Here is a 60,948-nt window from a genome sequence, read left to right on the forward strand (position 1 = left end):
CTACATAGCTCCCATGATGGCAGCAAAGGCCAGTAAGCTATATATAAATTATTACCTTAGATTAGGTATATTGTAAATTTAATTACACCCTCAGTGTCAGTTCCGTGTTTTTTTTCTATTGGGACGTGGTAATGCTACACACAACTCTGTTTCTGGACACCATAATCTGTAACTTTATTAAAAATGCAAACAAAACAGGAGACCAAAGGCATCAGCACAGAAACACGTAGTTGAGTGTTTAAAGGTCATCACAGCGTTGTGGCTAGTTTGATCATCTGTCACTGTCAAGCAGAGCGAGCAAACTTCTTTTCTTAACTCAGCTCTGAAATTCATTCGCTTGTTGAAATGCAGAAGAAGCTTTCAGTTGACTAAAAGCAGAATATTGGCTGGTGAATGTTCACCAGAACCGCTTGAGCTTGTAGCGATGGGCGAACAAAGATCCGTTATCCGGTGTGACATTTGCAGCGGACGTAGAAATCTATTAAAATTTATGCTTCGATCGTTTCCACGAGGCTTCTGCTTTTGCAAAATTTTATGGCCGATAGAGCATGTCTCGCATGTGCTTTCCTTGAGAGAGAAAAGAAACATGGAATAATCTGGAGCGTTCGCTACCAAGCTTTAATGTTGGGCGCTCCCACTTTTTTCTCTTAGAAAAGTTTTTCAAAAAATTTATTTTATGGCCTTATTTTTGCATAGTACAGCTCCGATTATGGGCCCATTGCCGGCAGATTTACTGACAGATTCGTTATTAGAGGTTTTTTTTTAACGCTAGGAATGATTTCTTGATTTTTTTTATATGAACAAAAACGCACTCTTTCTTCGAGTTTAAGTTGCCTACCAATAACTACACAGGAGGTCGCTCGTATAGTGCTATGAAAACAATGTTTTTTTTTGCTTTTTATTTTGCTGGAGAGTAAGTGGGAGCCATAAAAGCGATTCAATAAAGACTTACGACGTACAGTGATACATAGAAAACTGAATAGTAGGCGGTGCATCCACACTAGGTTTTGGGCTGGTCATGTCTATTGGTTGCTATGCATGCAGCTCGCACTTTTCGACAAGGGCAGGCCTGTAATGTCTGTCATACCTGCTTTGACCCCTTTAGGATACGCTGTCATTAGTTGGTTATCTTTCAATTAGACAGCGGCCCAATGTCCATTGAGATAACTTCGCTTTACGTGCCGGGACATTAACGCTCACATCCTTCTCTGCTTTATCTGCTCGACAAGTCAAAACAATCGTTCTCACCACTTTAGCCTTCCAACGCATTAAATTGTATAGGCTGTCTTCACACCTTCCTGAGCGCCTGCATAATGCTACCGTTAGTGATATAAGCGAGCGCTTCTCTCTCTTGACTAGCAGCTTATTTGTACGGTCATTAGTGCAGCCTAACATTTGGAAGCACGTAACTAAAAGATAAAAGTTAGGAATGTGAAGATTTTGAACACCTCATCACCATCGTCATTTATTTATTTACCCTTCAAGGCCCTTAGTTTAGTGCATTACAACGGGGGAGAGCAGCCGAGACAAAATACATTGGTGAAATACCTGGAGCCAAAAGCTCTGACGGTCGGACGTTCGTCTAACGAGTGGGACGTACGAACGTGCTCTGTTTGCTGCAGCTTTGGCTCGGATCCTACATTCGGCTTCCGTATCGAAAATGTTTCGCAGGTGGGTACGATTTGGCTGGAAAATTTCTGCATATTATCCCTTAGGTTTGCGTGATTTCAGAACGATATTCCGCTGAATATGCGTAAAACAACGGCTTTAATCAATTTATGCTGGAGAAGAGTGCAAAATAAATGACTGATTTCGTATTCACAAAACAGTCGCATGAAAATGGTTTTGAGTTCGACATCCGATATTACTCACTATAGTTACAATAAATATGGCACTAGGTAGTGCGATGTCAGTTCCTGCAAAGAACTCTTTATCAACTGATAATCACTGCCGCTTTTCTTATAAAGAGTTTTAAAGAGGTAAATAATTTTCTACAGTCCAACCATAACATTAGCTTTGCGTTGTCAGTGGCGCGAAATTTCTGTTTCATTCCAAACATTACCAGGAGCTGTTTACATGCCTGAAAGTGTGGCATAACAAATGTGGTGCCGTTCATTTTCAGAATTGAGATGGTAGATCAGTTGACAAGAATTTAAGTCTCTTCGAATTTTTACTAGAAAGGCACTTGACAATAATAATAATAATTCATTTTGGGGGAAAGGAAATGGCGCAGTATCTGTCTCATATATCGTTGGACACCTGAACCGCGCCGTTAGGGAAAGGATAAAGGAGGGAGTTAAAGAAGAAAGGAAGGAGAGGTGGCGTAGTGGAGGGCTCCGGAATAATTTCGACCACCTGGGGATCTTTAACGTGCACTGACATCGCACAGCACACGGGCGCCTTAGCGTTTTTCCTGCATAAAAACGCAGCCGCCGCGGTCGGGTTCGAACCCGGGAACTCCGGATCAGTAGTCGAGCGCCCTAACCACTGAGCCACCGCGGCGGGTAAAGGCACTTGATCTGTTTTCACAACTAGCACACTTTACAAACTAAAGAAATATGCGCTAGCTCCTGCATCGCGCATATTTTAAGCGCTATTTTATGAGCCGATGTTGTTTTCTGAGAAAGCGTTGTGTAAATTTATACGAGGAATGACAGAAAAAAGTTAGTCATGTGCGTCTAATGTAGGGAAGACGAACTCTAAAGTTGTATTGACGAGAAGCTTTGTCATGATTGCGGACTTTTCATTTTTGTTTATGACGTGAGATGCAGCCATGTTTGTCGAGAAAGACTGTAGATGCGCGCGATTGGTTCTGCGCACGTTGCCGCTCTTGGTCTCTAAAGTTCTTCGTCAGGTTTAAATTTAGCACAATCAATATCGCTCCTGATTGTGCTCTTTGACGACCACCGAGAAGGCTAGTTGGTACGCCGCCTCAAGCCAGCAGAATAAAGAGTTCGTGTCAGTGCCCGGTTAATCTGCTCTTGTATTATTCACCGGCGTTGTCACCATCACGTGACCTTTGCTTGAGGTTGCTGAATCGTTCCTTTACCGTGTCGCTGAGGACGGAACCTGGCATCCAGCCATCCCCGTTGGATTCACAGCAGCCCCGAGGCCCACCAAAACTCCAAGGCCTACCTCATATGGACGCTAAAGTGTAATTGAGTCCATTTGACTGATTGAAAACACCGACCACGCCCTGGAGGGTGGAGGGAGGGTATGGCGAGAGCGTAGGACTGTAGCGCGGTCGATTTCCGGCAGCTGGTGGGAAAATCCCCGCCCAAGATCATCGGCGCCGCTGCTCTTCTAGAGCGTCGGAATGGAGACCTAGACAAAAAAGACTATGTATAGAAAAAATAAAGACTGTCCTAATACTACACAGATGTGAGGTCGCCCACATATTCTCTACCTTGTTATATCGTAAGGTAATAGTACCTTAAAAGCTGTCGCTGAATCTCGTGATAACCACTTGTAACTGCCCGGTCAGTTTTTGCCGTTGTTTTAGAGGCCAATTTTTTCTCGACATTTCTGCACGATTCATGGCTTATGATATTTTGTTTTCTAGCCATTTATTTCCTTATATTTTCGCAGACGTTATTTCTGTCATAAACCTTATATGAACTCCATTTGCGACAACTGCGTGCTTTCCAGAATTACTCAGCGATTTAGTCAAGGGTAAATAAATTTCTTAATAACCATGGTGTTGAATAAACCCGTCATTCGGATCTTCTTTTAGACGGAATTGCTTAATAATGTCCTTAACGAATATTTTAAAAACAAGAAGAATTAGGACATGATGTCTAAACTTGACTCGGCTTTCCACGAAAACTGAGATTGGGGGTGTCAGTGCACGTTAAAGATCCCCAGGCGGTCGAAATTATTCCGGGGCCCACCACTACAGCACCTCTTTCTTCCTTTCTTCTTTCACTCCCTCCTTTATCCCTTTCCTTAAAGCGCGGCTCAGGTGTCCGCCGATATATGGGACAGATGCTGCGTCATTTCCTTTCCCCCTCAAAAAAACCAATTATTATTAATATATTATAACAGCTCTGAAGAGTTCACCATTTTCACAAATGTCTTTTTCTGTCTATGTTCCCTTCCCTTTTGTGCGCTCTGAATGGGCCGCTGAACGCTCCGGACGTGAAGCATTCTGTAGTGCAGAACCATATTGGAAATCCTTCTATATTAGGGGCGTTTGATCCAAAATGCTTAAATAAAGGGCCACATCGCAGATGTCTGGCATGAAAAAATTTTGTTTATCCTTGTTGCGTACACTCAAAGCATTTTGTTTTAAATTCAGCGAATTATTCATCAGTGAATACTGACTCACAATCGGTATTAATTTATTATTTTTTCTTTTTTTATTCTCGACCTTCATTTTCGGACCTTACCGCCTTTTGTAAAGCTATAAACGGCAGTGAGAGAGCCGGTTCATTTTACTATGTCCTACATGATCTGTTTTCCTGGCATTCAGTGTAAATGCGCAGAAAGTAGCAAAATTAGGTGCGTAGCATTACCAGAGAACTCTGCTGAGCGCACTTGGAAAAAACTAAATTTGTTATATACTCAGGATGTTGAAAACTCACGTACCCACGGAGCAGGGAGAAAATTTTTATACGCATACAACCCTCTCGCCTTCGAAGATCGCAGTTGATATCGACGTTAAAAACAGGAGGCTGGGTGTTGCGACACCATAACTGTAACCAGAGAAAAATCGCCCCCTACCCCCACGAACCTTACTCCCAGCTCCCTCCGTGGAGCGAAGGAACCAACTCCTCAGAAGGCCAGTCAAGACCATCCAACGGGCACTCGTTTCGTGGGCTCAGGAAGTCGCCCCGACCTGGGGGCCACACCAAGCCCACCTGCGCTAAATTCGACATTCTGTGGCAATAAAGTTGTTTCTCTCACTCTCTCTCTCTCTGCGACATCATAAAAAAATAAATCTACCAAAGCTGATCACTTCCGCTTGCTAACTTTGGCAATACTTACACGAATTTATGATCATCATAGTGCTTAGCATGACTTCACAGAGCTTAAATTTTTCCTTTGTCGCAGCAGACACTGCACAGTTTCCTGGGGACCGATATCACACTTCGGGACAGGAAGACACTCGGAGACCATCATAAGATTGGTTTTTGAGGAAATCAAAGGCGTAATTGTCTCACTTATGGGTGGACACCTCAACCGCGCCGTAACGAAATGGAGGAAGGTGGGAGTGAAAGAAGAAAACGAAAAATTGGCGCCGTAGGGGAACGCTCAACAATAATTTTGACTTCCTGGGATATTTAGAATGCAATCACAACGCACAGCACACGGGCATTTTTTTTTGCGTTCCGCCTCCATCGAAACGCGGCTGCCGAGGCCCGGTTTAAACCCAGGTGCTCCGGCTCACTAGCCGAGCGCCCTAACGACTCAGCCATCAGGCCGTGTAAAACAATCCTAAAATTCCAAAAGCAAGGGCGGTTGGTCGTAAGGTAGGTGAGGGAGTCGAATAAAATTCGAGAGAAATGTCTTCCCTGAACCATAGACACGAGCCTCAGCCACGCTGCCAGCACCGTCAAACGCTTGTTTTAGTCTATATTTCCGTTTCAGTGCTTTTAATCCACCACGTTTGCAAGGAAACAAGTGAGATGATTGCGGAGTAGTAGTGGTAACTCTTCAGCACGCCGCGTCCCCCATAGTCTTGAGTTTGCCGCTATGTCGTTTTAGCAGGCCAGGAGGCCATCGTTATGCGTGATGCACTCCTTGTCTTTCACTTGATTGACATAGCACTGTCTGGGCAGCGCCAACCTTTCGATTTCGGCACTTTTTTAGAAACTTCTACTTTTACCTATTAGCACCAAAAGCGTATTCAACTCAATTACTACTCAACAGTTTCCTGTGCATCTGCTTTCATACCTATTGCTTTCGACATAATTCACAGCCCCTCGAGGTCCGGCATAAGCTTCTTAATTTTCGTATGCATATTACAAAATGACGACCAAAGAAACGAAAATACTATAAAAAGAAAAGATTTATTCTCGGTCAAAGTCTTCCATGACCGCCGATTTCTGATGATCACACTAATTCTTGTGATTTTCTTGTCTGCTTCTTATCACTCCTGCGATTTCTTTTGTTTTTGTTGTTGTTTGCCTTGTGTTTTCTGTTCTCCTTCTTATTCATTTCGCCGTTCTTTCCTGGAAAAAGTATCAAGCACGCTTATAAAAACCTTGATCATGCCAAAATTTTTCTTCACCAAGGTACATGAGGCTCATAAGTGACTTTCGCACTGTGACCATCAATGTAAGTACTGTTGCAGGTCGGCTTCCACTAGGGACGCCATCGCTTTTTGGGTTACGTGGTCCTGGCGTGAATTTTGAATTTTTCATCACTGCACATTTATGACGCTCTTGTATTACAGCAGTGATTGATCTAGGGTTAGTTGGTTCATGTTTTCAAGGCGGAATACCTTTAGCACAGCAAATGGAGAGCACAGGAGAGGCGTTGCTGGAATATCTTTTTTCTACAATGGGTCCTTTTCTATGTAATCCTTCCAGTGCTTCCTCCGTCCCATTTAGGTGCTGTGCTAAAACGTATTCTCTCTTGAAGACACTCTTGTTGTACAGGCTTTAGTTACTAGGGGTGCTGTAAGAAAAAGAGGTTTAATTTCTTTTATGGGGGTTTAACGTCCCAAAGCGACTCAGGCTATGGGGGACGCCGTAGTGAAGGGCTCCAGAAATTTCGACTACCTGGGTTTTTTTAGCGTGCGCTGACATCGCACAGTACACGGGCCTCAAGAATTTCGGCTGCGTCGAAATTCGACCGCCGCGGCTGGGATCGAATTCGCGTGTTTCGGGCCAGCAGCCGAGCGCCGTAACCCCTCAGCCACCGCGGCGGCCTGAGGTTTTGATTGTCAGTAGTATTTTTAAACCAAGATATCGTGGTAAATCGATCGCCGCAGGCCAGTGAGCATCAGACCAATTTTCATGGTCCAATAATAGGAATATATGTTTATTCTCTTTAAAACATATTGGTACACATACCATATGTACAGTAGCACAAGTGGCCCACCTCCAAGAACGACAGGCAAACTCGGTTCAGGAGAGCACCAGCAGTACCAAAAAGATATGTTTGGAAGCTAATCCTTCCTACACGCATTGTTTAGTCTTCATTTCCGTTACCCAGAAATTAGGCGTTCTACTAAGTGTAAACGACTGAAATACTTACATTTATACTACATAAAAAAATCACTGGCTATCTGACATTCCAATCGAATCTTGAGCTAATGAGTAAGCAGAGCGCCTCCACCAGATAACGAACATGACTTGATTTTGAAGAGAATAGATGTGTCACTTGCAGGTGAGAACTTTCAGTCGCCGCTAGCAAGATATCCATATCAACCAACTTTGACCCTAGCCGTTGACGTAATATAAATAAATGTGAGCAAAAGAAACAGTTGGAGAATTTCTCAAACAAATCTCCTGGCTCCTTCGGAGAAATATCTAACCGCCTGCTAGAGGACCCGAAGAGGTGTCTGGTTATCAGCAGAGAGACTTGTAGTGGTCCGGCAACACAACCATGAAAAAATTAAAACAAAGCTTTTGTAAAGGCATCAAAGACTTCTAATGTTATCACCAACACGTAATGTAATGAGTTATACGTGTGAAATGTCTTTCTTACACTATAGGGAGGTGAATTAAAATGGTATCCTTGGTATGGAATCAGGTGCACAGGCCAAAGGAGGTATAGATATTTGAACCGGCTATGCCTGTCGGCCAAAGTCATTTTCTCTTAGACAACACCAGCTTTTGACTAAGTAACATAATATAACCGTCATGATGCAATTCTTCAATATTAATATTTAATTATTGTTTTTGTGCAAGAAAATAAAAGAATGAGTGAATACCAACCAGAAGAACCAGAAGGATTTGATCTCTCTAAAGCATAAGGAGAAGGTCGTGTTTCTGTAAAAAAAAAAGAAGAGGCAGATCGAAACCACCCTGAGAACCCGTTTTCTACCTATAAAACTAGGAAACCCTCGTGGCAGTTGATAGTGATCTTGAAGGGTCCAGTGTATTTGTGGCACTGTGCGTTCAAAGTCACAACTGTGCATAATTAGCATTTGCAATCGCACACTGGAAACTTCATACGCCTACGCAAGCAGCACCAGTCGAAGAAAAGTGGCAGAAAGCACGCTATACAGTGGCGGACTAAGAAGTGACGAGCAATTTTCTCTGAAGGTGCCCATCCTCTCTACTTCTGGGTCTCTTGTTTCTTTTTCGACTTCTTTCTTTAGAGTGGCTTCATACTTCTCAGCCTTTCAGTATTCTAATTGTCTTCTTGGCAGATCATATCTTTGAAGGTCACTGTCGGCACATGCGATATTTGGACAGCCTTCGCCGTTCGCAAGCTTTCTAATGTTCACTTGCAGGCGTGGTGTTGTCACCACGGGTGCGCAGAAAAGATTAGCGCCGACTTTCGCTTGACTTATCCTAAATCGACTTCAAAAGCCAAAACTCTAACTTTAACCCTAGCTAAAGAAGGATGTACAGGGGTTTTGGGAGGTGCGTTAAAAACAAGTTAGCTTAACTGGCGTGTAAATGCTTACTAAGTAAGCGTTATTTGCTACATTCAGACATCGCTGAAACAAATAGTAGCCTTAAAGTTCTTGTTTGCATGAGTAGCCGCCTTTGTAAAGGAATTTGCGAACTTATGCGCACTGTAATTCGCCTCTCGTAAAACCGGACATGATGCTGCGGAATACAGCATGTTTACATTTTACATGCTTTGCGCCGCGTCAGAAACCAGGCAGTGGCGCGTTCTTCGCCAGAATCCATCACTATTTTTGAATACTTAAGGAATTCGTGGATAGTCTGCCTGTAATGCTACTTGGAATTTCGTCGTGTTCTCACAAGGTCCTCATAAGCTCATAAAGTCATGTACTCATAATCACCTCATAACGTCTCCGCAACCTTATTCCTAATTATTCATTACGCACTTTATTTATGATAGGATGGGTCACATCGACCCGCCTGCTTTTATTCCTATTTTAAATTTCTCGGCCATAGCGATGTTGTCGCGATTGTAGGTGACTATAAACAGTTCGCTCGCGGCAATGAAGTTTGTTTTTCAATCACAACAGCACTCGTTTAAGGATTGACTGCAAAGGTTTTAATGCTTTAACTTAGTTTTCTAAACCAAGATGAATGCAGGGCAGAAAAGAATATAGATCAGCCCCAAAGAAGGAGGGCTCCTTCAAGCAGCTGTGCTGAATCCTTCCTGTTACGTCCCACCGTAAATCCCACAGTAAATCATACAGTAAATCAACGCGCTTAATGTTGTTGCCGTCAATGGCTCAAATACGATGTTTCAAGAAATTTAATGTTTCAAGAAAACATTTCCTTCCTTCTTTTTCCTCCGTTTCCTTAATTTTATCTACGCTCTTCTTCGTTGCCTGACCTTATACAGAACATGAGGAGGTCTTAGGCGGATGCAGAAAACTTTCATGCATAACTATGTTTGCTAATTCAAGCGTTCTAGAGATTCTAAAACTTGTTTCTAATTAAGGATTAGCTGTTTATTTCCTGTATATTTCACACAGATTATTGAGAACATAATAAAAGTTGTTTAGCTGATGTATGTCTCTATACCAAGCAACATACTGAAGTGTTGCATACCGTAATAAAAGACTTGCTGGCATTCTGGGACCATATTCCGCAAACTTTCCCGACACGAGTGCTACGCCTAGCTGTGAATAACTTCAAGCTGAACTAACATAACGTATTGTTACGTGTTACGAACTGATATTGGGCATAACAGTGCCCCGGTGTTTGCATGGTACCTCGGCAATGGTTCCAACTGGAGTAGAAGTCGAAGTGCTACAACCAATGACTGCTGTGGTTCTATAGCTAATTTATTGTGCGCGTAATAAATTATTATTTTATCTGGTGTAAATTTTCCGCACTTAGTATTCGTTCTTAGCACATGGAAAATTTTAATAATTAATAATTGTTTTTTTGGGGAAAGGAAATGGCGCAGTATGTCTCATATATCGTTGGACACCTGAATCGCGCCGTAAGGGAAGGAATAAAGGAGGGACTGAAAGAAGAAAGGAATAGGTGCCGTAGTGGAGGACTCCGGAATAGTTTCGACCACCTGGAGATCTTTAACGTGCACTGACATCGCACAGCACACGGGCGCCTTAGCGTTTTTCCTCCATAAAAACGCAGCCGCCGTGGTCGGGTTCGAACCCGGGAACTCCGGATCAGTAGTCGAGCGCCCTAACCACTGAGCCACCGCGGCGGGTGCAAACTTTTCCTGGTTTGGTTTATGGTTTGGTTTGGTTTATATTGGTTTAACGTCCCAAAGCGACTCAGGCTATGAGAGACGCCGCAGCGAAGGGCTCCGGAAATTTCGACCACTGGGGTTCATTAACGCACACTGTCATCGCACAGTACAGGGACCTCTAGAATGTTTTCTCCATCGAAATTCATGGCCGCGGCCGGGCCATGAGAGGCGCCATGAGAGAATCTGTTGAAGAAGGCTCGGAATAATTTCAACCCCGTTGAATTCAGTAGTGTTTGATATAGCACAGGCATGCACGTTTTTACATTTCAGCTGCGCCATCATTCGGCCCCCACCGACCGTATTCGACACCACAGCCTTGACCCAAACAACGAAATGTGTACCTACAATGCTGCAAAGGCCGTTCAAATTCGTCAGAAAGCAATTTAGGACATAACGAAGCATAAAAACGTCATGATGACAGACTTCCTACATCAGTAACTATTTACTGAATCTTAATATGATCCCGGTCCGGAAAAATAATTGTTATCCTACGGTCATGTGCTGAGAAATTTTAATTATTATTATTGTAAGCTGAGCGACCGAGCTATATTGGCACTGCCAATAATGGCATCGAAGAACGAACCAACGAACGAGCGTTGGTGATGATCATTCACAAATGAGGATGAAGTTCAGGTGAAGCGAAAGGTGTTGATGGATAGTCACAGATGTGGATGAAGTTAACGAAAAGTGCTCACAATATACATACCTACGCTATGAGGTGTGGTAAATAAGCTAAGACACGAAGAATGTCCCGAAACACAATCGAACGGAAGAGCACAATACGTAGCATCGGCATTTTAACAAATGTATCTAAGCGGATGGATTTAATTTGTGCAACCCCCTACCTGCTGTACGCGAATGCGAATCCCAATTCTGTACTTTTTTGCTTCCAGTTATTGAAATACTGTTATATTTTACCCATGAGCACAGCAAATGCAAGCATGAACTTAAACAAGAAGAAATTACGATCTACGTCTGATGTACACATACATTCTAAGATATTTAAACTTCCCCTGGGTTAAATAGCAACTGTAAGGCCGCCCCTCTTTTCCAGCTGCATACCTTTGCAGGAAGTCGGACGCCGGCACACGTGGAAACCGCTCCCCAGTATAAGCGAGAGCCCACGAATACATACGGGGAACGAAAATGGTCGCTTGACGCACGGCGCCCCCCCCCCCTAACGACGTGGGCTATCGCCGGGAAGGCACCCACAGCTTCCCGCCGTGCCTCGTGAACAAAAGTGCATTCCCAGAAGGGCCGTGACGGACACCTGTCATGGCGGACAGGCAGTACAAGCCAAGAATGTGGGAAAACAGGGGCGACCCTTAATCTGGTTTCCCGGAGGGACAGACGAACCCCTTCATGCTTATTAGCTGTGTTCCGCCGTCGGTAGCGCGACAGCATTGTGGGCCCTTTCGCCCCCTCCTCTGTTGCTGACAGCCGACGCGGACCGATGGTGGGTGGCGGTATGCATGCCTGAGGCAAGGATTAGCTCCGAAGGGAGAGCCTGTGGATACTCTCACTTGAGAGAGAGTGGTGACGTTTTTGTTCTTTATTTTGTATGTATTGTTAACAAGACTCTGGGTTCGAGGCTAAGCCCAATCCAAGGGGTTGTCCCCATCTCTCATGTTATTTTTGATTGGAGAATTGATGCTTAGGGCGGGCCACTGAAAATGACCGCCCTTAGGCCTTTGTTAATCAAGTGCTTAAAAGCGCATGTAAACGGATGCAGTGGAGTCCAGTCTGAGCTGAGGCTCCATGCTTAGCATGTAATGTGATGCTACTTAGGCTCTAACCTGCCCGGTCGATGAGTAAAGTAGCGCAAAGTTTGTTCTTTTGTAAATTCAGTTCTGCTTTTTCCAGTTTTACTCTCTTTATATGTATGTTGTAAATATATGCTCTGCTGTCATCATCTACAAGCTCGCCTCCTGTTCATCTTCCAAGCCGAACGACACTAGAGGAAGGGATTGTGAACCATCCTCGAAGAAACGGACGACCTTTTGAAATTCTACTGGCGCAGCCGACAGGATTCGGCACGTCTCATCTCAAGGCCAGGCATCGCAGTGACAACCACAGGCCATCCGACACGGAGCAGCAAGGAGCTGTCAAGGGACGACTCCACCTCGGCTGCTACCGAAGCTGGTAGAGCGGACGCATCATCCGGGCTCTGGGCGGCAGACATAAGAAGATCTGCGCCGTGTGAGTGGCATTTGTTGCGTTTTGTCGAGGTTGGCATGGTTGCTACTCAGAAGGCTTAGGTTTAAGGTGTGGAACACGTGACCAGCATGGAAAAAATTTCGGTCTTAAGAACTCATTGAGTTGTAAATTAGGCCTAGAATTTAAAACGCTTCGAGGTGTTCTCTCAAAGGCAGGACAAACGACTATTCGCCGCCTTGAGTTGAAATTTAAGGAGCGGATGAGACAGATAGAAAGGCAGGAGCAGGAAGAGCTCAAAATGCTCGAGCTGATTTATGCGGGCGGCGGCAGCATGGCAATGGGTCCGACGGAAAGCGCAGAGACCATGCAGACCTAGGCCCTGAAGCTCAGAGTATTAGTGAGGTTAATAACGAGCTACCTAAATATTTGGCGGAAGCAGTGAGTCAGAAAGAAGAAAAAGGAACACATTCACAGGTGCAGGTAATATCGACTGCTGTGAACGGACATTTCATTCATGAAAACCCCTTCAGTAATGAGTTTGTCCCCGAATGAAAAACTCTCCGAGGTGTCACCCTATCAGAAGCGGGGCGGGATACTATTCGTCGCCTTGAATTAAATTTCCAGGACCGAATGCGACAGATTGAGCAGAATGAAAAAGAAGAACTAAGAAAGCTTGAGCTGAGGTATATGGGCGGCGGGCAGGATGGCACAAAGTCCGAATTAAAGGACAGCGACCATGCAGACCTAGGCCCCGATGCTCACAGCACTGGAGAGGTTGACATCGACTTCACTGAAAATGTGACAGAGGCACTAGGCCAGAATAACGACGAGGTCAGTGAGATCCAGATAGCGGAAGCCTCAGACGCTCTATCAAGTTCGATTGAAAAACAACTGCCAGGGAACGCAGCGCTCAAGATTGACCTATTGAAGGGCACTAAGACTGAAATGGAGAGAGACCAATGTTGCGAAAACGCGAAAGGTAGATCCAACGCACTTTCAGAGCGGCCAAAAACACAATCGCCGCAGTTGTTTCAAGACAAATCTAATTTTGAGCTGGTACTGGGGACAGAAAATGATCATCAATGGAGTGAGACCAAGTGTGCTCAAGGTGAGGTCCTCATGGAGAGCTTAGGTCACTTATTGCCCGCCAGTAGGGCGTTTGTTCTGAGTCACGGCGGTAGCAATTCTACAGTCAGACGCAATGACCTGGAGGAGTGGGCCGATTCGGCCACAGGGTTTGTAACACAAAGTGTCTCAGAGCAAATGTTGAAATGTGCCGCACAAAAATTCTGCAGTCGCGGCGCGTTTTTTGGTGGTAATCAGGATCACTTGAGGATCACTGCCAAACTGGATCGAATGGGCTTCGTGCCAACTCCGCCTCCTAAGCCGCCATGGAAGGTTAAGGCCGATATCGTTGCAGCGAGAGCCCAACGGTCAGCTTTTGTGGCAAGTCGAGTGGCGCAACCATGCCGGCCTGTACAAGGCGTGAATGTTCCCACTCAGCCGTCGCTCGGTGAGCAGGGTGCCGTGTGTTGAAGTCGGGCACTTACGAAGAGACTTCTGCCTGGCGTCTACATAGAACGGTGCCCGTGAGTGTTGTGCGCAGACTTGTGAACAGTGATGAACAATGCGGCTTTATGTGTGCTTCGAATGTGGACTATGCGCAGTGCATGATGTTTCTGCCCATTCAGTGAAATGTACAGCAGCGTGCACCAATGTTGCGCTTTAGTTTATTTTATGGATTGTTGCTTTGATTGGTTCTCGAAGTGTCGAGTACCCACGAGAAACTGTGCCCCTGGAGATCTGACACTTGTATTGTGAAAGTGTTGCGGCCTTTTTGTTAGTAAGCATAAACGAGCTGAAAGCAAGCTCGGTTTATACTCTTACACGCCCCTCTTTTCCAGCTGCATACCTTTGCAGGAAGTCGGACGCCGGCACACGTGGAAACCGCTCCCCAGTATAAGCGAGAGCCCCCGAATACATACGGGGAACGAAAATGGTCGCTTGGCTCACGGACCCCCCCCCCCCCCCTTTAACGACGTGGGCTATCGCCGCGAAGGCACCCACAGCTTCCCGCCGTGCCTCGTGAACAAAAGCGCATTCCCAGGAGGGCCGTGACGGACACCTGTCTTGGCGGACAGGCAGTACTCGCCAAGAATGTGGGAAAACAGGCGCTAGTGAACAAAAGCGCATTCCCAGGAAGGCCGTGACGGACACCTGTCATGGCGGACAGGCAAGACTCGCCAAGAATGTGGGAAGACAGGGGCGACCCTTAATCTGGTTTCCCGGAGCGACAGACGAACCCCTTCATGCTTATTAGCTGTGTTCCGCCGTCGGTAGCGCGACAGCATTGTGGGCCCTTTCGCCCCTCCTCTGTTGCTGACGGGCGACGCGGACCGATGGTGGGTGGCGGTATGCATGCCTGAGGCAAGGATTAGCTCCGAAGGGAGAGCCTGTGGATACTCTCACTTGAGAGAGAGTGGTGGCGTTTTTGTTGTTTATTTAGTTTGTATTGTTAACAAGACTCTGGTTTCGAGGCTAAGCCCAACCCAAGGGGTTGTCCTCATCTCTCATGTTATTTTTGATTGGAGAATTGATGCTTAGGGCGGGCCACTGAAAATGACCGCCCTTAGTCCTTTGTTAATCAAGTGCTTAAAAGCGCATGTAAACGGATGCAGTGGAGTCCAGTCTGAGCTGGGCCTCCATGCTTAGCATGTAACGTGATGCTACTTAGGCTCTAATCTGCCCGGTCGATGAGTAAAGTAGTGCAAAGTTTGTTCTTTTGTAAATTCAATTCTGCGTTTTCCAGTTTAACTCTGTATATGTATGTTGTAAATATATGCTCTGCTGTCATCATCTATAAGCTTGCCTCCTGTTCATCTTCCAAGCCGAACGACACTAGAGGAAGGGTTTGTGAAGCATCCTCGAAGAAACGAACGACCTTTTGAATTTCTACTGCAACCATTGATATACAGCCTTTGGAAAAGTAAAGACCCAAAGCGGTTTCTTCGTCTCACGCTGCTCTCTGTGTGTAGATGTCCAGCGGGCGAACCTCTAAAATTGTTAAGGAAATCTAGTACACAGAAGATTAAACTGCAGCATTTTCTACAAAAGCCCCACTACAAAGCTTAGCATGAAACTCCTATTTCTATTTATATTTTAAAACGGCTTTAAACGCACATTCCACCCATATACTTTATTCCACTGCCAAACTTCGCGAGCTAAGATGCTACGTGGGTCCTTTCCTTGTTAACATACACACATAAACGCCGAAGCACCATCGCTACTCACCCTCAGTTTTTTTCTCAAGATCACTCACTGTCACAGCGGAAGGTCTCTCAGATGTCGTTCCGGATGGAGCTGAAGATGTATACAAGAGATGTAATTTTAACACAGCGGAAAGTTATAAGTCTAAACTGTAAGGGTACCAAAAACAAGTTTCAATGATGCGCAGTGCTCTCTACTCACTCGCCGACTGAGACTATGTGCTAGTGCACAACGCTTCATGGATAGCAGCATTTGTTTCAAACACATGTGGTCGCTCAGCACCTAGCGAAATGCCTTAGTGCGTCCCAAGCTATGACGCATGTATTTACTTAGTAGACACTAGGGTTATTGTTTGCTCTGTTGCTAAAACAATGTTGTGTGCCCCGAAGGAACCATAGGAAACGGGTGGGGGGGAGGTAAGAGACTAAAGGGGCAGTGTATAAAAACCAGAGCCATGTGACGGTTTCCTCCACGCACTTTCTGAACTGCCGATATCTTGTCTAAGATGATGACAGGGCACGCATCGGAACGCGGCTCACCGTTCGCCACTGCACGGCCAAAACACGTAAAAAATAGATCGATGTTCAATGCGCACCGTCTTTAGTGCAGATTGCGTGTGTTCTATGGTTATCAGTAATTACTCACGAATGTTTTTGTTTCTTCTCTCACTTTTAAAGTGTTAATATTGCTACTGACTTATTCACTAGCCTCAAAGTAGGATCGCTTTTTTGATTGTTGGATGATTTTTGTGTCTCGCACTTCGCGTATTTCTGTTGAAGAAACACCTAGACGCCACAATGTCATTTTTTCATAAATGGTGTTTTGAGAAATGCCCTTACAATGACATAAATTTATACAATCCAAAAAGGTCTTGCCTAAAACTTTTATGAAACAAAATTTCTTGGGTCCACCAGAGAAATTATGAGAGATCCAACCACACCTCTCGACCGTGAGCTTCATCGTGTGCGTGGTATTTTCTCTGCTGACAGCTGCAGGCTATTAAAATAGCATTTCCGAGAATTCGGAAGACTGAATCATTATTTTATAATGTCTGCTACCTTTTCCGTGTAAAGATTCGCATTTTTCTGGATTTCTATTCCATTGCGCCTGATTGTCACTTCATCATGGAAGCTAGCCCCGGTACGCAATTACGTAGTGCGGCATGAGTAGTACAGTCGGAGACAAAAGTATCGGAACCACGTGTTCTTCAAACGAAGCTCATAGCTCTGCTTCTAGCCGGCGGCTAGAGACCCCACTTGGGGAGATGAAACAAGAAAATATTGACTTTCAGCTCCACAAGTGTGGTCTCCAGCTGCAAGCTAATAGCACAGCTATGGGCTGCGTTTGAAGAAGACGTGGTCCCTCCTTTACATGCTTAGTACCTATAAGTGCAGGAATAGCAATGGCTAGCCATTCATGGACATACGAAAGGTGAACCGTGACACGGTGCCATCAAAAGACACACGCGGCCGGCTGTCATAGTTACTGGCCCATGGCCGCCTCAGCCGGGCTGTAGGACGGCCGTTCTTAGGCTCTGCTTCGCCTGACCGGACAGGTCGTCTGTGCAGCCTGTTTGAATTAACCGTCGCCTACGCTGATGTTCATGAACACTAGAGCTCTTTCTTAATAAAATGCATGTGATTTGACAGCAAGAAGACATCTCCTTTTCGAATTAAACAATTTTAAGATGCTCATATTCTAATCTTTTTTGCTTCCGTCTGCAACGCTTGAGTGAAAGTGTTGGCTTAATGTGTGGAGTGACATGCCTGATGTGCTCTTGCGTTGCATTGTGTTCAGTACATTTCGTGTTCTGGTACGCGGACATGTTGTTTTTCTTTTGAATGGTTCCCATGTCTGACTTAGATTCTGAAAGTAATTTCTTTCTGAGTTCGTAATTCAACGGCATTACTTTGAGCAACATTATAGACCAATTTTTATTACGCGGCACATCTTCCGCATGATTTTTAAGACGTTTAATTTATTGCCCTACTTTATATTTCCTTAATACAAGAGCAGCTTTCTTCATTTTTTACGGAAACCGGAAGGCGTAAGGATGTCGTGCCCTATTCAAGGAGAAAGCCTAGTGATTGCAATAAATTACACTTTTTTGGGTGGTTTTTGTTTGGTTTCTGGCGAAAGGAAATGGCGCAGTATCGATCTCACGTATCGGAGGACACCTCAATCGCGCCGTAAGGGAAGGAATAAAGCAGGGACTAAGAGAAGAAAGGAAGAAGAGGTGCCGTAGTGGAGGGCTCCGGAATAATTCCGACCACCTGAGGATCCTTAACGTGCAGTGATATTGCACAGCACACGGGCGCCTTAGCGTTTCGCCTCCATCGAAATGCGACATTGAAACACAAAATTTGCAAACGTTATTTTTTGTAGAACTCTAGCTGATGAGGGACCTTCCTTGGGAAGAAACCGTGTAACTAAGAACGCGCATAAGCAGAAAAATGAGAATGGTAATCAAATTTTTTTGGTTGGTTTAGTTTTTTAATTTTGTTCGTTGTTATAGTTCGAAGCAGGATACAGTAGAGTATAAAATCGGCCCAATTTTCTCGGTAATAAGGCCCTTACTTATCGCGAGCAAAGCATACTTTTTCATTCAAATTATCGCCGAGCGCACAAATGGAATAATTTCACATCAATGAGACTTTCACTTGCCAAAGTAGGAGAAAATAGTGCGAATATCATCTGCTGTGCAAGATGGCAGAACGCTGTTTATTAACAACTGTAGTACTTTCATTTCCACTAAAAAAAACAACACACATAATCAGGCCCCCAAGGTCATAGGGGCTTATGCGGCAGGGTATGGCAGGCAGCTATCTGTACAGGGTATACCGACATAAGAAAATATACACAGAACTCGCGTATATTGGGAATAAAGAACAATATTTTAAATTTACACACCCTCTACGAAGAAAATTCCTCATTGAGAAATAGAAAATGAAACACAGACACAGAGCAGTGAATTTCAGAAAATTGTAATATGAACACTAGCCACATGCACACCAATCAGACTGCCAGTGGCGCAAAATGGATTGCACACGCAGCTAGAAAAGTTATACAAGAAACAAAAAGATAATGCCAAAAATAAGTCAATGCAAGCAGATTCGGCTCAGCAGCCTCCATAACATGTATTCAAAAGTTGTACGGATGGTGCTGGGGTTATATGTGCATGTAAAATGAAAAATGAAAATTGGTTTTGAGGAAAGGAAGTGGCGCAGTAACTGTCTCGCATATCTCGGTAAACATCCGAACCGTGCCGTAAGGGTAGGAAGGAAGGTGGGAGTTGAAGAAAGAAAGAGGTGCCGTAGTTGAGGGCTCCAGAATAATTTCGACCACCTGGGAATCTTAGGTAGACACGTAATCAGTGCGTGATCTTCTGGCTTCCAAAAGCGGACATTGGGCTTTAGCCCACAGGATGATGCAAAGTAAAACAATGAATTCATCGAAACAGCAGTTTGTTAAAACAACCGTCTGCATCAAAGGATATTTGAAATTGGGCCTGAAAGTGACCTTAAAACGACCGACGCCAGCTTTTGAGCTCAATACAAATAGTATGTTCTTAAACGAGAATTGCAATAAACAATTTACTATACTGCTCCATTGAGCTGAACTGTGACATTCTATACACCAGGTTACTGTGGCCTAAATAACACGTAATCGTTTTCCTTACCGGCAAGATAGTTTAATGTCTTATATTGTTACGTCATGGCAAGCAGGTTAAGGCTGGACTACATGACAGATGACTATGGAAGGATTTAATGACGATGGAATGATTTAATCGCGGTGAGCCTAGCGCGAGCGCTCCGTGCCGCGCCACTGCCCACTTCGTCGTCTTCTAGTTCATGACAGTATTGTAGAGATTACACGATACGGCAGAAGTTTCTCACAATCTAAGGGTGGCTATTCAAAAAAGCTGGCTGTGAAGTTACAAACTTAGATACTTTACTTGAGATGAATACTGCATTCGCTAAAACAGCAAGGCAGACTTTTTGTGACCGTTAAAAAGGAGTTCTCCCGTACCAGAGGTTTATGACGCGTGAGTAAATGACCCCATAGTAAAAGAAAATAGATTAATACCAAGTAGCGTTTTTCTAAGAACGACCGGAGCAGTAAGGTGGAGGCGGATTACAAAGGCAATATGAACGAAGCGAGCGTTAACCAGCCCCAGCAGTGCCAGCCAAACAAATGTGGAGACGCTAAGAGGGGTTTTGTTGAAGCACCTTTTTTTTATCCCATATTCCATCTTCTTCTGCTGTCCTTTCTTCTATTTGTTTTGCACTTTGACAACGATAGGCGGGCTTGGGCTAGATTTACCTTGGGTTGTCATACGATGCACCAAGGAAATTTCGTGTTTTCGGAAGTTTGTTGCGTTTCGTCGTCCAGCTAAGTCACACACGAAAGATATAAAATCTTCGTCTCGCTCTAAAAAGAGGGCTAACATTTCAAGAATCCAGTCTTCAAAATTGTTCACGATCATTTATTCCCCAGGCGTTATGTCTAGAATTTCAGCCGGATGTGTTACTAAAGCGACAAGTGATTTTGCCTGAGCCAGTAGCAGAGACACCTCATGATGATGAGCTTGTGACTATTCTGTTTGCATCGCGAAATCGACGGGGTCACAGGATCCGAGCAAAAAGTTTAAATTGAAAGCAAGCTAAAAAAAACCTTCCGAAATGCTAATATAGATAACTGTGCTCCCGGAGCTCACGCGGTATGTTCGCGTGTCGACCACCAAAGCTTTTTCTCCTTCTTCTTCTTCTCTTTAGTAAGCATGGCACATACTCACGCAGGGGGATTGGCCAAGGTTCAGTAGATAATCCCATTGAGGTATTTGCGCGAAGAAAATTAGGCATGAGAAGACTAAATCAATATAAAAATTGGAACAGTCAAATGAATAAAAGAAATATGAATTACCAGGAATAGAATCAAGCATTTTTGGACATGCGACAAAATTTTGTATACAGCTAACAAGGTAATCGATCAGTTGCACTTTAGTAATCATGAAGGTAGCCGCAGACACTGCTTAATGGGAATCCCTTTGCGCTCGCACCGAACGATGAATAACCGGAAGAGCCAGTGGGAGTCCTAACCTCGAAAGAGGAACATCCAAATACTGTTTTCTCTGAACTGCAAACCACCGGCAAGAGAGGAGAAAATGATCTATTGTCTCAACTTGCCCATATGATACACAAAGGTTTGTCGCAGGGAACCCACATCTGCATAAGTACAAATTTAAGTGAGGGATTCTGCCTCGCAGAAGCGTCATTGACACCTCACGAAGCCTTGATTTACACCACCGGATATTCCGTGGGAACTTTAAGTGGCTAAATTCCACGGCATTGAGCAATGGATCACTACGGTTGGCTGAAATATGTTGGAAGCGCTGGAAACGGGAAGTTTCTAACAGAATGAGGTGAGGGATGGTATAGATTACAGGAGCGCTGAGAGCTCACCTTGCCAATAAGTCAGCCACCTCGTTAAAATAGACGCACGAATGCCCAGGTACCCAGACAAAGCGGATCTCACGCACTCTGCGCGGAACAAAAAACCGAAGCGAACGATTGAATAATGATTTTCCCGAATTTTGGAGAGAGGCTAAAACTGAAAGGCAATCTGCAAGAATAAGAACTCGTGCTACATGCCTAGGAAGTTTTCGAAGAGCCAAACCAATGGCCAGAAACTCTGCGAAGAATATAGGAGTATAATCTGGGATACGAACGGAATAGCTCTAAGCCAGCTCCTGCGAATATATCCCAACCGCCGCCTTCTCACAGCTGCCGTAGGCATCAGTGGAAATAACAGTATGAAGAGGAAAATTCTGTAGGTGTTCAGAAAGGAGACCATTTAGGATATTTGCGGGCATATGTTTCGCATGGGACGGGAAAATATGGTCATAATAGAAGATGGGGTCCACCTGCGTATCTGCAACTTGTTGCAAGGAGACCAGATTAACCTGAAGCGGGGCTAACAGATTCTGCGTGAGCCTAAGTTGCGGAAGCTGATAACTTGGCCAATGATTAGTGAAAAACAGGTGTGGTTGGGATAGAAAAATGGCACTACAAACGCCGGGGGCCGGGTCAAAGGACGTGAGGAAAGTACGCGCTGTTAGAAGTTGGATGCGGGAAAAGAGATCGGGGATGCGGGCTTCCAGATAAAGGAAAGCGTTTGAAGCTGATATTGGGAGCCCGATGCATAGCCGTAGGGTGCGCCTTTCCAGTAAAGCTAATGTCTGCAGCTTGTAGTTTGCACTACCAGAGAACAAGACACAACCAAATTCCAGAATCGGTCTCATTTAAGCCTTATAGAGCAACAGTAACGTGTCACGACGCATGCCAAACTTTTTATTGGCAACTCGTGTCAACCTGGCCAGAGCACGTTCCCCTTTAATAACATTATTCTTAATGTGGTGTCATCAGTCCAAGCTTTCATCATAAGTAACGCCTAGGTATTTAACCGACTCCACCTGCGGTATTGGAGTGGAGCGGTATACTAGCGAGATGTACAAAGGAGCGTCGGGCCGAAATACCAGCACGCCACATTTGCTGACATTAAGTGATAAATTAATTTGGTTCAACCAGACTTCAATAGCATTCAGGTATGCCTGCAAACACTCGTGTAGTGCATGAATATCCTTTGCTGATGCGATAAAAGCTATATCAAAAGCTATATCACCAAAGCTCCAACCGCCTCTTCGTCGCCTTCACTTCTTTTTAGTATGGCTGCCCGTTTAACCTGCTGAAGTAAGGTGCATTCGTCAGCCTGTCCGCAGTGGTGCCTAGCCGGCCGTGGCATTGTCTGAGTCGGAGAGACGCAGTAGGCGTAAGTGCACAGTGCCGCAGATTGAAGATATGGGCGTGACATGAGGAAATGCTCGATATTTTCTACAGCGGCTTTGCACCCGGACAGGTGGTATCGAGGCTTGCCGTATATTTCGCCCTGAACACACGTGTGCGAAGCACCCTGTAGCGGACCTCGCAGAATAGCCCGCTTCAACCGGTGTTGTCATAGAAGGGCTCTTTCCCGATGTCGGGCTTGCGGGTGCTATTTAGAATGTCAGCGCCGTCTTCGTCTATGCTGCGTTCAACCACCTTTGCCGCTCGACTCCCTGAATCGCGGCAAACAACTTCTGCAGTTGATTCGGACAGTGAGCGACTTTCAGGTGAACCTCGTCAGCTGCTTAGGTCCCGGTAAAGTTTTTTTTTTCGGGTCACCAACTGAGAGCACTGAATACCACTTTTCCCAAAACAAATCGCCAGAAGTTTCAAAGTCGGTGACAATGTGGACCGTCTTTTCACATGTTGCCTTGAAAGAAAGCAGTTCCTCCACCTACATTACTAGCGTCCTGAAAGGTGACGCTAAGTTGGTCTATTCTAGCGTTAACAGGAATTCAAGCATGCAGTGCGCGTTGGGTAAATTGCCTGCAGAAAGGTGAATGCGCAGCCTGACCAGCAACCGAAAGAAAGCGTTGATTTCATCTGTAGCATTGAAATATGAAACACCAAGGTTGACAGAGATTGTTGCCCATGGGTTCCTTGGTACTGGGCCAAGTAAACGATTAACATCACACGAATTCAGAGGACGGATTTTACTGCGAAAGCAGTACTTCATGAGGTCTAACCGGCTTACCGAGTTTGTGTAAAGCTTGACCTTATGGGCCACCATGGCCGTACTATAATTATTTAAATAAATAAAATATATATTGCCACAACTGGGATTCGAAATCCGGGCGGCGTGAACGTTTAGCTTCGCTGGCCAGTGCACGACAGCATTATGCTATCGCTGCAGTCGATCTCGCCTCCTTGAACTGCAACACACTCCCGCGTTGTGAATTGCACATCGTCGTGTTCATCAACTAATACTGCTATTGAACTAATATCAACGCCACACGTGCCGACGACCCAGCAATGCAAAATCGTGAAAACACCTTTCCGATTTGAGCAATGCGTTGGATGTGTTCCGGGGCAATTTGGAAATTACCCTGAATTCAGTATCACCAGAAAAGCAGCTGCAGCGAACCCAAGCTAAAACTCTGCCTGCAACAGCCGAGAACAGTGTTAAAATCTACGGACAGCAAACTTTTTTCTACTATAATTGGAGCTTTTTTTTTGTTTAGCAGGAAGCTAACTGCGTGATGATTTTCACACATCAAAAGTAAAGAGACCTTTCAGAAGCATGTGTTGCAAACATAACCCAATCGTATTTTTACTCTCAGAGTCAGAGCGATGAAACCAATATTTGTGAATAAATTTTTATTCTTCTTTTAGCTGTTGCCATTAGTCCAGTCCTGTGCTTTGGATAAACACAGCCGTTGACTACCAAACGATTTGACATTGTTATTCAGGGAAAAAAGAAGCGGATTCGTGCTGCTCTATAGCGGATGTTCACGTGTTTGAGGCATGATGGTACAAATTTATACCCGAAAATTTTAGGAAATGTAGAGTGATTGATAGCGGCGTCCATGCCACCATCGACAAGGATGTTTAAATATTCAACAACCAACTGTCGGTTTCTTTTTCTTTTAGAAGGTCAACATCCACGTCACCAATCAATAAAATGTGACCATGAGGAAATTCAGCCTCGCTGAGTCCTTCGATAAAATATCTCTCACTTTGCTTCAGCGGCCATTTGACAGTATTTAAAATTATGTCAAAAATTACACTTTCAATGCCTACAACTAGTGAGTCAGTGGTCGTGAATGCGGTGAAGCCTATAGGAGGGTTCGATTTTTCGATTGCGCGGCCTCCTTGTATGACCTCAAGAGGTTTATGATGAACCGTTTTGCTACCCTCCGTTTCCTGCCACTACCAGCATGCCACTCCATGTGGGCTTGAAACGTTTAGTCATACCATTTTTTTTAGTGTGCTGGCCATTGTAGAGTGGTGAATAATGCGGCATTGATAATAGAATGCTTCCACTGTGTCCTAGAAGAGAACACAGGCCCGTTAATTCAGAAGTTGCTTGAATCAGCCATGGCTCAGAACTAAATGATGAAGTATGAACGATGCAACGTTTTGCACAGACGCGGATGACAATGACGAGGTTTCTGCTTAGTGTGTGAAATGGCCGGGCTGCTGCCGCTATTAGCCAGCGCTTGCCGTCCGGAGTCATGTGAGGTGGTGGTGGTGATGGTGAAGGACTTCTATTGGCTCAAAAACAGTAAGCACAGGGAGGTATGACTGAACCGACTCTTAAGAGGAAGGCCCTCACAATTACTAGGTGGGGCCCCTATTACGGTACCTCAGTGGCGTCGGCCACTGCATGGGCGCGCTCAACGAGGGCCTTTTTGGCCTGTAGGTCAAAGCAGCCGAGCATGGTCGCCTTCCAGTCCTCTCAGGGGCGGTTAGGGTGAGGGGGAATAGCAGGGTTGGAGGGGCAGGCCCACACTATGTGATGCATGTCCGAAGACTTCTCCGCACAGTGCGGGCAGCTTCCCGAGAGAGAAGGGTCGAAGTGCTTGAGAGCTGACGGCACAGCAACGTATTAGTATACAGGCGAAGCATAAGCCGCTCTTCGGCCTTTGAAAGGCATTTACACGAGCGGGGATAAAAACCGTGACCAGATTTATAGAGTAAAACAATGTCTTTGAAGGAGTAAGCAGGAGTAAATTCCAGTTCATGATCGTCTGGGTCGGAGGGAAATGCCAGGTGAGAGAGCGCGCGAGCGGCGGCGTCAGCTGCCGAATTTCCCTCAAGGCCCATGGGAGCAGGAGCCCAAATGGTATTCCGGTGAACGGGGTCCCCGGTTTAGACGCTGCTTTGGAGGATGCGGTAGGCTAGATACGGTACCCACCTCTTCTCGACGTTCCGACAGACCCCTCGCGAGTCAAAAATAATTATATTGGAAGTGGGATGAGATGGAGCCAACACAATGACGACCACCTCCGCGTGTGTTATATCACGGGCTCGTATAGTAAGGCCGTTCACTGTTTTGGATTGGTGGACGACTGCGGCCGTGTACAATCTCCCATGATGGGGCCGGAGGCATCCACGTAGAATACGCCGGGTTTCTATCCATGGTGGCAGGCCGGGGCTTCCACCAGCGCCAGGCACCGGCGATTATGCTCCTCACGGGTCATGTTCGCAGGAAAAGGGCGCACGTGGAGTGTTGTTAGAAACCCGCGCTTGTTAGAAACCTGGCAGACCATACGACCCACCTGGTTCCCCATCTAACGGAGTTTGGCCAATGTCGTTTCTGACCATCTCTGTTGATGTATAAAGAGCCCCATTATCCGGAATTTCATTCATTCATTCATTCATTCATTCATTTATCTATTTATTTATTTATTTTCAAAAGCCCCAATAAATTGGTATTGCATGAGGGCGTGGAGTTCAGGGCACATGAATGATTCAATTGATGATCTGAGCGATGATAGGTCGGAATGAAGTACGACGGCGTTGGGCAAGTCATTTTAGTTCTTTGCAGTGCGAACAAAAAATGATGACCGATGAGCACTACTCCGGGCAGGGGGAGGGTAAGTGGCATTGTGGTGGTTCGTGCGGCTGGAGATGCAGTGGGCAGGGTTGATAAGAGACTTGATCATGGGGTGATAGTAAAACTTATGAAAAAGGCATAGTCTTGCAATGGTACGGTGGTCTGCTAAGTTCGTAAGATGAGCATCACGTTTTAGTTCAGTTAGACTTATATGATAGAAATAGGCTGAGTGGATGAACCTTGCTGCGCGGTTTTGTGTTGCTTCCAGTAAGTTAGAAAGGTTAGTTTGATAGGGGTCCTAAACCACGCAGGTGTGTTCCAATTTGGGACGTATGAATGTAAAATAAGTTAATACCTCTACTGAGGGGGTGCTAGGCAAAGGGTTCCGCGAAAATAACCAAGAAGCCGATTAGTATGGTTAATAATCTGCGTTTGTGAATTGACTAATTCCGATTGTGGGTAAAATTAACACCCAAGTATTCATATTCTGTTACAGCACAAATTTCGGAGTTGGAGATGAAGTAGTTTGAAGTTGGTGGGAGTGACGTCGATGAGAGCCCCGAGGGAGAAGAGAAAGAAAAAAGCTCGCCGAGTTAAAGAAGAAGAAGTAGTACGCCGTGCCTTGAACAATTGTCCAGCCCAGAAGCGTACCGGTAAGTGAGCGGCATTCAACGTCGTCATGTCATATCACGGTGTTCCTCTTTCCGCATGAACTCTGTTTGTCATGTTAGACGTGACAGACCTCGGGTCGTGAGCACGGTCAACAGCAAACGGCAGGTAAACCCCGCACCTCACTGGTTCCGCTCGGGGCAGGCTATCTGGGAGACTAAAAGCAAGTCACGGCTTCCAATCGACGGAGGTTATTCACAAGTAACCATGCTTTAGAGTGAAATCTAAAGTAGCTGGTTTCTCATGCCGATCTCTCTTACGAAGATATCATCGCCTGTGCCAATCACCACAAGCGACGGATCGAATTGAGTTCAGCTTGCAAAACGCCACGCAGCGCGAAATGCATTGCCCGTTCACGAAATTCGATGAGCCTGCATATTTGTGGACAAGCACAGCCTACCCACAACCGTCTGGACCGGCTCTGACTTGACATAGATGTTTAGGTAGATGTTACAGGACGCGTCAAAAAAAATTATTCAAGGCGGCCAGCACCAAGGCCTAGTGACATAGACCACTTTCTACACTATAGCCCGCTCATGATCTGCCGAGCCTGAGCGAAGCCAAGCACTCCAGAAAGGAGGGGGAGGGTAAGCAAAATAATGCTCGAGCGCGCCAGCTCGCTCACTCCGGTAGTCTGCTACCTTGGAAGTGAAGGGCGTCCTTTTGTGGCTTTGTGTACAGCTCAAATGCGTGGGCGAAGAGGCCAGAACAAATTGGCGAGTCACTTAAGCTCCGCCTTAAGTATGACACGATAGCGTTAATTCGTCTCTTCAGCGGTATGGAATCCTCTTTGCGTATTACTTTGCAGATACCGATTCTGTTCTTTCTTTCGCCATCACATAATGCATTCATAAATTGCGCGGAGCCCTGACACCAATATTACCGACGTGGTGCGGCGGTTAAGCGATACGCAACTTCCCTGGCAGGTCGCTGTTTCAAGCACAGCCATCGGCGGTGCTTGTGAGGCCTAGGTGGCCGTTCCCGCCCTTCTCAATGTTTCATGCGCATTGTCGCACTGTGCAGTTGGCAATTGCACTGAACTGATTTTAATTAGTTTTATTGCCGCCTGCCCCGGGGCTAGGTGGGCCACCTGTCTTTCTGGAAACGCCGACACCATGTTCTCCGCAGAACAGGGCCCTTAGCGCTGTCGCGTTAGTATGACGGAGAGAGCACGGCACGTATCTCGACAACTGGCACGCACGCTCAGATAGCGATGCGCAGCAGTTTTGCCTCCTTGTCTGTGGTGTCTGCACTTTTGCTCATGACTCTAAATCTGATAGCTAAGTTTTACCTCTATAAATGCATTGCCAATATGGAGCATATTAACCGCCGATGTCAAACCTTTACTATTGGCCCCGCCACTTTCGTGGGGTTAAATTTTCAGATCCTCGCTGAAAAGACAGGCGCCAGCTGGAAAACACTACCATCCCTGTGGCCAAGATATCCAGCGAACAGACTCCTGGCCGAGCCTTACCATGGGTGGGTACATTCCTGATGCCGATTTGACGGCCAACTTTGCCTCCTTAGTTTTGCAATCGTTTTCATTATATACTGCGCGACTAACACCTGGCCTTTGTCAGGACACTTGGACCAGATTATGCAGAGTGCATTGAACTCTACTGGCTCTTTGTTACTCCTGTTAGGCGATGGATCGCGCTACCCGTCCGGGATAAATTACGAAGACCAAGACCGTAAAGTTTACGGTGAGTTATCGAACGCATGAACCAAGGTATGAAAATTGACCAAGTGACGAAATATGAAGCCAGGAGAATCGATAGACTTAACTGTGTCAGCGGTCTTTGAAAGGGAATTTGCAAGTGCACATGCTTAATGCTGATTGCAACTGCAGCAGGCATGCATTCCTAGCGATTGGCCACATAGAAGTCCTTCAGGCTGGTCAGTCGAGGTTATCTTCTGCCGTAGCGGTTACTCTAGTTCTTTGCCGTTTTTGTGTTCTCCTTTCCTGAAGCTGACCTGGATAACACGGTATAACCTTCCGTTTTGCTCATTGTATATTTGTGCACTGATGCCCCGCAAACGCCCTCTCTGGTCACGCATTGCCGCTTGAGTAGTGTGAATTTAAAAGTCATCTGGCACCCATTAACCGCCATTCTTGGCACCTCGGAATAGACTGAAATCATGGCAACCACTTTCATAGAGACACAAATAAGAGCATAATTCTGGTGTGAGAGCTCTGTAATTCATCACTCAAATTAAAAGAAAAAGGGCCAAAATATTTAAGGTGTGACGCTCTGGAAGGAATACTTCCTGTGAGGACTCATGTTGTCTGCATCCCGGAGCACAGAGAACATCGACGTGTCCCCACCTAGCTTCTCGATGACTAGGTCTTCTTTGCAAGTATTGAGAGCGGGTAGGTGCCATTTAGATATACTGCTCCTCTACATCCGAGATGGAGGAGAAACAAACGGTGTTTGGACGCACGAATGACAGCCAAGGCCTCTTAAAGAAGGTTGTTACCGACTCTTCTATAGTTTTTTACAAGTCCACTGATGCACCTTTAGCGATACCAAATTGGAAATTAGGATGTTATGCTTTTCCTTATTGGGCAATAAGGGGGCGACATTATTTTTGAACATTGCAGCCAATTTATGGCCACTGTTACGGCAACCAGTCTTGGGATCGGAACTTCGATCTCATCTCCAGACATATAATGCTTGAAGGCCTAATGCTTCTCTTTCCGCATTTCAGCCTATGGACCAGAGTAAGTCTGATCAACAGCGTGCTTTCGCGCCGCGAACAGCGTGATTTGCCGCCAAAAAAATGCACTACAAAATAACAGGTTATGTATAACATTTCTTGTTTCTGTGCTCGCTCCTGACCACGTTACATAGCGATATCATTCGCTGTACGCCTACTGTGCAGCGGTTCACCAATGCTGCTCAGATTCAGCCGCTCGACTGCCATCACCACCAGGGCACAGAAGGTCCTGGTAGAACGTCGAAGAATTGAGTGCACAACGTTGCGCAAACGCCGGTAACAGCCGACGAGTAGCTCGGCAGGTCGTCTCGTTCACAAAACCTTATCTGTCGAGAAAGGTCTTAGACGGGGGCCTCAAATCTACTTCAGCTTTGTATCCATTAAGCTGCTAGATAATTGCATAGAAGAACCGAAATCTGAGCGAGTTGGTGCATATTGATGTAGTAAAAAACAGCGCAGCGACTTCTTTCTTTGATTGTCCGTCGTCGCGGCGCTGTTTTTTTTTACTTCTTCAAAATCACATAGTGTACAAGTAGGAGCGACCTGGACCCGTAGTCTAAAAGAGTCAATTTTGAATGGATATCCATTTTTCATTCGATATCGACTCATGTCACCGCGCCGGCAGCATCAAACGAAAGCAGCATGTGACCATTCGCACAAATCACAAGTTAGTGCGTCCCCACGTCGACCATAGCCTTCGGAACTTCCAGCAGGCAGCGGTTAATTATTGACTGCAATAGTCAGCCAATCGGATGTTTGCTCGCCAGTAGACCAATAGTGCAGTCGCTTTCCGTGCACGGATGCTTGAAAGCCGTAACTCGAAAGCCGTAAGAGCTAATGGATCAGGAACATGAAATCGATGCTAGACATTTGGGTAAGTTAGATAGACTAAAGAAGCAAGACAAGAGATCTCGAGCTATGAGCTTCAAGAATGTACACAAAAGCGCTCCTGAGTCAACGGCGCCAACTGTCAAGCCCTTCGAGCAAAAACACAGTGCCGAAGGAAGGCTCCTTACATCACGTTAATACCTCCTGTAAGCGAAACGAGAAGCTAGTGCCGGACAGCGGAAGCGATAATGCAAAGTGGAATAGCTGTCCAGCATCATGCACGAGAGAATTGGACACACCATGGATTTCGCGTGGTAGCGCTATTGGATAGTGCCATAGTGAAACGGTCTTGAGAGAATTAATTTCGGCCAGTGTTTTCGGAACACAGCGGCGTTCTTTAAAAGAATTGTCAATAACCGTTAAGAAAAGTCGCTCAGAGGTCGATGTTATGCCGTTGGAACCGATAGCCTTTTGTGAATAGCGGTGTCGACGGTCCCTGTGTGTGCCATTTATTTTGCCTTATCGACTAACTATGAATGAGCACTCACAGACTGTCTAGAGACTGCTTAATGAAGTTTTCGTGCAACAAGTTCTCCATCCTCGCAAAAAGAGACGCGGCTTGCGCGTGAAACATTAGGATAAAAAAAGGAAATTTCATCCACAAGTTTCTTGCAGTTTTTCTAAGTATGTATCTATTTGCAAAAAAAAACATAATAATAATTACGCTATGAAACCAAACTCTTTTTAGTCATTTATCCACAACTTTCTTGCACAGTTTTACTAAGTATGCATATATTTGCAAAAAGACAACATAATAACGCTATGAAACCAAACTCTTTTTTGTCATCTTCTCTAATAACTAGTTGATTTTCTCTCTGTGTTTTCTTTATCTTTACCAGCTTCCCTGGCGACCAGTCAATACTGTACGGGGGGTTTGAATCTAAGCTTGACATCGACGGGTAAGGAAACCGCCATAGGTTTTTGCGGCTTGCCTACGGCATGACCCCGGCATGACCCCCGCATAGCTCCATCGATTAAGAGGTAACGCTGGAGAGGAAGGGTAGAAGCGGCGAAGAATTACACACACGCACGTCCTGAAGCACCAGGACGAAAGGAACTAGCAGGAAGAATTGAAATAGCGCTGCGCTTTCTTTATGGAGCCGCCGTGGTGGCTCACTGGTTATGGTGCTCGACTGCTGACCGGAAAGACGCGGGTTCGATCCCGGCCATGGCGGTCGCATTTCGATGGCCGCACTCGGTGATGTCATAAAAAAACCCAGCTGATTCAAATTTTTTGGAGCCTTCCAGTACGGCGTCCTTTGTAGCCTGAGTCGCTCTAATCCAAACCAAACCAAAACCAACCAAACCAAGTCTTTGTTTTGTGTCGGCATGCTTGAAGGCTGCACAGCAGTGATAAAAAGCTGCACACCTCAAAGTTGTGAGAGAGTCACGAAGGGGCCCGGCCACCAGGCGTGTTTGTTGGCATCCATGTGCACCGCTTAAGACTCCCGCTCCGGACATGATTACGACGGTTTCTGTCTGCGGACTGCCTGGATACGTGGCGTTTATATTGTGTGACCGCCAGTAATAGCGGCCTGCCGTGGGTGCCAAAGATCGCTTCAGTATCTTCCTTTTGAAAGCTATGTCGTTTTTCTTTACAGCTGTATCTTGAACGTCGAGTCTAAGGACTATTTACTTCATCAATTAAAAGGCTTGGGGGCACAAAATTTTAGCCCCGTGAGAAACCTGTAGTACTGCTCCTAGAAATACAAATATTAGTTGCACAGTGTATGTAGCAGTTGTGGTTTATGGTGTTTATCGTCTCAAGGCGGCTCAGGCTATGAGGGACGCCGCGGTGAAGGGCTCCGGAAATTTCGACCACCCGGGGTTCTTTAACCTGCACTGACGTGGCACCTTTCGCAGGCCTCTAGAATTTCGCCTCTATCGAAATTTTACCGCCGCGGCCGGGATCAAACCCGCCTGTTTCGGGTCAGTAGCCGATCGCCATAACCACTGAGCAACCACAGCGGCTATATGTGTGGAGCAGTTACTGCTAAGAAGTAGGATAGGTTTAAAAATGACGTTAAAATTTGAAAACACGCTGGACGAGAGATATCGACAATAGTGTTACGCAGATATGCAGCCTCGAACCGCTTTGCATAAACTTTTTTAAGACCAGGAACACTGAGGTCATGGAATCTCCGCGGTAGTTTTTTCGATTCCAGAAGTTACGATACTACATACACAAATGCGGCCGGAACCAGCGCTTGGTTTCTTGAGATTACCATATTGGAGCGCCTCCTATGATCGAAAGAACAAGTTGATGGTCGTTGTACAACTGTTTTCAGTACCAGAAGGCAGTACGTGTGAATGCCGCAAGTGGCCTAGCAACGCGGGTAAGGAAGAAGTTACGTGGTCCTCACGGGAATTTTAGTGTCTAGTATTTTCAAAGAGCCCGAAAACACAGCGAGTGGTTCTTGTGGTCTTTCCGTGTGCCTCATTGGGCCTGTGTGCTTATGTTTTTTAGTTCTCCAGTTGTCTGAATTTCTAAACTGTCTGAGCCAGGTGGTCAAGATGCCAGGCGCGTTTGACGTTCCGTGCGCCGAAGCGGCGAGCGAACGCCAGAGAATTGGTACTGCTGTCAACTTTATGCAATGGAACGCTCGAGCGAACGGCATATCGTCTAAAATTCTACTTGTGGTGATACGCAGTGGCCACTTCCTGAAACAAAGTAGAAAGGCAGGGGTGATCCTTCATTGACAGAAGCAGACAAGGCAGCAGAACCCCTAGGTTATGAAAAAGTGGCCTCCGCATATCACCACAAGTTGTTTTCGAGCCTATTAATCACTTCGCTTTCGCTTTAATAGACGCGACGAAAGTAATGTCAAGACAGTCGCAGCACTCTACAAGCCACGGCAATGTTGCATACTAATGTTTTAGGCTTTCAATAAGGAACCCAAGCTCCTCAGGCAGCGTTGTTAGTGCTCTACAGCTCAAGCAAAATCTAACGCCGACAACCAATTTGGTCTCAACAAAAGCCTAGCTTTATTTTGTATACTGAGAGCCGAGCGCCTGACTTAGTTTTTCTCGTTTTGGTGGCCTCTACTTAGCCGTGTCGGCCTTATCAAGCAGACGCAGGCTGCGTGTGTCTTCGGCAAAGCATGTATCGTAGTACGTCCAAAAACTTTCGTAGATTGGCGTTCGTAAGAGCGCTGCAAAGCGCAGTGTCCCCACCCATAAGGCAGTGTGTTACGGCTCTGTGATCGACATCCAACACCTCAGAGTGAATTCATTATATCGGGAGTGAGCAGGCGAGGAGGACCACGCAGATGCCGCGTTCATGGCTAAGCTCTTTGCAGCAGACCACATACACCGAACACACCATTTCTTTGTGATCTTACGTGCCTTCCAGCGCTTATTTATGGGCGCTATGTCTACTTCTCCTGCTGTGAAAGCGCCTCCAAAACTTAAGGCGGCGAAACTATGTGTTTAAATTTTTGTTAATCATCCGCGGTTCTTGTATTCCTCGGGCAGTCCACGCTGTTATAACTAAAAAAAATTACCCGAAATTTTCGTGTCCGTACTACTCTAAACCAATGCCACGGTGATTAATTCGCCCCAACCCTCAGTGAAAAGAACGTAACTATAACTAGTCCTGATTGCGTCAAAGTCCACGACAATGACGGCAGTGCCCTGGAGTCTCACCGTGGCTATTGCGCTTTTGCACAAGCGCCTAGATGCCTAGCCCATCGTTGTAAGTGTGTCATTGCGTTGTCTTTGAATACCTGTGTACTAAGTCCATAATTTATCACCTCAAACGAATTCAACAGGGGCGCTAGCACGAAGTCAAAGCTCGCGGTCATGACCTTCTGCCTGGTGTTCATGGGCCTCTTCGGGCTGGTCGTATTCGTCCTGCTTGGAACGATCGGAATAGGTGAGGATCACGTAGCAAGCGTTCTCATTCCATACTGATCAATCACAGCGGCGTGGGGTTACACCAACGCCAACGCTACAGATTTGGGAGGCGTGCCATCAGCGGCCTTCCATGAATAGACCTTTTCGCAAATGGCTTTTTTGGTGAAGCCATATCGAACGGGGCAGTGGCAGCAGCGTTCTGATACGCACGCGAGCCTAATTAGGCGGTAAACAGTGAAAAGATCTACGGGAGGCAGGTTATGCGGTGTGTGGATGCCGCTATGGCTTAGTGGCAACGACGTTCTGCATATTCTGTGAGGGTATTTTCGCTACCAGATTTTGATCGCCTTTTGATGGAAACAACTGTCCTGAAACATTTTTGGTGTAGTGACTATATGATTCTGTATGTTCCCACACGGTCTCTTCGACCGAAGGAACCTTTTTGTATTCCCCGACGGTCTACAAGATACGGAAAGCGAGTAAGAGACTATTACGTTTCCTTTTACTTTAACAGGTTACTCTAAGTATTCGCCGGGCAAAACCTAAATATCTAAATATAAACTAAAAAAGATGCTGCGATACACTAATTAGTGGTTTTTGAAGATGTACGTATGTTTACCACCAGTCAAGTAAATCATGATTTCACATGTAACTGCTGTATTTTTTGCACGGATTTCAGGTATCTTTATACCATTTTGGTTTCCTGTCTATTTTTATTTGCCTCTGTACTAATTTTATATTCTGTCATTTTTATTGGGCGTTTATGCCTGTGGGTATGTTTGCGCGCTTCCGCTGCCTGTCGGGTTCTGCCACTCAAGCCCTATGAGGCTTTGGAAGGCCGGATTTTCTGTACCTTTTTTAAACATTTTGAGCACTAAAGTATTATTATTATTATTATTATTAGTATTATTATTATTATTATTATTATTATTATTATTATTATTATTATTATTATTATTATTATTATTATTATTATTATTATTATTATTATTATTATTATTATTATTACTACTACTACTACTAATACTTATATAGGTTCGATGCCGTATAGAATTACTCTGAACCTAGAATGACGACATTCCCCGATAACTTCTTTCTATCCTTTAGCACATCAAATTAAATATTGCGGTCGTCATCATAGACTGATAGGCCAATTATTTTGCACCCGCCAAAAAATATATGATTCTCATAGAACATTAGCGTGGTCCGAAGCCCTGCTCCATGTAAAGGTAAGTGGGGGACCACGTGGTAGAATCTGAAATGTGCACCACATTCTCAGCGCAGCAGCTCGTTTGGAATTCGCAGTCATCGAGACGCAATAATCGCTGTTATCGAAACTGGTCTGCTGCAGTAGAACGCCGTAGACACTCGTGCAATTGCGAGATGCTTTTTTTGCAAGGAGCAAGCCCTAGCAATGTATTTAACACATTTTTAAGATGGGAACTTCCCCGATCTGCTTACCCCACGCAAGAGAGTGGTGATAGGTGCTGCGAAGTGTTGATGCCCCGTACCAGACGTCGCATATAGGCGAAAAAAAACGAGCCGTTGAAAAGGGTCACCGCTATTAGCCCACACTGCACAAAAAAAGTTAGAATCCACGATAAAACACGAAAGCATGAAGTATAGGTTTCTGAACGAAGTTTTTGCACACGATTCAGAGCCCTTCATTTTTGAGGTCCTAAAATCAAATCAAAGTGAAAAAAACAAACAGCTAAACTATCCTAGAGCTTAACACAACCTGTGATAGCCGTCATGCCCAGTTGTTCACGAAGACTTTCTTTAATTTTTCTTCTCTTCCTCTTCTTGCATTTATTTTTTTCTTTCTATTTTCTCGCATCATCTTCTACTCCTTTTTGTACTACTACTCTTTCCTCTCTCTTGGCTTCGATTGCCTTGGCTTGGCTCTCATCAGTTTCTTTCCCATCATCGCACGTTAAAAAAACCCCAGGTGCCGATATTTGATCAAAACACCAGAACTACGGCAACCCACAATGCCCATATGATGCTTCGGGGCACTAAGCCACAGAATTCGCATTTCTTTTACTGACCAATTATCCATTTCATAATGAGTCAACACATATCCGTACGCATGCATGGCTATGTAAATGCCTGAGACAATAGTCATTAACCGCAAATGGAGCCTATAGGTGAGTGTCACCTTTTATGGTGATGTTGAATACAGTTCGAAATTATTGGGCAGATATTTTAACAGAGAGTTAGGGGAACAGTTGCGTATGGTTGTAGTTAAGCATGTTTCTTCACAATATGGTTAGTTACGATGGGTCTACCAACCCTCCGTAACTGACCATTTCCATGGCAACGGGCCACTCCTCACTGGCACTGTGCGGCACAGATATCGACGTTGTTGACGAGAGCACCACAGACACCATCACGGCTCTCGGTGATTCTACGACGTCCATCGGTCGAACACGGGGTAACAAATACCGACCAGCCACCACTCCGCGCCCTGCTCCACGCCAGCCGCCGGCGCCCCCAGCGCCTGTCACCCCAGATGTAGTAACCGGTGAGTAACTATGCGGCTTTGCTTGCCTAATCAATGGGGCTGAGAGGGAGTCTCTTCTCAGTAAAGAGCTTATGCACCGTTCACGTAACATATGACGCAGGCTTAAGTCTCACTTGCCTAGGAGGCCAAGAATCTAACTTTTAAGTCAGAAGTTAGTAGCGCAGCAAGGTCGAGAACGACGACAAAAGGAACAAGCAGGAAGCGCTATGAATGGGAGAGACTGGACGTCTGTACGGAAGAGGTGCACCGCCAGTCTCGTTTCGTCCCAAAGAAATATGGATCGAGCTACCCCTAATTTCACTACTTGCCACGTTCCAGGGTGAGTATAGTTGGTGACATGGCATATCAAGAATTCGCTCATCCGGTCGATGCCAATAGGCCATGTGACCTTGCCATTTTATGACGTGACTTCAAACGAACCGTTAACAGGAAACTAGGTGGAGCCTAGCTAGAACACCTAGCTACAGAAGGAAGTTATGGAGCAGTTACACTGCAGTGTGAGGTGTATAAATGCGTCATCGGTATTGTGTCGCTGATGAACCACGCTTTTTAATGCAGCGCTATATGCCTCTCTAGGAAGAAAGAAAGATACATCTAGGAAGTCTGTATGGGTCGAAAATGGCAAGCGAGTTCTAGACAATTACATGGCAAATTATTGACGAAAATGTCGTTGAAGCTGCAAAAGGCATGCTTAATTTTTACCGGATAAGCCATAGTGGCGACAAGCGTGTTACGATAGCTAAAATATGTCGGAAGAGGGGCTCGTTTTGCATGTCATGTTTTGAGCGACTTGGATGACACAAGCCAGCGCTGCTGCAACCTACAGTATCTTGCTCGCCACATGACTGCACAGCTGGTAGCATAAGCTTTTGCCTAGCTATGAAAATATCGTATCACGTCAGGTAAATTTATGACAGCGCCGCCAGCTATGGACAGGTAAATAGGCTTAGTGTAACTGTCCTTAGTGTAACTGATTGCAATGCAAGAGAATATAACCCTCACCGAATGGGGCAACGAGACGAATAGGTGTTTGATATTGCACAAATTCGTTTGAGATAGATGGTTCTGGGCACGATTAATATGAAGTCAACAAGAAAAACCGTTCTTCTACAGCGGACGTTGTAGTGTTGAGAAGGATGATGGTGACATTTGTCGCTGTGCTCTCTTTCGACGGCCATTCCTAACGTCGCAGTGTGTTAGCCGAAGAAACAGAGAGAAGGGGACAACGAAAAAAGTTTTATGAAGTGAACTCAATGTCGGGGAGACGGCAAATAGCAGCCCGCTTGCTCAGTGGCATATCAGCAGCTCTTTCGGTGGGGGTCTGCTTGTCGTTATATATTTTCACTAGGCGATTATTCATTCTCGCAGATCCCAGCATCGTCTACTACGGCGTATCCTGGCATAATCAGAAGGCATGTGGCCATCGTCTTACGAAATCGCTACACGCCGTTGTTGGGGAGCGTTTTTGATTTTGTGACTCTGTTGCGCTGCGTACGGTGTTGCCAAACTAAGGGCTGCTTAGCTGCTTAGCTTTAGCGGGTCCCTCCATGCAGCAGTTTCTTTCGGCGCATTGTCAGCCGCTTACGCATGCCCTAGGTGCCTATGAGCGATAATGCGCGGCGCTAGTGGAATCCTGCGGAGCTAAGGTGTAACCGTCAAATGAGAATCTGTGCGCGTGCTATATTCACTAGCCTTCAGTGTCTATGCGTGCTCGCGTCGACCTTCATTTAGAGACCTTCAAGAAAAAACAAATTTCTAAATATGTATTAAGATCACAGTAACCACTGTCTGCTGTGAAGTATTAAATTCTGCAAATCTAAAATAGCTTGCTTGGCTGCCGCAATCGCAGTGCCCACCGAGACCACAACGCAGGTGGTGCTACCGCCCGTGACAGTTGAGCAGACTACCACTCAGCCTACGACGACGACCACCGCTTCGACCACGCCGACCACCACTCCCACGACTGCTTCAACAACCACCCCAACAACCATCTCCACGACAACACCAACAACCACACCAACAACCACACCCACTACCACACCAACCACTTCGACGCTCCCGCCATCGACTGCTCCTACAACAATCCCAAGCACCACACCAACCACCACACCCACTACCACCCCAATTACGAGCCCAAGCACCACATCAACAGCCACTTTACTTTCCACTGCAACAACCACACCGTCGACCACTCTGGTGACGACACCAACGGCAAGTACCCGAAGGACGACGTCGGCGCCACCCCCAGGTAAATACTTCGTAACACCGGAACGAGTTAGGATTGACACAAAAGTTGCAGGGGGCACTTTCACGATCTAAGTGCGTGAGGCAAGAGCCTTTCTGCGCCCACTTTGGCTGCTTCTTTTAATTTTCAAGTATTTAAATTTTCATATATTTTTTTACGTTTTGTTTTCATTTGCTGTACTATTTATTTGATTTTGCTGTTTAGTTATTTATTTTAAATTTTATTTTTTTCTTATTTGCGATTTATTTTTATTTTTGGAATACAAACATTTTTGTCTTTATTTGTTATTTTTTGAACGAATTACTAATCAATGAGTAATTACTAATCACCTATTACTTAGTAACTGCTAAGAGTATATAGGTTATAGCAGCTATGCCATTTATGACATCATAATGTGACACATTTCGCGGGCGGACGGACGGACAACTATGAGCCATTAAAGGCTTTCGCCTTAAAATCCGCCCTTTAACGAGAAAGCTTCGCTGTCACTACCGCAACAAAAGAGGTGTTGCACACACGTGCAAATGCATGGGCCCTTGAAAGAGACAAGCTTGGAGTGAAATTTGTTACAGTCTTTGACGTTCGTTGTGAGTGCTCAGAAAAGGGTGATGATACACATGGAAAGCTCATTATGTACATCAATTCAGTTACGCATTCAAGATTACACAAATTTTCCGGCAGATGCGACTAATACTCAGATTCAAGTAATGTTTTAAGAATTTTTTATGAAGCGTGTTTTGAATGGCACCACCACAAGATCGTAAGACAGGTAAACCAGGTGGCAGCGTGTAACTGGTGCCTCTTTTGTACAGGCTCCAGACAGTTCCTCCAGCACCTTTACACACTTATCATCGACCTTCTCCATTTCTCTGCTTATTTCCGTAAATAGGAAAGCTGCAGGTGTCTTGAACTGCAGATGTCACAGGAGGCCACTAAGGTTTCCTCTGGCACAGCTCGAACCGATCACTTCCTCAGATGCCTGACTGGTGCCGCTCGTGTACCGCTAATTCTTCCGCGCCTGTTTTTATTTTTAACACAGCATAGGTTATGGCGCTTCCGTAGCTTCATTTGCATATGTCCGCATTGACAGTTACACTGGGGAGCAGCTAGTGATCTCATACGACTGAATGGCATGAAAGTCTCCACTTGCTATGCTGCATGGGCTCCAGTGCTCTGGGACGGGATTCAAGCAGTGACACTGGACATCATGTCACCTTTACCACAGCGCGGTGCCTGTTGGCAACGGGCCACGAATTTCAGGGTAGTTTTCCTCTGTTATTCACCTGCTGCTTCCATGAGGACCATTACTTCAAGCCTTCATATTAAATTGCAGCAGCAGGAATACCTTTTTGTCCAGCCAAAACTAACCTTCTCGCGAACGTTCTGGTGTGGACTGTAGTTTCAAAGCTCCGGGGCCTAGCAGCTCGGTTCATGTTTGGGACAAAATTAACACAGAGGTGTGAACGCAATGAAGGTGTTCAGACGACCGCAACATTTGGACATCGCTTTAATTGTAGACCCCTGCCGCCGAACGTCGCGTCTCTTTGCAGACAGGCCGCTCATCTGCACCGTAGGTTATTCTGCCACGGCGGTGTCCATGTACCCACCCGACCGGTACTGCGACTACCTCTACTACTGCAACTTGATCATCAAGAATGACACGGTGCGAGCGGACAAAAATGAGACCAGCTGGCAGGTGTTCCAAAACCAGGCGTCAACATATCATCGGGTTCGGCTTGGAGTGTCCTTTCATTTCGGGTGAGTGTCGCGTGTACTGCCGACATCTACGAGCTCTTTCTTGCACTGAAGTTTGTTACCAGAGGTCATCATGAGTACGTGATATTCATTGCGTGTCGCCACATTTTCTTGCCATCACGGGTAACGTTCAGTGGGCGAAACGTGTCATGTGAGGTTGTGAGAGCGATCTGGTTTGTCGGGTAGGTCGTGTGGGTGTGACGCCAAAGCGGTCAGGATCGTTTTGTTAGTGGCAGTGATTGGAGTTTATAGTATCGTGGAACACTCAAAATCCGCTGTCACACGTCAGCATCTTGGTACGTAGTGACTATGTTGCCAGCCAGCAGCATTGATCGCACTAATGTAGTTCCAAATATAGAGTTTCTTCTGTCTCTTCAGGCTTATCCTGCTTGTCAATATAGGGCTTCAATAGGGTCACATCAACAGTTGAAATGTTAACTGAATTGCGATTACACAGCTAGTAAGCTAGTAACGCGGAAAATCAGCCCGTTCGAAGTCCTTGCCTCCCACCATCCTATCAAGCTCGAATGCACGGGCGCGAAACGACTACGGATACAAATGTGCTTTTCTTTCGAAAACCTTCGCTTTGTTTCTTCTGGGAAAGCTCGTGCGAGCGCCAAGGCACGCGCTATTAGTACTAGGTGGCCATGTGACCATGCCCGTGTGGGAGGTGTCCGTCCTGCCCCTTTCCTTCCGGTCACGCGTTGCTTCGCGGACGCTGGTTGACGACGACGGCGAGAATCAAGTTTTGCCCAAAAAAACTTCGATTTAACATTTAGCGTTGTAAAAACAATCCAAAAGAGAATATCCTATCACGCGCTACTCGTTTTACGCTAAAATTTATGGCCCATCGTTAATATGGTCATAGGTTACATGACGATGTTTTTAAATAATCGAAATCAAGTCCAGGGGAGATTGCCTGGTATTCATTATCTTGCAAATGCTAAACGTTACCACAGGAAAAAATTCTCTGACGATTACGCTTCGCGATAAAGAGATTTTTTAGTGCACATGTGGCGATACTCGAACCCTATCCAACAGCATAAGGAGCAGACAGTGCCAAATGGAGCCGGCTCTGGGTTTTTTTTGGGCAGCGCAGCCGATGAGCCTCGCGTCGAGCGAACGGTCAGCGCGTGTACACATTGCGCTACTCTGGCGCTATCTTGGTGTAGTGGCGCATACCTTAGCAATGAGGTTATCGGTGAGCAGACGACGCCGCGATACTCTGGTGCCGCCGTACTATCCACCTCCATTTTCCTCCTCACGCTCTCTTCGCGGTCGCCGTCCTCACCCTCTGTGCTCCCCGCTCGGTTACGCCCGAATTATGGCGAGGCACGACACCCAAGACCTGCGTTCTAAAAGATACTGCTAAAGGTTCTGTTATGAAACTAAAACTAACGCCTGCCTCACACTCCCGGACATCACGGCGTTTTGTACGATGAAAGTCTGTGTGATCTAAACGTATAGCAGAGTACAGAAGTCTCCACGACAAGCAAGCGATAAAGAAGTCGATAACTGCGGATATCACTGTGGGTCTCTAGCACACTATTGGTATAGATGCAAGAATCTCTAACAGGTTGTAACGCTAGCTAGTGAAACAAGATGATGTTTGGGAGATGTGAGGCCTAAATGTCTGTATTTATTTCAATGCTTGCATGATTTTTGTCCCTTTTGTTATAACGTGTGGAAGCGAGTGGCCGGCAGTCTGTATATGACTGAAGCACCGAGGTGACTGAGGAGGTTTGAGAAGGTCAGATCATTTCCTGGCTGGAGCCGAAGTCAAAGAGATAGCGGAAAGCCGGATAAACTAATCCTTTTGGAACTGTAACAATAGAAAGCGTTTATTCCTTCCGGGAGCCAAACCAGCGTCAACACACCAACTTCTTTTCTGCTCGTTTCAGTGATGTCACAGTCGACAAGCTCAGAGAAGCCACACAGGTCATAAGGTCCATCGCCCAAAACAACATAAAGCAGTACGGCATGCTCAACGTCATGACGGACGCTTTCAGGCTGATAGCCGTGGTGCATAGACTGAAAGACATCCTTCGGGTGAGTGTAGCGCCGCTTTATAGGAACAGCGGACGCGCTTTGCTTTTATGTAACTGATGCCCGATCGATAACCTGCGCTGTCATGCGACACAGTAAAAATGTAGTCTGCAGTAAGCATCCCGCATACTCTTTGATGCACAGCTCTGGCAAAATAAAATTCGGAACGCGATGAACAAACGCTCATCCGGTTGTTGCTTTTACAACTACCACCAATTCTTCGTTGTCATCATCATCCGCCAGCAGCTCCTCTGCTTTGCCTACGGGACAGAAGCATTTCCCAACGACATCCAATTAGTCCAGTTTTGGGTTCGATGTAGCTGCCTTATCCCTAAATTTTCTTGATCTCACGTCCACACCTTCTTGTCTACCACCCGTTCTTACATTCCTTAATTCTTAATGATACCCCCGCATCTTTAACGGAATGGTTACCGGTGTATTTCGAAAAAGTAATTCAGCCAGGTTTGCTTAATTAGATGCCGTGCAACTGTAGCTAAAAAATAATGACTTCCTGCGCAAAAGTAACCTTGTATTTGGGTGTCGGTCGTGCTGTACGTCCGCAGTTTTAAATCCACGGACGTGGAGCAGTCAAGCTCAATTATTGTACACACTTGTCGATTCCAGAAACCTGTATCTCTCTGCCCGTTTTCCAAACTTATTAAACCATCAGGATTCTTTTCTTGGCCCAGCAGTTCAAAATGTATAGTGCCTCTCGTGTTTCATACTTCCGTACGAAGTAACGTTTCCAAGTGGCCTCTCCCTCCGATCTCTCTCTCATTAGATCTTATTGTACATGCACTCGTTGATAGGCGCCACAGGAATATATTACATGTAGCACGTGTTTATGCACAACGTTCGCCTTGAAATTTGCGAACATTCCTTTTTCGACCTCAAACCCGGCTGAACCGAATTACTTCCTTGACACCCGACATGTCGAGTGAAACGGAGAATCATCGTTCTTTAGCAGCACACACACGCCTGATTTTTTTACGCACCAATTTCATGGACAGCACATACAGAATCGCCCGCGTACACATACACACAACAGCAAATAGCCTTGTTCTATATAGTGATTGCATTGTTTACGATGACGCGAAACTAGCAAACAGCTTCATTCTGCCAGGGCAATAAATGGCTTCCGTCTCAATCTGTTCAACAAACGTTAAAATTTAAATAAATTATAAAAGTGTATTGGGAGATGAGTGTGAAATGCGCTACACGACGTATCCTCTTCAGAGCCCGTGAGTCATCGAATGCACTGAAGTACAATGCAGCTCCTGTGACACTACACTTGCGCCTTGCCACTGTTTCCATTATTGCTACACATAGCTAGTTTGCTCGTTTTGTCCTTCTATAGAAAATGAAGTCCCTCCAGGACGATCCCAACGCCAGAACCGTCATCGCCATCGGACTACGCGATTACAGCGCTCCAAACGCCTGGAACACTTACAGAGATGTCATCACAACAGTGGTCAAGTGAGTACAGTTTGTGAGAGGCACTATGAGCGGTGAGGCCCAGAGGGTACTTCTCTTGCTGGGACGGTGCGTAAAGCACGCAGCTATTGTTTGAGAATTGCATCTTCGTATAAACACAGAGGAAAGGCACCTCCGATGCCCAAAGCTTTGTATTCCGTGTGCGAAGGTTCACATTTCACAGGAAAAAAAAATAAAGTGCTAGAAAGGTCTAGCAGCCGACTGGCTTTATGTTTATAAACATGCATCATTTGGTTGTTTTTCATTTACAAGGAGGTGGACCTAAATGTAGTGACGCACTTAACCATGTCTGATAACCTCTGATAAGCTGTGCGCAATGTGCGGGCGCTGTAAGAATCTTCTGGTAGGCTAATAAGAATGTAATACCCTATTTTATTTGACAACAGGCACGGTATGACGCCAGCGTTCGAATTGATCTCCTTGTAGATCAATGTATAGTACAGATTCAAAAGGAGATCTTCGTCCTTTCATCCGTCTTGAAAGCGCCGTATATTGTGCAGCGTCCCGCGAAACTAGTGTGTCACGTGTCACATGAATGGCGTCATATCTTCTACTTTCACGTCTGTTGTCCTCGTGTGGGCATGTATTCTATCTCTTGGAGTTATGGTGCACATGTGGGCGCTGCGTTTTTCGAGGATTAATTCGATAGCAGACGCATGTACAGGGTATTCGTCTGCGAATACAAAAAAAGCAGCTAATTGGCGCTGCGACTTCTTGCAGTACGTATATGGCGGACATCGTTATAGCTACCTCTTCGGTGAACTCCATGAAGGAACTGGCCAGATGCTACGCTGCGCCCCCGATCGCTATACGGACCCCGAACGCGAGGTTCCCAAGCCTGGTGGGTTTGGAGGTTTCCGCCTTTCCAGCATGACCACTTTGCGCCCTGTGCCGATTACAGAGCTGTATGCGCTCCTGATCATTGCGTGAATGGTACATTTGTCAAGTGGAACATTCTTTCACCGTGATAGCTTACGTCAGGGAGCATCTCGAGTGTCTTGTAGTGCCAGCGCCTTAGTAGTGTTGCGACTACTGCAGAAAGATAACTAAAGGCCTGACCACGTAGTCGCCATACTTATCGAGTGAGACCGGCCCAGGCTAAAGCAAGTCGTGACATGGTTGCTAACGCCGCACTCTACGACAGATCGCGTTCCCTTGTGCAGGCCCGCCGCCTCTGCATTTCCGTCCTCCGTTAGACCCACGCAATGCTGCTCTGACCAGAGGTCATAGGTCACGGATATGCCGTTGTGAGCCTTTCTACTCGGAGAGAACACGGCGGTACAAATAGGGAAACTTTTTGACTACTGCCACACTGATACCGGCTGCTCACTCTAGAGCTCCACGTGTCTTGTCCATACTTGTTTTCTGTCATAGCACTTGCTTTCTTCCTCACAACAGTAGCAACGTCCACCGCAATGCCTCGTGAATATAAACACTGCGTAATGCATCACTGCATCGGTGTTTACGCTCCCTGTGTTCGCCAAAAGTTTCATCTGGTCTCGCGTCTTTACCTGCAGACTCGCGGTCATTGACACAAAGCCGACTTGCACAAGCGCGACAGCAGGTCACCCAACAAATTGTCCCCCGTTTACGGTGCGTCACTGGCCAATGCGGCTGGGCGAAATGGTTCTTCGCAGATTCGGCACGGCGAGTTCGTGGCGCCTTTGACCAAGTACACCAACGCGAACGCGACAGTCGGCCTCTCCTACCAGCTGGGCGCCCTCATCTATGAGCTTCCCCGGAGAGCCCCCGACCCGACTAGGATTCCTTATACCAATTGCCAGAGCATTAACCTGGCAAGCCTCGATGTGGTAAGTCCGGTGTCTCGTGCATGAACATTCCAAAAAAAAGGCGCCTATTCACTCAAAAAAAAGATGGAATTCATGTACTGGAAAACTAGGAACTAACCATTCTTCCCTATCTGATAAACAAGTTCATTGGCTATTATAAAAGGGTGTATATCCTGGTCAAAAATTAGGGACAAGCATTTCTCTCTTAATCGTAAAAAAATAATAGATTCGCAGAAGGCCCCCTGATAATGCCAACATGGAGGAACAAGTCCCTGCAACATCTTTTATGTGAACATTTATTTTCAGATACTGCAATCAGCAGGTGATTTTAGCAGGGTGGGAATATACACAGCTGAAAAGTAACCGTAGGCAACAACAACGGACAAGGTAAAAGAACAAACAAAACATTTAATGGCACTTTTTGTATTCAGTGTGTGTCTTTCTCCTGTTTTTTGTGTCATATTCGTTTTGTTTTAGCGATATCAGCGTTTCATATGAACATTAGAGAAACCTCTGCACGGTATACTGGTGCTAGAGTTAAGAATTGTTTGCATTTGAAATTGTTTGCTTTTAAATTAAACCGATGAGTCAGGCGAGGTTAGTATCTAGGATATTCATAATTAGGCAAATTGGTGAAGAGCAGCAGGCAGTTATATGACTGCAAAATTCTGTTTTTCTCAGTCTAAGAAACCAGAATTATAGAAGGCTTTTGCGAATGTACTTGCGGGGGAACCTTTCAATGTTTCATAAATATAAAAACTCTGCCCACATACATGGTGCTCTTTTAGTATACTCTAGGATTATGTTTTGCGAAGAAATGTTTAGGAACTGGTTTCTATAGCCCGTTTCGTTTACAATACGAGGCTGCAATTTTTTTCTCCACTTACTGTACTCATAAATCGTGAATTGACACTTTTGTTCCTCCGCGATACCTTATAGTCATGTGTCTACGAACTCTTCTGGTTTAAAAGGGAATCAAAATCTGAATAGAATGACGTACTTAGAAGCGCAAAGATGTTGTTATCCTGACTTGCTTAATAAAACGCAACACTGCTAAGTTTATCCTTTCTACTACACTGATCTTTAGTTATAAGGCGCACTGCGCGGCTAGACTAGTCCTGCCAGGTGCTTTTTTACCTTCAGTCGATGACGAAGGGATTATTTCTGTTTTTTTTAAAGAATATTTAGTAGGTTTAAAAAAACTATTCAAACACAGTTATTGTTTCTCCCGGTAGTTTTCACAACCAAATTGCAATGACTTCAAGCGATATTCTGCGTGAGTCTCTAATGCCAAACTACTCTTCCAATCACTTGGAAATGACAGTCACAGAGTCGGTTTGGAGTTGCCTTCAGTGTCCTCGCAGAGTTCGATGGTCCCGGCAGTGGCGAAGTTTGCAGCCCGGCTATTGCCAGTGACTGGCACAAGAGAGCAACAGTCGAGCGATCACACACCCTCGACGGGCGTTACATCTTTCAGATATGCGCCAGTGGACAGCCGCATCCACTGAACGCCACCATATCCAAAGGTGTCACCGGATACGTGAATGGATCCCAGAAGATCGTCTTTTTATCTGAGACCAAAGGAAGCTTTGAGAATATGGTCAGTACAGCTCAAAACTTGCCTTCTCTTGAAAAAAACCTGTCACAAAATACAAGGAACAAGAGAAGGAGTGCTCACGCCACAACGACTGGTGGGCATTGCCACTCGTTGTGGCGTGAGCATTCCTTCTCTATTCTCTTGTCTTTTGTGACTGGTTTTGTGACTGGCCTGCATTACAACCCTTTTGCCTTCTCTCTTTGTTTTATTCTGCTCGGGCATTGAACGATTTCTTCGAATGCAGGTCTTAACGCATAAAGCAAATAAAACAACATAGCTCGGTTTCCGTAACCTGCGATAAATCGTGTAATTATGGGTTTTAAAAATAGCCCTTTTTGTTCTTTGTTAACGTTTCTATTTGCAACAGGGCTGCTTTCTAAGCCCATTCTTTGTCATTTCAAAGCCGCTGTGGGGCTCCCTGATTATGGCGCTCGGCTGCTGACCAGAAAGACGCGGGTTCGATCCCGGCCGCGGCGGTCGAATTTCGATGGAGGCGAAATTCTAGTGACCCGTGTACTGTGCGAAATCAGTGCACATTAAAGAACATCAGGTGCTCGAAATTTCCGTAGCCCTTCACTACAGCGTCCCTCATAGTCTGAGTCGTTTTGGGACGTTAAACGCCCGTAGACCAAATACCAGTGTCGCTTGGAATACCTTTAAAATGCTCCACAGACATTTAGAAAAAGTAGTATTTTCGCACATTTATATTTTTCAATGAAATTGAGTGTAAACCTGTCGCAACTACAGGGCAACCGGTCTAGCAGGTGTTGTATATGTTTGCGAAGGCCCAAACTGCTCATGCATTGACTACTCAGTGTGCAAAAAACAGCAATGTTCGTAGCTCCAGTCATAATGTAATATGCGCACAGCATGAGAACCTTTATGTATGTTTGTGTGTACGTGTGCATGTGCGCATGAGCAGTGAGAAAGTATATGCTCGAACAATCGCAGATCACTGACTTGGCCCTCATCGGGTTCGTCTTCCGCCAGCGCATGGCGTGGCTGGTGTTCGACGTGCACCTGGACGACCCCACGGGGACGTGTGTCCCAAAGACTAAGCTGCTGCAAGACCTGTGCGAGAACTTCAAGGGACGCGCCGCCTGCTGATATGCGTGCTTATGCACGCATCCACACAGGAAGGCGTTCTGCGCACCACATGAGACCTTTACACGGATCAACTACACAGTGATAGTGGTGGTTGCGTCTACATACACGGTCGCACTGTACTTGGAGCGCTTTTATGGACACCGCGTTATAGACGACTTTGTATTTTTTTTTCAATCGCTTCGCGCCTCCAACAAGTGCAGAATGGGTATGTTCGGCGCTCGCTAGCGTGCCATGGTTTTACGTCGTTCCCTCAGCCGAGAGGCATGGCTACAATTACCGCGGCGGAAAGAATTTCTCGCTGTTTCTCGTTTCCGTATCGTGTCGTCCTCTACCATTAATGATACAATACAATATCTGCGTGATTAGTGCCACTCGCGTTTGTCACTTAGCGCGCCAATTCCGTTGGCTTTAGCGCGAATCTCATAGGATATCATATCTTATAGGATGTCATATCTTGTCTGTTTTTATAGGATGTTGTTATATGTTGTTATTGTAAGATGTTGTTATAGGACGTCACATCTTAGTGGCAAACAGCGAAAAACAAGAGTGGGGCCCTAGAAATCAATCATGGACACATGAGGTGCGCGAAACAATGAATGCTGCTTTTACACGTGGCGAATGTACAGGTAAACGGCAAGACACAACAAATCCGAATTGTATCACCACAGAGCTCTTCCAGCACAAGGTGTTCCTTTAAAAAAACGCAAATTTTAAGCCTCTACAATCCCGACACTACAAAAACGACCTAGCTAGACACCCATCATGGGGCTAGGTTTACTTGCAAAAAATTGATCGGAAATGTTTCCATGCTTGGAACCATGTGTCAGTAGTTTCTGGGCGTGCAGAGCAAACAATTATCACTGTTGAAGGCGCAGCCTTGTTTTGACCACTTCGACATGTTCCTCTAGGAATTGTAACTTCGCTCTTCGCAGCCTAGAAGGCGGCAAGAAGTGTTAGCAGTTTTATCACCTTCCCGAAAGCGTAGGTACAAGCATCAAATGTTTTTCCTTTCGCACCAGCACCGATCAATAAAATTCGTTGCAATAATTTGTTTATCCCGAATCCTTTTTAAGTTTCCGAGAATCATATTATTGCAATAACCAGTAACAACACTAGCACGAATTATATTCCTTTGGTTCAACTGCCTTCATTTCGCCACAGTTGTGCTGGTATCCATCTTTCCATTGCAGTCGCCTCGAATTTTGAAAGCGTAACCCAATCGAAGACATACAGAAACGAAGAAGAAATGAAGACAGGAAGAAAAAAGCTTTAAAAAAAGCATGAAAAGAAAGGAAGGAACAGAAAGACGGAGAAAGCAATCAACAATATATGAAGGAAAGAAAAAAAAGAACAGAAAAAAAAACAAAAAAGGAAAGAAATACAGAATGGATTTATAATTCTTGCGTTGGTAATTTATTTCTTCGCAATGCTAAGTGTTTCTTTTTAGTGTTTGGTTAAGACTGCGGTGTCCTGGTTTATTGCTTCCCAGTTATATTGGACTCTCGAAAGAATGTCTTTAAGGGTAATTTGAAGAAATAAAGTAGAAAAATTTCTTGACGTGATTGTGGTTTTCGTGGGATCCTGATGGGTATCTAAATGATTTATTGAGCCAAAATCTGGGGGTAAAAACGTGCCTGAATATGCTCGCGTCATTCAAATCGGTCTACATGTGTAAATGATTCGCTCACGAGCCTAATATGAATACCTTAATAAATGCCTTATTGAGGTAGAATACTTCAATAAGCCATATATAAGATTGCGATTGAGGAAGACTCAAGAGAAGAATTAAAGAACATCAGTGCGATGTCAAAACAGCAGCCATACCTCCAGTGCGCTTATGCTCACCAAACTTTGCGTATGGTCACCAAACTTTGCGTAGCAATGGTAAAATGGTGGGCATTTAAATTCAGCCACTCGAGTTGTACGCCTGATCTTGACCAAATAATTCTTACTTATTCGAAGCTTTGTTTTCCATTTTAACTTCGGTAGCGACTGTATTTCTTGTTTGAAACTTATGTGACAAGAAATTTTTTTCACGATCTTTTCATATTGTATGAAGCCTAAGTGACGTTAAGCGAGAAAAACTAGGGGTATTGCTTAATGGTGCAAGCGGAGGGGCTATTTTGCTGCTCTTTTGTAGGCGTCGTCGATATAGAGGCCTCCACTTGCCTGTATTCACATCGCCAGGACGTGCTCCGTTATAGAATCTTATAACATATGGTTGCGGGCTGAGGTCTGAAGGCAAATTAAAAACGGCACAAGAACAGCAAGAACGCCGATACACAAAACAGTCACCAAATACCTGCACCCGCCTCGTGCTAGCGTGTTCTTGTTGTTTTCGCCCCGTTTGAGCCTACCTTTCTAACGCAAGAACTAATAGCAACAACCCATACCAACGAAGATATCGGTAGGTGATCGGCGAAGAATCAGGAAGCGTCCAGTGGCTAACCAGCAGGACACAATTTTTTAAGCGCAGAAAGCGTGGACAACAAATGAATAAACAATTTGTTTCCAGTAATGAAGTTTAGGCGGCGTCACATTTGAGAAAAAGAGGGAGGTAAGGAATGGAACAGCAAAGTATTTGGCGGCTTTTCCTTGGTGTATTCGAGTTTTCCGAGTCCATCTCAATGAAGGCGTTGTGGACATAAGCAAAAATAAAGGTGTGTGGGATACAAGGTTGCATATGCTGTTATATTGGTCGGAGCGGTTTGTTTCGCCTCCATCTTGGCTGCGAAATTGTACAGAGCTGTACGAGAGCGAAAAAAGACTGATAAATGTTCGCCCTGCGCCTTTACATGAAGAAACGATCAGTCCAGAAGCACAGCGGAAGAAGAGAAATGTGGGTGTGGGTGTTCGTTGACGTGTCCTTGCTGGCTGCTGCTGTTCTCCTCGTGGTTCCGGATTGTTCAGCATTGGTGAGCTCGTACTACGTTGGGGGGTTTTGGCCAAGGCGTAGGTTAAGACGCAGTTCATGTGAACATGGGGGTGCGTTTTGCTGAGAGATGTCGTTGACCTCCCCAAGTGAAGGGTCGGCAACTTGTTTTGCCACCTTCCCAGCCCAAAACCTGCCACTTGAGTCCTTCGGAAAAAATGGCATTGATGCAGTTCCCGTGGCTTTTGTCCCAATTGGCGAGGGTGCGATCAAATTGAAAGCCCCCAAACTAATTCAACAGGAGCTAAGATCATTGCCAGACCACTATCTGCAGATCTCTGAAGTGCGTCCATTTGGCCGTAAAGGCATTTTTTGCAAGTCCTCAGACATCGCTTGTATTGCAGACTTGCCTGAGTGCAAAATTTTCAGCTCACTGCCGGTGAAATCATTAATTCCCGAACAGCTTGCATGTGTCAAGGGTATCGTACGTGTTGTCGAGCCAGCATCATCCCCGCAAGAAATTCTAGAAGAATTTCAGGATGCAGGAGTTGGGGTCCTTTCAGTCTACCGCTGTAGTAGAGAGGTAAATGGCTCGCGTGTTGCTACTGAGTCTGTAAAAACAACTTTTTCTGGCTCTTCCTGCCCTTCTGAATTAAAAACTTGGCCTATTGTATACCGTGTGGACAATCTGGAGCCCCGCCCAACTGCTAGCGGTTCGGCCATAGCGGCAAAGCATTCAAAGTCAGAGACCCGCTGCCGTTTACGTGGAGAAAATAATTCTGCTGATAACTGCACCTGAGAGCAGCCTCAATGTTGCCTCTGCAGCAACAAACACTCAGGTGATGATGCTGACTGCGCAAAACGTAATGAAGAGCGTAGCTTGTTGGAAATTATGAACGACAAGCGGTGCTCAAGAGCCGATGCATACGCTTTTCTTAAGGAAAAAAAGACTCGTATGCTGGTCGTGTGCGCGCTTCTGCTGGGGACATTGAGGCCGACTTGACTGCCTCAAATGTGACCATAGTAGAAAATCCCTTAATAATGTGGTTGAGCGAATGCTAAAGACGTTTTCTGATACGTTGGTTCAGTTTGTTGCTGTTCAATCTGTGTCACCATCAACATCCGCTCTGGCAGCAACGTCTGCATCTGCTTCAGCTTGTGCAGCTAGTGCTAGCCGCTCAACATCACCTCCTGATGCTCCCCAGGTCTCAGCTAACATCTCTGTTCCTAGCAGTGCATGTCGCACTGACATCTGCACAACAGATGTCGAAATGTCATGCCCTACGCAGAAGTTCCGTGCTTCCTCGTCACCATCTGAATCTAGTTGTCCACAGATGAAAGCTAGAAAAGGACCACCCAAACTTCTTCCCCATGTTGGCATCCTTAAAGAGGCGGTTTCTGCCTCTTCAATTGGTCAATAATCATAGCACGTATCAGTGTTGCAATGGAATAGCCGCTCCGTATTTTTTTCTCTGCCAGATCTAGAAATACTTATTTACAAACATAAACATGATATTGTGATTTTCCTTTAAATGTGGTTATAACCTTATATATTATTTTCAGTGAGAAACTTTCCAGTTTTCAGGTCAGATCGAAATGTTGACAGGGGAGGTAGATTGGTAACAATGCTTTCTAAACATTTTTTTCATCAGACATCTCTATGAAAATTCTTCTCCCTGACATAGCTTTCAGCGAAGAAAATCTCATTTCCGTTTTGTGCCGATATTAAAATTGCTAATGTCTATTTTTCGTTAGGTGTACGCAGGACAGGCTGTTTAGAAAGCTTGGTGGCTAGCACAAGCAGTGCAGTCATCGCAGGAGATTTTAACTCTCATCATAGTGACTGGAGAGGTCGTAATGTATCCTGCGGCCAGCTTCTCTGGTCGTGGTTGCCTGCAAATGCTGTATGCTGCTGCAATTCCAGCGAAACAACCTTTATGCGGGGGGTTCCTCGCTCAGCTATTGACTTAACTTTATCAGCAGGTAGGCTAACGGTGACTGATTGGTCGACACAGGATTCGGGTACATCTAGTGAGCCCTTTCCTAAAATTTTCACTATCCGGTTATCTCCACTCAAAATTACTTGTGTAACCCATAAATTTGTGAACCACAATATTTGTAAAAATCTGATGTCTGCCTCAATTCCCTCTCAAGTTAATACAAGCCTGGATGACAGAGCGCAGCAGGCGGCTTCATTTTTGCAAAATGCTGTAGACTACTCAATATTCACTGTGCCCGCAGCAACCTCTAATAAAAAGCCGTCTCCTTGGTGGACAGAAGAATGTGAGAAGGCCTTTCGTCGCAGAAAAGCGCCCTGAAAGAGGCTATCCTGCAACCAGAGTCCAGCTAATTGGTTAAATTGCAAATTCTCTGCATTTTTTAAAGGAACATTCAATTGCAAAAGCCAAGGAGGAGTATAAACAAAATTTAAACACATATCTTTCAAATCCTCGTAATCGGAAGGCCCTGTATAGATTCGTGGAATGTAACAAACGTTCTGCAGTCCCTCTCCTCACTAGTTCAACAGTATGATCAGCACAAAAGGTTCAGGAAAACCTGGAGCGTATTGCTCAGCGATTGGCGTTACGTTTCCAGACGCAGAGAGACGTCCCTTTGTGCACAATCTCACCATCTTCGGATTATACCAAGCTGGACACATTAGAGCTCCTCTCAGTCCTGGCAGCGTTGCATCCTGCAGCTCCTGGACAAGATAATGTCACTGTTGGTATGATTAAAACTTTAGCCCAGGATTTTACAAGCGACCTCTTAGATATCGTCAATGCTTCGTTGGAAAATGCATAGAAAATGCATTTGGAAGACAGTGAAAATTACTTTATTGAGGAAAGATGCAGGAAAAGGATACGTCTTAGATAATATTCGGCCAATTGCGCTGACTTCAAATTTATTCAAATTAATAGAAAGAATACTACGCAGTCGCCTCACAAAACATGTATATGACATCAATAGTCTCAGCTCAGCCCATATTGCCTTTCGTCGCGGATGCTCTATTTGGTCCGCGCATCTGGATCTAGAGAGCAGAATTCGGCTTTCGCTACGCAGAAGGGAAGTTTCAGCTTTGGTGACTCTTGATGTAGCAAAGGCCTATGACAGTGTAGACCATACTATACTACTTAACAGACTTGCTCAGTTATATCCTCCAACCTACATTTATGCGTGGATATCTAAATTTCTGAAGTACAGATGATTTTACAGCACAGACGGAACCCTAAGTTCTAATACATATTATCAATCAACAGGTTTGCCGCAAGGATCGGTGCTATGCCCACTGCTCTTTAATATTTTGGTTAGTGGCAACCCCATTCGTCCTGATATAACAGTTTTTGTGCATGCAGATGACATTGCTTTTTCGCCTCGGCCGGGGATATCCATTCCCTTTACCATATTCTGCGCGAATATTTAGATGCTCTTGGAGTATGGTTCCACAGTATTAATTTAACCCTTCATGTTGACAAATGCGGCGTTTAGTATTTCCTCCCGACACGCCTTTGCATATTTTATTAGTCCATCGCTTTAACCAGATTCCACAAGTGGAACCGTTAAATAAACAGGTGTTACTTATCACCCAGCATTAGATTGGAGCCTTCATATAAAAAACAATGTGTCTAAAGGAGAACGCGCTCTAGGCCGGCTGGCAACAATCGCCAATGAAAAGTTTAGGATGCGCCGCGACACAGTATTGTTACTATACAAAGCCTATGTAAGACCTATACTTGAATTTTGTTGCATTCCGTTCTCTGACAGTGCGAACTACTAGATTCAACCGTTTATCTTACTGAAAAGGCGCGCTCTACGTCTCTGCCTTGGTCTCCCAAAATCAGATTCAAACGTCCTGCTTTATCTGCAAGCCTGTATCCTTGATCTAAGTTCCCACTTTCAAGTCCTCAAGGTGCGAACTTTGCTCAGGTCGTTAGACCCGGTGACTGATGTCAGTACCGCTATTTTTGAGGCTCAGCCGGCCTTATTATTTTCCCATCATTGGTCACGGTATCAAATGCCACAAATGATATATATGTTAACTCAGGACGTTTTAACATCGATTGGTGTTGATCTCAGTTCTTTGCAGTGGATTGTTGACACGCCGGCAGCAGTGGAATTCAGTTTTGACCACATATCCCCCCCCCCTCATTCGAAACACAAGCCGGCAAACATATTAAACTGCCTTCTCTCTGATCACATAGAGGAATACCCCTATCATATGGTGCTTTCTACCAATGCCTCCGTCAGGTGCCAAAAAGCGGCAGTTGGCATGTTTTCGCAGGATGTGACCTGTAGCTATTCGGTCTACATCCTTGATTATATTCCCATATTCTTTGCAGAACTTTTGGCTCTTGGATTGGCCCTGCACAAAACTCCATATCATGTGTCTCACGTTATTATTCTCGCCGATTGTTTGACAGTTTTAGTCTCCCTTGGAACATCCCAAAAAGATCCTCTGAGCCGTTTCCTCCGATTTTTTGTCACATGCACTTTAAAGGAGGTCCGTTTTGTCTGGGTCCCTGGCCATGCAGCCATTAATACAAATGAGGTGGCTGATTACTTAGCAAGGTCGGCTCCTGACAGGCCAGTGACGCATCCTGTCCCGAATTTCAGCCTCCTGGCGATTTCCAGGTTTCAGCGGTTACAACACATATCAGCCAGGTTACGTGATTCCTTAATAAATACCAGTGGTTATCTGCACTTAGCACATAATTGGAACGTCCGTTCGTGTAAAACCAGGCTGTGTGAGTTATCAATGACGCGGTTGTGGAGCACGATTCCCAGTTTGAATTTGTATCTATGCAGGTGTAGGTTGACACCGACAAACCTATATGATGCATACGGGGAAGTTGATTCTGTAGACCATTTTCTCCTCTACTGTCAAAAGTTTGCAATTCAGAGCAAGATTTTCCTGGAGGTCCCGCTTTCCAGCTTAGGGCTCCCGTTATCTCTGCCAGTGTTATTGTCGCCTGGTGCGAGCGCCAAAAGATTTGCATTGGGTTCAATTTGTGGGATTCTCCATGATTACATAATTTCAACAGGTAGGTTGATTTTCTAATTTTTTTAATATTCTTCGAGCTCTTCTTTTTTCACCAAAAATCTGTCTCTAATGAAACTTTATATATTATTCTGTCGTTTTATTGATACAATCTGAAAATTCACGATCGGTGCTAAAATTTTGTCGTTGTCACCTATAGAAAATTCCTTCTTCATACCACTACACCTAGGCCAATCCCCCATGTAGGTATGTTCCATGCCTTAAGAGGACGAAGAAGAAGAAGAGGCCAGGTGATCCGGCCTATCCAGCCCCTTTTGTTTCGTGAGTGTTGCTCAGCCTAGGGCGTATTTGCGGCGTGCGTCCCTTGGCATAGCCAATAGCATCACCTTCCTTGTCCTGACCCATATTCCCCAACTCCATCTTTTTCCAGATGATTCTGAAGTCTCGATCAATCAATCCTCCGACGGCGCCACGGCACCTCGCCAAGCTGCCGCGCAGGTGAGCGGAGCGCCGGTTTCCGCCTTCTCCACTTCAGGCTACCAACGCACGTTCAGCGATCAGAGGGTGAAAGAACCACGCGCCATGCTTCATTCTCACAGCTCTGCAGACGTACTCTTTTAAGACTGCATGGCATATTCGGTTGATTTCACTTCGCAGGTGAGCGTAGATGCGTTGGCTCTGCACTTTACAGGCACCGATGAGGATTCCGGCTCTGGTTAAATGGCGCGTCATGGCCGCTGAAATTGCCATGATGCGAATTACGTTGAGCCTCATCAAGCAGGCATCGGCACAGCACCATTACCGCGGTTCGCGTTTCCGCTCCATTTCTAAAAGCCAAATGCGACTAAAATATCCTTGTTTTGCTTGCTTGCTTAAATAATGGTGTAGTCATGTTAACTGATCCGCCTGGTTAAACCGAAAAGACTTTGTTGCGCCAGAAACGATCTCCGGAACCGCCACCGTGGTGTTGAAGCGTTCTGCTGGGAAGTCAGTCATCAAGTGGGTTAGGAGAGTGCTTGCCTAAACACAAAGTAACGGCACGATAGTGTTCGTAGCTGGCTCTGGGTTCAAAACGTCATCTGTGTCATTTCCTAAATGTGTGTTGTCAGCAGCCCGTGTGTCATCGCAGCTAAACAACTTTAAGTTTGTGCGCATAATACACTGCGCACAATCGTTGCGGCAGCGATCATTTAACATGCAACCGTAACTTTCTTAACCGGCTGCATCGGCACAAGCAGGCGCGCTAGTGTGCACAAAAAAGGCTTTAGTAGCATGCTAGCGCATGGTCCTTACCGTGACAGAACCCCGTAATTTTTCAAGATGAGCGCATCTTGTCAAGATGCCCGCAGTACAGGGCAGAGTGGTACAATCGACAGTTCAAATAATAGGTATTGATTCATTCTAGATCGAACGCTGTGTGTTTGTTGCGTCTCTGTCGTGCTCCATTCTATTTGTAATGCTTCCAATTAGAGCGACACAGTCAAAGCCCTCTGGAATCGCTACCTTATTACTACTGTCAACGCTACCTGCACAGATCATGCCCTGCCAATTTTTATTATCACACCAGTTCTGGTTTTCAGCTTCCACATTTGTGCACGGTTGTTCCTGGTGCAGATTTTTTGGCTTACCTCTGAGGGGCCGATGTTAATAGGCTTCTGGCCGTGCTACGACAGCAACGTCTCCCGAGCTCGTCGCTGTCCCTACAACTGGCTGCTAGCACAGCGTCATCATGGGCAAGTATATTGCTAATGCAGAATCGATAAACATTTCGATTTTATGTCCAACATTCTCGCAGAAAAATTTTGAAAATTTCAAAATTGTAAGATATTGTTGTGGAAATATTAAAGGTAATTGTCCATTCTACTGATATGCATCAAAAGCTTTCTTTTAAAGCCTTTCCATTGATCGCATCGAACAGTTAATTCTGCCATAGAAAAGCAATTGGGAATGCTTTCGACGATAGCAAAGACGTTAATAGAAAAAAATGCGATAGTGCCGTCGGGAGATAATGCGTATATATTGGCTGTTATAGTGAATTGTTACATTATATGAAAACATAGCGCTCCTAAACAGTTTCACTTTTGAAAACATTTTCTGTCTAGAATTTTTGGGCATGTACTTTCGCGAACGAAACTAACGCGAAAAACTAGACGCCTACACGCTCTCTGTTCGAATTTCTTTTCATAGCGCTTTTACTTGTATAATAGCAAAAAGACGCTAGAGTCGCCCTGTAATGCGTTAGTGGCGGCTGTCGGGTCTTTTTGCGATCACCCAAGTAAAAACACGATGAAAAGAAATTCGAACAGAGTGCGTGTAGGTGCCGTGTTGTTTGCGTTTTTTTTCCATCGCGATAGTACCTAAGGGAGGCATGCCCTCTGCATCAGTTCAGTTGTTTAATGCGGCATTAGCTGCTTTGGCATTGATTGACAAGCCCTAATTTTAATAACGCATTCCAAACCTAAAAACTGAAGTGTCAGGGCAATTTGGCAACGCAATCTAGAGGATGCCATCTTCCTGAATGCCTCAGTGTTGCTGTCCCTATTGGCGAGTCCAAGTTGCACTAACACTTGATAACTGATTTTCTGTCTAGGAGACGCATCAGGGTTTCAACCTGGGTTGCTCCTCGCAGCGAGGTCTGGTAAGTGTCTCCACACGGTGGACTGGGCGTTGAAAATAAGACACCTCAAAATGTAGAGGGTAGTTACAGGTACCACGTGTGTTCCTTATGCAATGCAGCGCACATCAAAACGGGACACTAAGAAGAAAAGACTGGAAGAACACGACCGCTAGTGGGCACTTCACTACACTTCATTTCTCGTTCTTTGTGATCCTTTATACATCAACTTCCACGCCCGCTCAAGTTTGGCAGTCTGTTCGTTTCTTCTTACTGTTCCTTGTTGTTGTTGTGCGCTTTAGTACGTAACGACCAACCAACTATCCCCGCGCTCTACGCTACTGAAGACGTCTAGGTCAGCAGGCTAGTTGATTTCGCGCCTGTTAACACTGCCGCATTAGGAATGACGCCAGTATAATTCCTGTAGAGCCTGAAGATGATGAAAGATCGTAAACTAAATCGATTATGGAGCTACCAGTCAAGAATGACGCAATATTTAGCGTGTAAAGGCCAAATGCGAATTAGGCGTGCTAGCAATTCGGTTTTCATTAAGGTTTCAGTTTCTACTTGAAGCATGGTTCTTAAGGCCAAGCAGGCGTCAGAGAAAGGTCGGCGAAATCGGCGACAGTAGGCATTAGTGCTAGCGCAATAAAACTTGGGGGGGACTCTGCGCGAGGATTAACAGCACGCTGGGAGAACGCCGCCCGTGCATTGTCTGTTGTCGCCCCCTGTTTCACGGAATGGTTTCGACCTTACTGACGGCATTCTTCCCATAGCGGGAAACGGAGCTTCGTGAGACTTCTGTTACACGTTCTATTATCGCTTTGGGCGAAACGTGCGCCTCTGACTAGCCTCCATATGGATGTTTTAGTCAGTTCTCTCCAGCCATAAAGTGAAGGGAATTCTCCAGTAAGTGCTACTGTATAACGTTCTTTTTATGCGATAAAACAGCGCCATCCTTAAATTGGTTTTTGTCGGTTTTTATAACTGACCAAATAAATTCGATTAACCATTGCTACACCCCCCAAACCAGAATGTGTTCATCGCATTGGATGTTAAGGCATGAATTCCATCGACATTTTTTACGGCTAGAAGCCAGTTCAGGCTCCTATACACGCCACCTCTGTATTATGCGGATTTTAAAACTCTGCCATTTAACTTAATTAATTTTTCCAAATGAGGCGTGGCTGCTTGTATTACGTACGTAACCTCACACTATTTTTTTCATTCCAGTCATAGAAGACAGGTAAGTGTTTGATTAGCCACATTAAGCGTTACCGCGGAAAACTACAGATCCAGTGAGAGCGTGTGTCCTCATAAGGCGCCGTTCCAAATACATTTCGTAGCCCGCCTGGCTATCGATGTCGTGACGGCGCATTAAATAACCGTACAGTGCTAACTTTTGCATCGTTGTAGTTAGAGTTACTGCTCAAACGTTTAAGCGCGTTATCATGGCGCACACGCATAGATGCGCCAGCGAATTAGTGTGTACGGGAGAAAAACCTTTCATTGCGGATAACTGGCTCAGAAATCTTCATTCGTCCATTACAGTATATGCGCAATGCATATGCACACCTGATCCTGTGGCGAA

At 45.4% G+C, this 60,948-nt stretch overlaps 1 protein-coding gene and 2 long non-coding RNA genes across 3 annotated transcripts; 2 read left to right on the plus strand and 1 right to left on the minus strand.

The window, feature by feature from the left end:
- Nucleotides 1–5,992: 5,992 nt before the first annotated feature.
- Nucleotides 5,993–8,240, minus strand: LOC144135277 (uncharacterized). Its single transcript, XR_013315431.1, has 2 exons — nt 7,887–8,240; nt 5,993–6,173 (listed from the first exon to the last, which is right to left on the minus strand). It is a non-coding gene; the product is annotated as an uncharacterized LOC144135277 (long non-coding RNA).
- Nucleotides 8,241–26,716: 18,476 nt separating this feature from the next.
- LOC144135279 (uncharacterized) lies at nt 26,717–28,585 on the plus strand. Its single transcript, XR_013315432.1, has 3 exons — nt 26,717–26,840; nt 28,241–28,335; nt 28,500–28,585. It is a non-coding gene; the product is annotated as an uncharacterized LOC144135279 (long non-coding RNA).
- A 2,574-nt stretch (nt 28,586–31,159) lies between these two features.
- On the plus strand, nt 31,160–49,914 carry LOC144135280 (uncharacterized). The gene is made up of 11 exons (XM_077667996.1): nt 31,160–31,361; nt 34,233–34,336; nt 36,671–36,841; nt 38,691–39,089; nt 40,637–40,844; nt 42,743–42,890; nt 44,245–44,363; nt 45,102–45,222; nt 46,019–46,192; nt 47,649–47,771; nt 48,720–49,914. The coding sequence occupies exons 2-11, from the start codon at nt 34,264–34,266 to the stop codon at nt 48,873–48,875; spliced, it is 1,692 nt and encodes a 563-aa protein (XP_077524122.1). The 5' UTR covers nt 31,160–31,361; nt 34,233–34,263; the 3' UTR covers nt 48,876–49,914.
- The last annotated feature ends 11,034 nt before the right edge of the window (nt 49,915–60,948 follow it).

The sequence above is a fragment of the Amblyomma americanum genome, chromosome 5 (genome assembly GCF_052857255.1).
Source record: "Amblyomma americanum isolate KBUSLIRL-KWMA chromosome 5, ASM5285725v1, whole genome shotgun sequence".
NCBI classification, from domain to species: Eukaryota; Metazoa; Arthropoda; class Arachnida; order Ixodida; family Ixodidae; genus Amblyomma; species Amblyomma americanum.

Coding starts and splice junctions, on each gene's coding strand:
- LOC144135280 (XM_077667996.1), top strand. CDS start 34,264: ATGACCTTCTGCCTGGTGTTCATGGGCCTCTTCGGGCTGGTCGTATTC. Junction 39,090..40,636: donor GACGTCGGCGCCACCCCCAG/GTAAATACTTCG, acceptor GTCTCTTTGCAG/ACAGGCCGCTCATCTGCACC. Junction 45,223..46,018: donor ACGCGAGGTTCCCAAGCCTG/GTGGGTTTGGAG, acceptor GGTTCTTCGCAG/ATTCGGCACGGCGAGTTCGT.